This window comes from Salvelinus alpinus, chromosome 31 (assembly GCF_045679555.1).
Source record: "Salvelinus alpinus chromosome 31, SLU_Salpinus.1, whole genome shotgun sequence".
Lineage (NCBI taxonomy): Eukaryota > Metazoa > Chordata > Actinopteri > Salmoniformes > Salmonidae > Salvelinus > Salvelinus alpinus.
This window is the reverse complement of record NC_092116.1, coordinates 24870380-24942107: the sequence shown is the minus strand read 5'-3', so window position 1 is coordinate 24942107 and position 71728 is coordinate 24870380. Positions and strand designations below refer to the sequence as shown.

The 71728-nt window shown below is 44.3% G+C and overlaps 3 protein-coding genes across 7 annotated transcripts in view; all 3 read left to right on the top strand.

Annotated features, from left to right (window-relative positions):
- Positions 1–687, top strand: part of LOC139561920 (mastermind-like domain-containing protein 1) — a 184439-nt gene extending 183752 nt beyond the window's left edge. For both annotated transcript variants that reach the window (XM_071379353.1, XM_071379352.1), the window contains exon 6: positions 1–687. This exon is cut by the window's left edge and continues 2565 nt beyond it. The gene's annotated coding sequence lies outside the window, so the exon portion shown is untranslated.
- An 11028-nt stretch (positions 688–11715) lies between these two features.
- On the top strand, positions 11716–69657 carry LOC139561918 (myotubularin-like). Of its 3 annotated transcripts, XR_011672248.1 has the most exons (17): positions 11716–11872; positions 23041–23113; positions 34150–34222; positions 35048–35142; positions 43108–43218; positions 43546–43647; positions 44551–44634; positions 45015–45164; positions 45330–45515; positions 46492–46677; positions 46799–46954; positions 47025–47072; positions 49157–49249; positions 49473–49586; positions 53510–53686; positions 65590–68425; positions 68464–69657. XR_011672248.1 is itself a non-coding variant. In XM_071379343.1 (16 exons), the coding sequence occupies exons 1-16, from the start codon at positions 11775–11777 to the stop codon at positions 65770–65772; spliced, it is 1929 nt and encodes a 642-aa protein (XP_071235444.1). In that variant the 5' UTR covers positions 11716–11774; the 3' UTR covers positions 65773–69657. The 3 variants fall into 3 exon arrangements, 2 of the variants coding, with proteins under 2 accessions (XP_071235444.1, XP_071235445.1); XM_071379343.1 differs by having other exon boundaries at positions 65590–69657; XM_071379344.1 differs by lacking the exon at positions 23041–23113 and having other exon boundaries at positions 11784–11872; positions 65590–69657.
- Positions 69658–71075: 1418 nt separating this feature from the next.
- Positions 71076–71728, top strand: part of LOC139561916 (phosphatidylinositol-3-phosphate phosphatase MTMR1-like) — a 21572-nt gene continuing 20919 nt past the window's right edge. The window contains exon 1 of one of the 2 annotated variants that reach the window (XM_071379340.1): positions 71076–71665. In XM_071379340.1, the coding sequence (XP_071235441.1) occupies positions 71535–71665 (131 nt within the window). In that variant the 5' untranslated portion in view covers positions 71076–71534. The remainder of the gene's footprint in view (positions 71666–71728) is intronic. The other variant, XM_071379342.1, reaches the window with a different exon arrangement.

Here is a 71728-nt window from a genome sequence, read left to right as displayed (position 1 = left end):
ACAGACAATATATCTGTCGATTTAGACATTATCAACATTTCATGACAATCCAAGACTACAATATAATCTGTTAGAGCTGTATGACCTTTTCACAAGGTAAACAACACGTAAAGTGGAAGGCACTATCATAGAATTAGAATGAGTAGAACAGGCATACCCATTCAACTCAATTGTGCTATTGGGTTCCAATTCCTTTCGTTTCATTCTATTTCTAATGGCACTTTGCTATGTATGTCATTCCAATACCCACAACAATCTACTGTGCCGCACTCTATAAGGACACATGTCAATAGTCTAGAGTTGGCTCCTCTCCTTGTCTCCTTTCCTTCATTCACACTGATCTGAACAAAATTACTGGTCGGGTGAAAGCTGGTTTGCTAGTAGGATTCCGCCATATCGCTTTCACCTATCCTATTCCTATCCATTCCCATTGGTGCTGATGACAGAGAGGAGACTAGGAGAGTAAGCTTGTTATGACTATTAGGAGGCTCCCCCAGTAGGGTTTCCCCTACCTTAGGACCACACAGGCAGGTGGACGGCGATTTATAAGCCGTGACAAGGGGTTAATCGATTATCTGTGATTACATTTTTGTTCTTGTCTTGAGTTTTTTTTTTTATATATATATAATAAACTGTATAGATGGAAAAAAAGAATGAAAATAAATGCCGTCTGGCTTTTTTATTTCACACGGGTTCTGCCAAGTTCTGTTTTTCACTCTGTTTTTTAATAACTCCCTTCTTTTTCCCCTTATTTTGTTTAATTAGTTTAATTACCATGTCTAAACAATAGCCTTCCACACCTATTCTTCCCTTTGTCTAACATGCGTCACATTGACACGTTCCACCTTCCATGATGTAAGCTAGTGGCGGCCTCTAGTGGTCATTCTACGAACTACACATATAACCTCCTGGGCATTTTAATGTGTCAAGTAATGAGCACAGGACAAAGATTTCCCGTCAATTCTGCAGTTAACTTGATTCATGACAACGTCACACTATGGAACCATAGTGGGGAAACCCCTGTTCACTTCTCAAGCTTTCTCTCTGAACTTATTTTGAAACCAAAGGCTTTTACACGTATGCACACACACACACACACTTTCTCCCTGAGATTGTGGTTAACAGTCATCCCACACGTCTACAGAAAGCAGAAGCTCTGTGTGTGCGTGTGGAGGAGTATTTGTGTGAGTTTGCGTGCATGTGTGTGAAGCGTGTAGAGTGTGTGTGTGGCGGTCGTATGCATCATTGAACTAGCATGCATTTAGCTGCAGGAAACAAATGACCTCTCATGATGTTTCACTATGAAGTAGCCTGCATCTCTCCACCTGATGTCATTATAGAGTGTGTGTGTGTGTGTGTGTGTGTGTGTGTGTGTGTGTGTGTGTGTGTGTGTGTGTGTGTGTGTGTGTGTGTGTGTGTGTGTGTGTGTGTGTGTGTGTGCGCAGAGATGGGCGGTATTTATGTTACATGTATATGAAATACGTATTTCAATTACTTCTGAGTATTTTGCCATTTGTATTTCAACGGCCTGAACTATAATTCAATGTATTTTGTACTAACGTACTTTCCGGACCTTTAATTTGTATTTTACAATTACAAAATACTTTTCTATATAATTTTTTAGAGTGGTTCACAATTTTGTGGACCTTTTCAACCTGCATTGGTATAAGAAGTCTGATGGCACTATGGTGTGATAAGAGTGTCTGCTAAATGACCAAAATGTACATGTAAAAATGAACACTTGCAAAGCATGCTGGGTATTATTGTAATGAGCTCCGCCACAAAACAAGGCCAATAATTATACCCAGTGTGCTTTGCATTTTTCATTTTTACATTTACATTTACGTTTTGGTCATTTAGCAGACACTCTTATCCAGAGTGTCAGAGTCAGTGCATTCAACTAAGGCAGATAAAGAACTGCATATCACAGTCCTTTGTTACTGAGAATGTTGTGGTAGTGAAGGCATTTCGAAATTACAAAATACTTCAATATACCTGTATTTTATGTATATACAATACTTTCAAAAGTATTTAGTATTTTAGTTTGATACATTGGTCTATATAGTATCTGGTAAACTCAGCAAAAAAAGAAACGTCCCTTTTTCAGGACCCTGTCTTTCAAAAATAATTCGTAAAAATCCAAATAACTTCACAGATCTTCATTGTAAAGGGTTTAAACACTGTTTCCCATGCTTGTTCAATGAACCATAAACAATTAATGAACATGCACCTGTGGAACGGTCGTTAAGACCGCTGACAGACGGTAGGCAATTAAGGTCACAGTTATGAAAACTTAGGACACTAAAGAGGCCTTTCTACTGACTCTGAGAAACACCAAAAAAAGGTGCCCAGGGTCCCTGCTCATCTGCGTGAACGTGCCTTAGGCATGCTGCCAGGAGGCATGAGGACTGCAGATGTGGCCACGGCAATGAATTGCAATGTCCGTACTGTGAGACGCCTAAGACAGCGCTACAGGGAGACAGGACGGACAGCTGATCATCCTCGCAGTGGCAGACCACGTGTAACAACACCTGCACAGGATTGGTACATCCGAACATCACACCTGCGGGACAGGTACAGGATGGCAACAACAACTGCCCGAGTTACACCAGGAATGCACAATCCCTCCATCAGTGCTCAGTCTGTCCACAATAGGCTGAGAGAGGCTGGACTGAGGGCTTGTAGGCCTGTTGTAGCAGGTCCTCACCAGACATCACCGGCAACAACGTCGCCTATGGGCACAAACCCACCAGCGCTGGACCAGACAGGACTGGCAAAAAGTGCTCTTCACTGACGAGTCGCGGTTTTGTCTCACTAAGGGTGATGGTCGGATTCGCGTTTATCGTCAAAGGAATGAGCGTTACACCGAGGCCTGTACTCTGGTGCGGGATCGATTTGGAGGTGGAGGGTCCGTCATGGTCTGGGGCGGTGTGTCACAGCATCACCGGACTGAGCTTGTTGTCATTGCAGACAATCTCAATGCTGTGCGTTACAGGGAAGACATCCTCCTCCCTCATCTGGTACCCTTCCTGCAGGCTCATCCTGACATGACCTTCCAGCATGACAATGCCACCAGCCATATTGCTCTTTCTGTGCGTGATTTCCTGCAAGACAGGAATGTCAGTGTTCTGCCATGGCCAGCGAAGAGCCCGGATCTCAATCCCATTGAGCACATCTGGGACCTGTTGGATCGGAGGGTGAGGGCTGGGCCATTCCCCCTAGAAATGTCTGGGAACTTGCAGGTGCCTTGGTGGAAGAGTGGGGTAACATCTCATAGCAAGAACTGGCAAATCTGGTGCAGTCCATGAGGAGATGCACTGCAGATTTTGACCCCCCTTTTTTCAGGGACACATTATTCAATTTCTGTTAGTCACATGTCTGTGGAACCTGTTCAGTTTATGTCTCAGTTGTTGAATCTTATGTTCATACAAATATTTACACATGTTAAGTTTGCTGAAAATAAATGCAGTTGACAGTGAGAGGACGTTTCTTTTTTTGCTGAGTTTATTTGTAACAAAATGTTGAGGTATCTTTTGCCCGTGTGTGTGTGTGTGTGTGTGTGTGTGTGTGTGTGTGTGTGTGTGTGTGTGTGTGTGTGTGTGTGTGTGTGTGTGTGTGTGTGTGTGTGTGTGTGTGTGTGTGTGTGTGTGTGTGTGTGTGTGTGTGTGTGTGTGTGTGTGTGTGTGTGTGTGTGCGTGTTTCAGGACATAGAGAACAAGCTAACTAACCATCTGGCTGCTGCATGGTTGCCTTTCATGGTTTGCCTTTCATGGATTAAAACCTCACAGGCAACGTAAAACATGTATCTCTTCACATTTTAATATATTTTTTAAATAATTTATTGAATATTCGAAACATACAATATACTTGCAGTGAAGCCACTCAATAACTACATCATACCAGTCATCCAACAGATTCCCATTCAGAGCGACACACAGAAGCATCCAAGGTCAATGCCCTGCTCAAGGGCATGTTGACAGATCTACCATCAGGCCAAAAAACGTGAATCCGAACCCTTCAATATCCCCCCCCACAGTTCCCCAATAGCTGTCCCTCAACCATTCGAGACCCCTGCCACATTCCCCCCAGGAAGAAAAATAAAATAAAAAATACAATTAATTCCATTCCCCACCCCCAAGAACCCCCCAATGCACCAACACACAAGAGAATGAACTAAAGAGAAAAAGGAAAAGACAGAAGAAAACAGCAAACAACAATTAAAAAAATTAAAAATTATTTAAAATAATGGGCATCAAGGACAACTGTATATGTTTGTGTGCATGTCTGGCACTATTACATGTATGTGTGTGTTCTTGTATGTATTCATTTGAATGAGAGTGTGTGTATATGCTTGTGTACAAACACCTGCACGGCATCAGCCTCAGGCAAACCGGCATTAGTTGTAAAAACACTTCCACTTAGTGTCATTCAAATGTACTTTTTATTCAGATTTATTTTAATTTTTTTTTTTTTTTCAACTTTTATCTTTGACCATCATTCTATCTCTCACACAGCAACTCCACTCCCACTTGTCTCCAATTCCACATACCAACCCTCAGCTTCCCTCAGCCCATCCCATCTATCTCTGCTGGCCACCCACTTCGGGTTTCTACGCAACACATATCTTTCAACTATACTGTGATGTTTAATGTACAATTTCAATCTATTTAATCGAATAGAATCCATAGATTGCGAGTTGAAGATAAATACTTTTACTAAGAGTATTAATAATTGACTGACCCGGTCTCTCCAGATATCCTAACAGTACTATTTCTAGGGTCAATTTTAGATCAATGCTATGCATTTTCAGCCATTCCTGAACCTGAGACCAGAAACAGGCTACCTGAGGACAATACCAAAATAAATTGTCTATTGATTCTGTATCCTCACAACAAAATCTGCAGAGCTTCGATGATTTTATGCCCCAAATATTCAACATTTTGTTGGTGGCAAGAATTCTATATAATAATTTTAGCTGAAAAGTACGAAGTCTTGAATCTTGCATTGTTTTACATATCACCTCGTACCATGGAATCGGTACATCAAAAATCTCTTCCCAACCATTTTGCAATCTGTATGGCACAGTTGTCAACATCCTGGTCCTCAAATGAAAGTGGTATACTTTCCTATTTATGCTATTTTTATTCCTCCGCCAGTTTTGATCCTTTATATTGGGCAGACAGACCAGTTCCCTACCTCCTCCCGTTGCCACCCGCCTCCTCCATTTTTGGGGCAATGCTGTAATCAATTGGTTGTACTCTTGGATTGAGCAGACCTTTCCGTACAATTCTGATAACTCCATGAAGGACATAACTCTACCATTCCAATTTACAATATCATTTAAGAACAAAATACCCTTTTCAAACATCTTTCCCATAAATACAGGTATTTTATCAACCAGCACATTTGAATTCAGCCATAATATTTGTTGTAATATTTGTTCTATCTTTTCAGGGGGGGTGATATTGAAATTGTAGCCAGCTCTGCAATGCTTGTTTGAAAAAGAGAGATACTTTGAAAAAGGTATTATTTTCAATTAATCGAAAATGAGACATGACAATCTGCACAAAGGCAAAAAGGCCATTTTTAAACAATGGATGAGCGTTTCTTAGTAATCTACTTGAGAACCATTTAGGGTTCAAATAAAACTTTTGAATGAGTGAAGATTTTAGAGAGAGTGCAATTTATATTTAATAATCTCAACCCACCCAATTCATATTCATTATATAGATAGGCACGTTTTATTTTGTCTGGTTTAGCGTCCCAGATAAAGCAAAATATTTTTTGCTCATATGATTTGAAAAACGAATCATCAGGAGTAGGCAGCGCCATAAGTAAGTGAGTAAACTGAGATCTGACAAAGGAGTTAATCAGGGCAATTTTTCCATCAATAGACAGGTATTTACCTCTCCGTGGTTGCAGGATCTTGTCTATTTTTACAAGTTTTCTATTGAAATTCATTGTGGATAGCTTATTTATATATTTTGAGATATGAATACCGAGTATGTCTACTTCACCAACAGCCCATTTTATAGGTAAACTGCAGGGTAATGTAAAAGTTGTATTTATTAAGGATCCAATACGTAATATTGTACACTTATCATAATTAGGTTTTAGTCCAGAGAGTACAGAAAAGTTATCTAGATCTTCAATGAGACATTGCAGGGATCTAGCTTGCGGACTTAATATAAAACTTGAGTCATCAGCATACATGGACACCTTTGTTTTCTAGCCTTGGATTTCTAATCCTATAATATTGTTATTGGATCTGATTATAATAGCTAGCATTTCAATGGCCATAACAAATAGATATGGTGACAGCGGACACCCTTGTTTAACTCCTCTTGACAATTCAAAACTTTCTGAGAAGTAGCCGTTATTTACTATTTTACACCTGGGGTTGCTATACATTATTTTTAACCATTTTATAAGACAAATGCAAATTGAAAAAAATCCAGGCATTTATAAATAAAATCCAGTCTTACTTTATCAAATGCCTTTTCAAAATCCTCTATAAATACCAGTCCTGGCCTCTTATATGTTTCATGATGTTCTATTATTTCTAGTAGTTGTCGTATATTATCTCCAATGTATCGTCCATGTAAAAAACCTGTCTGATCAGGATGAACAATACCTGGTAAAACCTTTTTAATTCTGAGTGCTATGCATTTTGCTAGTATTTTTGCATCACAACATTGAAGTGTAGGGGGCCTCCAGTTTTTTAGATAGACTGGGTCTCTATATTTGCCATCTGGGTCTTGTTTTAATAATAGAGAAATCAGACCTTCCTGCTGAGTACCTGACAGACTACCATTTCTATAGGAGTAGTTAAAACAATCTAACAATGGAGCTTTTAGTATATAACAAAATACTTGATATACCTCTATGCCATCAAGCCCTGGGGTTTTTCCAGACTGAAAGGATTTAATAGCCTCAAAAAGTTCTTCCTCTGTAATTTGGCCTTCGCACTGATCTTTCTGTACATTTGTTAATTTTCCATTTTAAAAATATTATTTGGAAAGAATTCCTTACCATAATTTTCATTCAGTGGGAAAGGATGAGACGGAAAAGAAAACATCTGCCTAAAATAATTAGCTTCCTCTTTTAAAGTTCAGTGTAACGGGTTTCTGCAAATTCTTTTTGTTAGCGTTCCTGTATTGGATATTCAGGAAGAATTTTGTGCATTTTTCTCCATATTCCATCCAGTTTGGTTTATTTTTGTAATAGATCGTTCTTGAATAAGTTCCTCAAGTTCTTTTTGTTTTTCCTCTAACTTATTTTGTATCTCTGTAGTATCGTTTTTATTGCTATCTACCTGTACTATTAGTTCATGGATTTCCCTTGTTAGTCTTGTCTCTTTAGCCAGAAACTGCTTTTTTATTATTGATGAATATTGAATTGAATGACCCCTGAAGGTACATTTAAAGGTATCCCAAACAATACGGGGATTTGCTGAACCTATATGATACTGGAAAAATTCAGTTATACATTCTTTTGTCTTTGTTAAAAATAAGTTGTCCTCCAGTGAACTTTGATTAAATTTCCAATGTCCCCGTCCACGTGTAAAATCTATAAAAGTTATGTGAATGCCAATTAGATGATGATCCATTCGCATTCTGTCTCCTATTAAAACTTGTTTAATCTTTGATGCAAGAGAGAGACAAGAAAGTAGTCAAGACGAATAGCTTGATTAAGTCTCCTCCATGTATATCTCACGAGGTCGAGATTTTTAGTCTCCAAATATCCACTATTTCTAATGTGTCCATAATATTTGTGATTTCCTTAAGTGCACGGAAATTATAGTTTGTAGAGTGATTACCTTTACGGTCCATTGAGGTACTTAACACTGTGTTATAGTCTCCTACCATAATGATTAGATCATTTTTTGCCTGTAAATTCAATAAATTGGTATTAATGTTTTTTTCGAAGAGGTGTGGATCATCCTAATTTGGACCATATTAATTAATGAGCCAAATCTCTTTTTCGTCCACTTTCATATTCAAAAGGATCCACCTTTCAAATCATTCCTGACTGTTTGTACATTCAGATCGACATTTTTGTTCATTAATATCATCACACCCTTTGAGTTCCTTTGTCCATGACAGAAAATTATTTCACCACCCCATTCCTTTTTCCACGCAACTTCATCTAAGGATGTAGAGTGAGTTTCCTGTAAAGAGTTTATGTTATATTCCTTTTCTTTTAGCCATGTAAAGACTGATCTTCTTTTTTATAATCTGCTAAACCATTACAATTATAACTGGCTACACTTAGTTCACCCCTTACCATAACTAGATACTATTCTCAGTCTAAATTGACCATAATTAGTGCTTGTAAAGTTACTGCCATCAGAGGTATTATGAAGGTCAAAACTAGAGCTTTCAAATGTCTGATATTTAGAATTCAAGAAATAGGTTCTAGCAATATTTGTTTTATTCCCTTGCCTGTTTGCCTGTGAGCCAATGCCACAAAATTGAGACAAGATATTATGTGTGTAGCAAATTTTATTCTTAATAAAACCTCAAAGGAAATGCATAGCAACAGCCTGTCTATAGCAAGACCTGGGCGTTTATATATCTGACACGTATCAGTTCCGATTTCTATAGTTCTCACTGGTTCATTTGTGTGTGTGTGTGTGTGTGTGTGTGTGTGTGTGTGTGTGTGTGTGTGTGTGTGTGTGTGTGTGTGTGTGTGTGTGTGTGTGTGTGTGTGTGTGTGTGTGTGTGTGTGTGTGTGTGTGTGTGTGTGTGTGTGTGTGTGTACAGGCACCTGGTTTTCATTCCACCATGTTAGGACTGTTTGTCACATTCAATCTACAGATGTTCAGTATTTGTTCCACTGTGTCAGCAGCTATGAGAATAAAGGCTAACCCAACAGGGAAAACCTGCCAGCTCTCATCACACTCCACAATTAGACATTCATCCATGTTTCTCAAACATCACATTTCAAAGTTGTTCCAAATGTAAGGTTTAAGGTTTAAGGTTAGAATTATGTTCAGGGATTAACTCCAAATTCTTAAAGTTAGGCATTAACTCTGAATGGTAAAGGTTAAGGTTTGGGATAGGCTTAAATGTTTTTTAATCAAAAGGAACTTTCTATGCTTACTCCCATCCCCATCAACAACACCCGAGCAAAACTCAAACCTACTTGAAGGTAACACTGTTGCCCCTAGTGGCCGGATTCCAGGTCATCTCCTCAGATATGGATGGATGTTGAATACTGACTTATATAACAGGCGACCTGGCTGGGCAAAACATTGTTGAAATTACAGAACATCATAATGAATGTAATACTGGTTGTCATGATGTCATAATTAAGGTAAAACTGGTTCATATGGTGTCATAATTAATGTAAAACTGGTTGTAATGATGTCATAATTAAGGTAAAACTGGTTCATATGGTGTCATAATGAATGTAAAACTGGTTGATATGTCATAATGAATGCAAAACTGGTTAATATGATGTCATAATGAATGTAAAACTGGTTGATATGTCATAATGAATGTAAAACTGGTTGATATGATGTCATAATGAATCTTGCCCACTGTGGAAATCACTCTTTGAACCCCAGTAACATGGGCTGCCTATGACTAGGGCCTGGTGAAGTAATTGATCAGGAAATGCTTGTTTTAACTATAGTATATAATTAGGATTAGGAGTTTTTCCTGACATGCTTGGCCTGACCAGAAAGAACTCTTGCCCTTACTATGTAGGCTATGACACAAACCTATGGACATAAACTCTGTCTACTGACAGTGCTTGACTTGGACTGAAATAAATGCCTTGCCAGTACTATTTATACTTAGGTGCAGGAGCTCCACAATACTTTTGAGCTAATAGTTTAAAAGAGGTGCAGGATCTCAAGCTGTAACAAATGTGGGGTCCTGGTATTCAGCTTCGGTGAGCTCCTGCCCAAGTTAAGCACTGCCTACTGAACCCGAAGGACCTCCTTTGGGAAATTCTCCTTCCTGATTCTTTCACTAAGTAACTTTTAAATTTTTTATTTAACTAGGCAAGTCAGTTAAGAACAAATTCTTATTTACAACGACGGCCTACCCCAGCCAACCCCTAACCCGGATGACGCTGGGCCAATTGCGTGCCGCCCTACGGGACTCCCAATCACAGCCAGTTGTGATACAGCCTGGAATGGAACCAGGGTCTGTAGTGACGCCTCTAGCACTGAGATGCAGTGCCTTTGACCGCTGTGATACAGTCTGGAATCAAACCAGGGTCTGTAGTGATGCCTCTAGCACTGAGATGCAGTGCCTTAGACCACTGTGATACAGCCTGGAATCAAACCAGGGTCTGTAGTGACGCCTCTAGCACTGAGATGCAGTGCCTTTGACCGCTGTGATACAGTCTGGAATCAAACCAGGGTCTGTAGTGATGCCTCTAGCACTGAGATGCAGTGCCTTTGACCGCTGTGATACAGCCTGGAATCAAACCAGGGTCTGTAGTGACGCCTCTAGCACTGAGATGCAGTGCCTTTGACCGCTGTGATACAGCCTGGAATCAAACCAGGGTCTGTAGTGACGCCTCTAGCACTGTGATGCAGTGCCTTTGACCGCTGTGATACAGCCTGGAATCAAACCAGGGTCTGTAGTGACGCCTCTAGCACTGAGATGCAGTGCCTTTGACCGCTGTGATACAGTCTGGAATCAAACCAGGGTCTGTAGTGACGCCTCTAGCACTGAGATGCAGTGCCTTTGACCGCTGTGATACAGTCTGGAATCAAACCAGGGTCTGTAGTGACGCCTCTAGCACTGAGATGCAGTGCCTTTGACCGCTGTGATACAGTCTGGAATCAAACCAGGGTCTGTAGTGACGCCTCTAGCACTGAGATGCAGTGCCTTTGACCGCTGCGCCACTCGGGAACTTCACAAGTCTGGGAGTCAGCGAGGTACAAATATGTTCCCAGATAGGCTGCCAAAGGCTTTCTGCCCCGCCTGATTCCCCAGTTGCTTAAGAAATCCAGTGTATATCATGCAATTGGACACATTTTTGGGCAGGGGCATGGAATGGCCATTCTCTAAATCCCTGGCGTCGGCAGCTTTCAGATGTTTTATCAAAAGCACCACGGCTGTGTCTCAATGGCTCTCTTTCCTTGTATATTTCACTGCTTCCTTCCCTCATGTATTTTGTTCCATGATCACTGATTCGTCAAGACATGACAGGACGGGTGAAAGCATGGATGGATGAGTAAAATCCTGTCTTTGCAATGACAGTGGTCTAACTAAGTTGCTGTATAATGCCTGTATGGTATAGGATCAGGGAGTCTCCCTGTCTCTAATGTAAATCTGGCTGAGTAATAAGCCTAATGAGTTTAGGGGTTAATGTTAAGATCAGGGGAGGCTGGTGGGAGGAGCTATAGGAGGACGGGCTCCTTGATAATGGCTGGGATGATATGAATGGAACGGTATCAAACACATCAAACGTATGTTACATTTATTCCATTACAGCCATTGCAGTAAGCCCGTTCTCCTCTAGCTCATCTCACCAGCCTCCTGTGGTTAATATAGGATACGATAAGCTATAATAGCTGAGTTTACACTTTCCCTATCTACTGTCGGTCATATTTAAACAGAAAACAATGGCAATGTCCTTGTCTATATTTCATATCAATAAACACATGAATACAATATAGCCTATATACCGTGGAAAAACATCCATAAACCATTTTAGCTGGAAATATCAGGATTTATCACTAACCAATGAAAAATACAACTCCCTAAACTCTTTGCAGGGTCCGACTTGACAACCGTCCAATCCGCGTCATGACAGCTCCGCACGTGACTCTGGGTGAAGTTCTTCTTCCTGAGAGCGGTGCAAAACAGACCGACAAAATTCGGGAACGGAGAATAGCAGTTTGTGGGTAAGTAACATAAATCACGAGGAAAATACCACGGCGTTGACATTTTGTGGGCTTTTCGGCAGCGGTTGGTTGATGTTACATTGTGCTGAGACTAAATAAATGGTCTTATTTGAGTTCTAAAGTATCTATCGGTTTGTTATTCTGGCCTTCGCGATTTCCTGGTCGCGACTCGCTCCATGATGTCTATGCACTGACTCGAGCGTTGGCTTGGCGCTGGTGCTGGAATGGGGCAGGGGCGAAGTTGTAAAAGTTGGTTTGTCGTCTGTTTGAAGCCTTCATTTGGATGAATTCAGTTCAGTTGGTAGTTATTGCTTCTGGTTACAATGCTCTTTGTGCCGTAACGTCTTTAGGGTTGAAGCAGAATTTTTTTCCCCCACACAACATTGAAGCTAGTTTCACATTCCATTTATTCTACGCCTCACTAGCTTCGGGGCAACTAGGCGAGTTTGTTGGGACATTTAATGTTGCTAACCAGTGGTGGAAAAAATACCCAATTGTCATACTTGAATAAAAGGAAAGATACATTTTCCATAGAAAATGAAAGTCAAGTGAAAGTCACCCAGCAAAACAAATGCTACTTGAATAAAAGTCTAAACTTATTTGGTTTTACATATAAAAGTTATTGCTATAACATACTTAAGTATCAAAAGTAAAAGTATAAATAATTTCACACATTTACGGATAGCCAGGGACACACTACAACACTCGGGACATCATTTACAAACTAAGCATTTGTGTTTAGGTAGTCTGTCAGATCAGGGGCAGAAGGGATGAGCAGGGATGTTCCCTTGATAAGTGTTTGAATTTGACAATTTTCCTGTCCAGCTAAGCATTCGAAATGTAATGAGTACTTTTGGGTGGCAGGGAAAATGTATGGAGTAAAAAGTACATCATATTCTTTAGGAATGTAGTGGAGTAAAAGTTGTCAAAAAATATAAATAGTTAAGTACAGATACCCCCCAAAACGACCTTAAATAGTACTTTAAAGTATTTTCACTTAATTACTTTACACCACTGAAGCTAACATCACTTGATTTTGGGAATCTGGCTAGCCAGCAAGCAGGAATTACAAGTTGTCAGTTAGAATATAAATGATTTCATATAATTTGTGTTATGATTTAATTCAAAACATGACTGATTTAATTTCTCATGTTGTTGCATTGCAAGTTTCACTTCACTTGGGACATTCCCATGCTACTTTCTCGCTATTTACCCACTGACTGGATACACATTGAAAGTTGGGGAGTTTTCTAGCCCTTGATCACGACTCTCAGTTCCCTCCAGTTACACATAAGTAATTGGATGAAGGCGACTTCCGTACGGGGGAGTTTTGTGTTAACGTTAACACTGAACGTTAACACTGAACATTAACACTGAACATTAACACACATCTCTCGCGGTACGGTTTTGGAAGCACATCAGCAAGAAATCATTTTTGAAAAACAAAATGTTATATTGATACACACCTTTTTTCATTGAGTTAGTGTCCCCACACTGCCATATCTCCATGTTACAGCGCTTGTTTACAGAAAACAGACAGAAGACAGAAGCGACCACCTGTGCTAATTAGGGTAAGTGTATCTATTAAGCCCACCAAAATAAAAGTTTAGACATTTCTAACATATACTACCCTAATTTTTGTTTAAAAAAGTAGTTAAAATGAAAGATTAATCTCTCATATGAAGCTTTATGACTTTACTTTATTTTTTATTTTTATCATAAGCCATAAAAATATTGTAAATGGGTAAAGTCTGGACTGGGCTTAATGGGTACCGAATGTACCCTTCTTAAGCACATCAGTGATTCATATTAGCCAACCACTGAAATAATCCATTTCAATTCATTTAAATGTTCAAAACTGACTTATCTAAAGTATATGTGTAGGTTTATGAATGTCCCCTAAAGTTATTAAAATAAACTGATCATTGCTATTCATCATGAAAGTAGCACTTATAACAGGGGTGTGTCCAATCGTATCCACAGAGAGCAGTGTAGAGTTTAGGCTTTTGTTTTTGACAACCAGTACACACCTGATTCAACTAATCATAGACTTCAAAACATGATTAATTGAATCAGGCGTGTAACTACTTGGTTCGAACACCAACCTGGTCCCTCTATGGATAAGAAGCCATGCACAAAGACATAACAACTTTCAATGAATTATCTGAAAGCTGATTCACATTTCCTGTACTACTACTCTTGTTAATTAGTTCAACTTGTCTTCCTAAAGCCCGTCTGAAGACCGGTTTTAAAATCTCCCTCTCTACTGTGTCTTAAAGTACAAGTGGTGGACCAACAAAATGGAATCGCCTGGATGAATGGAAGACAAAAATATGATAATGCCCCGGCCCTAACTGCATGAGTAGTCGCCCAATAGTTATCTTCTTATCCCTCATTTGTTTGCATGTGTGTCCTCTACTTGTAGATCTTATATCCCTCAACCCTGAACTAATTCTTCTCTCTCAGCATCAACGACTACCTGTCCACTCCAAACGTCTTGGAGAGAGTACAGAGGTTTTTAATCTTGGTTAAGGTACCGTGGCTAGATGCATAATATGCTTAACTGTAGTTTTTGTGTGTTTTAATCAACTTAAATCTGAAAAAAACAAAACATTTATGTTCATTGAATATTAGAGATCAACACACTATCCCTGTGTTTCAATGCATACTGGGCTTAATGGGAGCGTACTGGGCTTAATGGGAGCATACTGGGCTTAATGGGAGCGTGCTGGGCTGAATGGGAGCGTGCTGGGCTGAATGGGAGCGTGCTGGGCTGATTGGGAGCGCGCTGGGCTGAATGGGAGCGCGCTGGGCTGAATGGGAGCGCGCTGGGCTGAATGGGAGCGCGCTGGGCTGAATGGGAGCGCGCTGGGCTGAATGGGAGCGCGCTGGGCTGAATGGGAGCGCGCTGGGCTGAATGGGAGCGCGCTGGGCTGAATGGGAGCGCGCTGGGCTGAATGGGAGCGCGCTGGGCTGAATGGGAGCGCGCTGGGCTGAATGGGAGCGCGCTGGGCTGAATGGGAGCGCGCTTGGCTGATTGGGAGCGCGCTGGGCTGAATGGGAGCGCGCTGGGCTGAATGGGAGCGCGCTGGGCTGAATGGGAGCGCGCTGGGCTGAATGGGAGCGCGCTGGGCTGAATGGGAGAGTGCTGGGCTGAATGGGAGCGCGCTTGGCTGAATGGGAGCGCGCTGGGCTGAATGGGAGCGCGCTGGGCTGAATGGGAGCGCGCTGGGCTGAATGGGAGCGCGCTGGGCTGAATGGGAGCGCGCTGGGCTGAATGGGAGCACGCTTGGCTAAATGGGAGCCTAAATGTACTGGGCTGAATGGGAGCGCGCTGGGCTGAATGGGAGCGCGCTGGGCTAAATGGGAGTGTGCTGGGCTGAATTGGAACAACACTGATTTATGTTGAGACAAAATAGCAAAGTCTACTCAAAATTAGTATTGAACAATATTGCTTTATTGTAATTGACATTCTTTATAGAGGGAATGCTTTCTGTGCTACTGTTCCCTTTAAGCTGAGATAAATATCACATTTACAAAAATGGCATCTATGCAAGGTTCATTTAACAGTAAAATAAGACTAAATGCATTTAAAAATGTAAGGTGTGAATGCCTGAATCTATAATCTTGTTGTAGTTCACAGTTATGTTGCTCCTGTGTGACTGTGGCACGACTGCTAGCATGAAAAACACATATTTTCAATTGGCAAGAAGTAGTCATGAATGCTCATGAAGTATGCTATCATGTGCATGTATCAGCACATTCATCTCTTGATTTTACCAAAAGTATGATCACTTATCTGAGAAGGTACACAAAATATGTTTATCTGAGGGTTGCCTCAACACAAGTAATTTTTTTCTGCTTTGAAATTGGCCACTACTGGAAACTTAAACAACTGTCAACTTAATAATAAAATATCTGATTGGCTTAGAACAGTGGTCACCAACCGGTTGTGCGTGATCGACTAGTCCATCTCCAAGACATTTCTAGTCGATCGCCAAACATTTCTGTAAAAAAACAACGGTAAAGCCTTGCTTTCCTATTTTATTTTTGTATTCGTCTCACGCTGTTGGCGGTAGGTGCAGCCGATTTCAGCTGCACTGCGTGCCGGGTAGTGGAAGTGTTCTGATTTTGAACCATTTCATGTGTCTGAAGGTACAAACTCTGCCTTCCCGGCGGGCCTGGAGAGAGAATTTTGTCCACTATAACCTACCGCTGGCTTATTGGGTGGCTGCGATGGCCGTGTCTGCAAAAAAAAGTTACGGATGTATCGACCAGGTGAAATAGTTGAAATGGCAGAAAATGTTTTATTTTAAAAAAAAAATTCTATCCAAAGGTGGTAGTGAGCTAGGGTAAACGGACCTATTCAGCCATCTAGCATGCTCAGAACACCTGTGTGGAAGTGTAACTCGGGAAGTGTAGCAGAAGAAGTGTGGTTTGGTCAGGTGGAGGCACCCATAGCTGCATGTATCTGTAACTGCTACAGTAAGTCAAAAAAATAATATTTTGAAGGTTCTTTCTCGCTGATGAAAGATGAGGGCCATATGTTTCAAAAGCCGTCTCGCAATCAATGATTATTGACGTTTCCAAACGTTAAAACAAAGCATCAGGATTTTGGTTCACATGAGCCAGTCGCTGGTAGGGCTGTTGCGGTGACCGACACTGGCGGTCACGAGCCATGAAGGCAGTCAAAGTACACGTGACATCACGGTAATTAGGTTTCTCCCAGCTGTGATGCTGCTGATGGTCATTAGTAGCCTACTAAACTTGCTAACTGCCTGGTACTCGGCACTCTATTGTCCGTCTAATCACTCTGAGAACAATGCAAATGTCATCGGAAATCAAACACTTCATGAGAGCTCATGTTGCGCAACATTTCTATAGGCTATGCAATGCTTTAGAACAGAGTGATGGTCTCTTAACTTCCTGCGGATCAGTGGGGCGCTAGCGACAACTTCTGGTGAAATTGCAAAGCGCCAAATTTCTAATTAAGTTACTATAAATATTAAACGTTCATGAAATCACAAGTGCAATACATCAAAATAAAGCTTAACTTGTTGTTAATCCAGCCGCCGTGTCAGATTTCAAAAAGGCTTTACGGCGAAAGCAAACCATGCGATTATCTGAGGACAGCGCCCAGCACACACATGCATAACAAATCATTTTCAACCAGGGAGTTGCGACACGAAAGTCAGAAATAGCGATATAATATATGACTTACCTTTGAAGATCTTCTTCTGTTGGCACTCCTAAAGGTCCCAGTTACTTTACAAATGGTCCTTTTGTTCGATCAAGTCCTTCTTTATATCCATAAAAACTCTGTTTAGCTGGCGCGCTTCAGTCAATGATCCAATCGGTTTCCCGCCTTCAAAATGCATACAAAATGAATCCCAAACGTTACCAATAAACTTATCCAAACAAGTCACTCAACGTTTATAATCAAACCTTAGGTACCCTAATACGCAAATAAATGCAAAAATTTGAGACGGAGAATCGTTATTGTCTTTACCTGAGAAAAATACCAAAGATCGCGCTCTCATTCACGCACTTGGAAACACTACAGCCCAAATGGGAGCAACCTAGAAAAACTACAATTTCTGGCTAATAATAAAAAAATAAAAACTCTTTCTAAAGACTGTTGACATCTAGTGGAAGTCCTAGGAACTGCAATCAAGCACAATTTCGCCTTATTATAAAAGTGCCAGCCATTGAAATCAGTGGTAGGATGAAAACATTTTTGGGGGGGATGGTTTGTCCTTGGGGTTTCGCCTCTCATTTCAGTTCTGTTATACTCACAGACATTATTTTAATAGTTTTATAAACTTTAGATCAACCAATTTCTAAAGACTGACATCTAGTGGAAGCCATAGGAACTGCAACCAGATGCCTCAGAAATCTAGATTCCCATAGAAAACCAATTGAAAACACACTGAACTCACATTTTTTTCCTGGATGGTTTGTCCTCGGGTTTTCACCTGCTAAATAAGTTCTGTTATACTCACAGACATTATTTTAACAGTTTTAGAAACTTTAGAGTCCTTTCTATCCAAATCTACCAATTGTATGCATATCCTAGCTTCAGGGCCTGAGTAGCAGGCAGTTTACTTTGGGCAGGCACGCTTTTCATCCGGATGTCAGAATACTGCCCCCTATCCCAAAGAAGTTAAGAGCAGGATCCAATCAGCTTTCTATAGGCTAGGTCTATACTATTTATTTCTCAACTTTCTGAATATTAAGCACATTACTCTTTACAACAGGAGTATAGTCTACCTGGCTGGCATGAAAATGAACCAGGGGAAAAGCGTCCTCCATTCGCTATTTAAGTGCACAGGTGACATGTCATTTTCACCGCTGCTCCTGTTTTGAGACAGGTGCATGATAATGGTCCATTCTAAGTCCAAACAAATTTCACACATCTTATTTAGTGAATGGAAAGACAAGATTAAATCAAGAATAGTGTGATTGGTGACAATATTACCCTTTCACTTGTGAATTGTATATCACTTATGATTGATGCCCAGCGTAAGGCAAACGATGCATTTTTTTTGTGACTTAAAAAAAATAAACATAGTTGCACACCTCGTGCCTTGCCCATAAGCCTATGTTTTGATAAGGTTTGTATCACAACTGAAGTGGCCAAATAACTTTAAAATTAAGCACATTAATCCGCTTTACAAGGTGTGTAGAGCCTAACTGGCATACATAAGCAGTGCTTGAGTTTCAAGTTTGGGGAAGATAATTTTAACCATAAAAATGCACCTTTTATAATAAAAGCATTACATGCATAATGTCATTTGCAGTCACTTTTGATAATGGTGTTTTCCCGCTAAAGGAACTTTTACGCTTATTGCCTACTGCCATGTGCACATTGCTGCTCTTATACTGTGAAGAAATAGCCTAATAGTTTATCAACATTTTCAGCTAAACCTTCTGATCTGTTGCGTCAGCCACATTGCGGGAAAACCACCAGCAGAAAAAACAAGTTATGTTAATTTGGGATCTATCGCATCCCACAACTGTCCCAGAATATGTTTGGAATATTTATTTCTTGCACAGAATATAATAAGTAAAGTTTTGTACTATGGAGGATAGTAGGTTGACATAGGCGGATGCTTTTGCGGTTCGTTAGGCCTACTCATCTACTTATCTTCAATATGCACCTCAGAATTGGATAAGGACGCGCTGTTGCATCCTCGATGTGTCTGTCGTCACTTGTAGCCTGTGAGAAAGACCAGATCACGTGATGGAGAGCCATGTGAGTGAGAGGGGCTTCGGAGCCCGCAGCACTCAGCACAGCACTCTGGGCCAAGGGCGCAATGCAGCACTCTGGGCCAAGGGCGCAATGCAGCACTCTGGGCCAAGGGCGCAATGCAGCACTCTGGGCCAAGGGCGCAACAGCCGCTGGCAGCAGGAGACATGGCTTTTTTTTTTTGTGTGCATTACGGCCACACAAAGGGGATGCCGCCGACATTGTCATTTGCTTGTCAAATTGTGAATGAGAGACTGATGAAGTGTGTACAGCCTGTGTAAAAATCTAAGCAGAGCTCGTGCCTTTTCAAGCCACTTTTTTCAAATCAGCATTAGCTGCATCATGCAGCCTTACAATGTATTAAAAATCGAAACATATAATCCAACATTTGTAGAACAACTAAAGTTACATTAATAACTCTAAATTAAGCATATAGGAATACCTGTTTCTTTGTTAAACGCTCAACACAGAATAGCCGCATGTGCACAATCCCTTAAATCGTTTTGGAGAAAATAGCCTTTCTATTTTATTCAGCTGTGTTCAATTGTATTCGTCATACTATAATATAATGCCACCGAATTCTAAGAAAATCTTGTTTGGAGTGATGAATCACGCTTCACCATATGTCAGTACGGCAGACAAATTTGGGTTTGGTGGATGCCAGGAAAACGCTATCTGCCCCAATGCATAGTGTCAACTGTAAAGTTTGGTGGAGGAGTAGTTGTCTAGGGCTGTTTTTCATGGTTCGGGCTAGGCCCCTTAGTTGCAGTGAAGGGAAATGCTTAACGCTATAGCATACATTGACATTCTAGACGATTCTGTGCTTCCAATTTTGTGGCAACCGTTTGGGGAAGGCCCTTTCCTGTTTCAGCATGACAATGCCCTCGTGCACAAAGCCAGATCAAATATTTTTATAACTTAACCAAGACAGACCACAGCCTGTTTCCAATGGGAACAAATGAGTCATAGTGGGCAGAACAAGCAAGGAGGTGGGCAGAGCCAAGCATGAGCTAGCGAGATCCTATTGGCCCGTTCTAGCATACATCTGCATATTTCCTTTAAGGAACGCCTACTCTGTGAAATGCGCGTGTGCAATAACTCACTTCGCCTTTGCACTCCTAAACAATGTGATTTAAAAAAAAAAAAAAAAGTTTAACTTTGGCAAAAGTTAGTCTACAATACGTAGTCTAATCTGTTCATAACAGATTCTAGTTATGAAACGTAACTGTATTGACATCTAACGTTTCATCGATGAGGACATTTGCAGAATGTCGGACAAAATCCATATTTTCCCACTGCCGGCCACTGGGCTTCCTCTCAATACCATATTTGGTTGTGAATGGAAACGCCAAGCGGGTGCTTCACATTTTATACATCTGGTGAAATATCTATCTCATTGTTTTGTTTGTGGCGAGGTCCGTACAGAAATGGTTTGTCGAGATCGGTGTTGAAGAACTTGACTGGCCTGCACAGAGCCCTGACCTCAACCCCAAAGGTGTTCAATGGGGTTAATTGGAAAGCTGACTACGAGCCAGGCCTAATCGCCCAACATCGGTGCCCGACCTCATTAATGCTCTTGTGGCTGAATGGAAGCAAGTCCCCGCAGAAATGTTCGATCATCTAGCCGTGGAAAGCCTTCCCAGAAGAGTGGAGGCTGTTATAGCAGCAAAGGGGGGACCAACTCCATATTAATGCCCATGATTTTGGAATGAGATGTTCAAGGAGCAGGCGTCCACATACACTGTGCACTACATGACCAAAAAGTATCACTGGTGTTTATATGTAGGGCCTATCATATTCACTGACAGTATTATCCATGAAAATATAGGCTAGCCTTTATCCATAAATTATCCTTATGATGGCTTTTAATATTCACACGAAGCTTGAAAATAAACATTTATAGAGTCATTACAGAATTTGTGTGGATATTTATTACCACATAAATGTATCAAAATAGTTTTTCATTTTGCATTAATTCGAGGTAGAGGTAATCAGAAAACTGAATATAGGACGTCCATTTAGGTAATCAGCATCAACCTACAGTATGATAACATTAAGAACAATGAACGGTTTTGATTTGGCCCTCTTCTCTCCCCGGGGAGGTGTGTGTGTGTCTATGTGATGGATTGAGTACATCAGAGTAGTCTGTCAGTGACGTATGATCAGGGCTTGCTAATCGTGACAGCCAGGGCAGCCCCCTCGTGCCCTTTCCCTCCACCTCCCACCCTCCACTTCACTTACCAAACCACAGTAACTGTCAAGTGTGTGTGTGTGTCAGACATTTATAAATAGCCATATGCCTAGCTCCTCGTCTCGACGTAGTGCTTCTTCTCTCTGAGCCGATGTTGCTGTAACAGATATAGAGGTCAACGCTTTCCAGTGAAATGATTAATGGCCTCACTTGTACCTTCAGCATTTAAAGGGGTAGTCCATGTTTGGAGTTTTTGAATCAATGATATGTAACCTAAGCCTAGCCAATGAAAAATCTAACCTATCAATGCCTCATGAGCTAACTGAGCTGACTTACCCCCAGCAGAACCCCAAATATAATCTTGTTTTACTCCATTGATCTAAACAATAGTATTGTAAACAAACACTCATTTCAAAACATGGTTAAAATTATCAATTTGTTCCCATGGGGCCAAGCTTCCTGCCATCTAGGACCTATATACAAGGTGGTGTCAGAGGAAGGCCCCAAAAATTGTCAGATTCCAGTCAGGGCCTCCTGAGTGGCGCAGTGGTCTAAGCTGTGCCGCTAGAGATCCTGGTTAGAGTCCAGGCTCTGTCGCAGCCGCCCGCGACCGGGAGACCCCTGGGGCGGCGCACAATTGGCCCAGCGTCGTCCGGGTTAGGGGAGGGTTTGGCCGGCAGGGATGTCCTTGTCTCATTGCGCACTAGCGACTCCTGTGGTGGACCGGGCGCAGTGCACGCTGACACGGTTGCCAGGTGTACGGTGTTTCCTCCGGCACATTGATGCTGCTGGCTTCCGGGTTGAGTGGGCTTTGTGTCAAGAAGCGGTGCGGCTTGGTTGGCTTGTGTTTCAGAGGACGCACGGCTCTCGACCTTCACTTCTCCTGAGTCCGTACATAAGTTGCAGCGATGAGACTACCAATTGGATATCACGAAATTAAGGAGAAAAAGGAGTACATTTAAAAAATAAATGTAAGACTCCAGCCACCCTAGTCATAGACTGTTCTCTCTGCTACCGCACGGCAAGCGGTACCGGAGCGCCAAGTCTAGGTCCAAAAGGCTCCTTAACAGTTCTACCCCCAAGCCATAACACTGCTGAACAGCTAATCAAATGGCTAGCTGTGTGTGTGTGTGTGTGTGTGTGTGTGTGTGTGTGTGTGTGTGTGTGTGTGTGTGTGTGTGTGTGTGTGTGTGTGTGTGTGTGTGTGTGTGTGTGTGTGTGTGTGTGTGTGTGTGTGTGTGTGTGTGTGTGTGTGTGATAGTAGTGATAGGCTAATTCATGAGACATTTGTAAAACATTAAAGCTTTCACTGCTGTTGGCACTCACACACACACACTTTCCATATCTCATTGTGATGGATCAGACACAGGTCCTTTTCATTGCATCATCATCGCTGCTGTTGGAGAGAAAGGAAGAGCATGCCACATTTTGTTGACTTCGCTATTCTTGAATAAGCTATAGCAGGTGGTAGTAACCACTGTCTCTTTGATGAGCCAAGTACTGTACTTTCACTGTAGGGAGTGGTGTGACACTGACAGGACAGATATTAGTCTGTTAAAGACCTTCGCAGTGACTGTCTTCAGAAGGGCAATGGGGTTCTTCTTTTTGGGTTAACTAACCAAGGGTGGCAACGGTCCCAATGACCTCATTCATCAATATTAATATCTTACTTTTGTTCTCACCTCTCCTCCCTCCTCTCTATCCTTTTCCTCTCCATCTCCTCTGTAGAGTCATGGCCTCTGCTTCAATACCAGTCTACAACTCCTCTAATAATCCCCTGGAAAACAGCTCCAGTCACAATGTAAGTGTGTTCAGTGTGTGTCTGTTTCTCTCTCGTTTTCACTCGCTCTCTTTCCCTTCTCTCTAAGTTTTTGTTCTCTATCTTTGTATAGTCCTCTAACTCTCTCTCTGGTCTGTCTGTGTGTGTTCAGTGTGTGTGTATATATATATATATATATATATATACAGTGGGGAGAACAAGTATTTGATACACTGCCGATTTTGCAGATTTTCCTACTTAAAAAGCATGTAGAGGTCTGTAATTTTTATCATAGGTACACTTCAACTGTGAGAGACGGAATCTAAAACAAAAATCCCGAAAATCACATTGTATGATTTTTAAGTAATTAATTAGCATTTTATTGCATGACATAAGTATTTGATACATCAGAAAAGCAGAACTGAATATTTGGTACAGAATCGTTTGTTTGCAATTACAGAGATCACACGTTTCCTGTAGTTCTTGACCAGGTTTGCACACACTGCAGCAGGGATTTTGGCCCACTCCTCCATACAGACCTTCTCCAGATCCTTCAGGTTTCGGGGCTGTCGCTGGGCAATACGGACTTTCAGCTCCCTCCAAAGATTTTCTATTGGGTTCAGGTCTGGAGACTGGCTAGGCCACTCCAGGACCTTGAGATACTTCTTACGGAGCCACTCCTTAGTTGCCCTGGCTGTGTGTTTCGGGTCGTTGTCATACTGGAAGACCCAGCCACGACCCATCATCAATGCTCTTACTGAGGGAAGGAGGTTGTTGGCTAAGATCTCGCAATACATGGCCCCATCCATCCTCCCCTCAATACGGTGCAGTCGTCCTGTCCCCTTTGCAGAAAAGCATCCCCAAAGAATGATGTTTCCACCTCCATGCTTCACGGTTGGGATGGTGTTCTTGGGGTTGTACTCATCCTTCTTCTTCCTCCAAACACGGCGAGTGGAGTTTAGACCAAAAAGCTCTATTTTTGAATCATCAGACCACATGACCTTCTCCCATTCCTCCTCTGGATCATCCAGATGGTCATTGGCAAACTTCAGACGGGCCTGGACATGCGCCTGCTTGAGCAGGGGGACCTTGTGTGCGCTGCAGGATTTTAATCCATGACGGCGTAGTGTGTTACTAATGCTTTTCTTTGAGACTGTGGTCCCAGCTCTCTTCAGGTCATTGACCAGGTCCTGCCGTGTAGTTCTGGGCTGATCCCTCACCTTCCTCATGATCATTGATGCCCCACGAGGTGAGATCTTGCATGGAGCCCCAGACCGAGGGTGATTGACCATCATCTTGAACTTCTTCTATTTTCTTCTATTTTCTAATAATTGCGCCAACAGTTGTTGCCTTCTCACCAAGCTGCTTGCCTATTGTCCTGTAGCCCATCCCAGCCTTGTGCAGGTCTACAATTTTATCCCTGATGTCCTTACACAGCTCTCTGGTCTTGGCCATTGTGGAGAGGTTGGAGTCTGTTTGATTGAGTGTGTGGACAGGTGTCTTTTATACAGGTAACGAGTTCAAACAGGTGCAGTTAATACAGGTAATGAGTGGAGAACAGGAGGGCTTCTTAAAGAAAAACTAACAGGTCTGTGAGAGCCGGAATTCTTACTGGTTGGTAGGTGATCAAATACTTATGTCATGCAATAAAATGCAAATGAATTACTTAAAAATCATACAATGTGATTTTCTGGATTTTTGTTTTAGATTCCGTCTCTCACAGTTGAAGTGTACCTATGATAAAAATTACAGACCTCTACATGCTTTGTAAGTAGGAAAACCTGCAAAATCGGCAGTGTATCAAATACTTGTTCTCCCCACTGTATATATATATATATATATATATATAAAAAGTTTTTTTTTTTTTTTGTGGTTTGCAGCATGTACAGTTGAAGTCGGAAGTTTACATACACCTTAGCCAAATACATTGAAACTCAGATTTTCACAATTCCTGACATTTAATCATAGTAAAAATTCCCTGTCTTAGGTCAGTTAGGATCACCAATTTATTTTAAGAAAGTGAAATGTCAGAATAATAGTAGAGAATGATTTATTTCAGCTTTTATTTCTTTCATCATTCCCAGTGGGTCAGAAGTTTATGGACACTCAATTAGCATTTGGTAGCATTGCCTTTAAATTGTTTAACTTGGGTCAAAAGTTTTGAGTAGCCTTCCACAAGCTTCCCACAATAAGGGTGAATTTTGGCCCATTCCTCCTGACAGAGCTGGTGTAACTGAGTCACGTTTGTAGGCCTCCTTGCTCGTTTAACAGTATAGCTTCCGTCCCTCTCCTCGCCCCAACCTGGGCTCGAACCAGGGACCCTCTGCACACATCAACCACAGTCACTCACGAAGCATCGTTACCCATCGCGCAACAAAAGCCGCGGCCCTTGCAGAGCAAGGGGAACAACTACTTCTAGGTCTCAGAGCGAGTGACGTCACTGATTGAAACACTATTAGCGTGCACCACCGCTAACTAGCTAGCCATTTCACATCAGCCACACTCGCACAGGCTTTTTCAGTTCTGCCCACAAATTCTCTATGGGATTGAGGTCAGGGCTTTGTGATGGCCACTCCAATACCTTGACTTTTGTTGTCAACAACTCTGGAACTATGTTTGGGGTCATTGTCCATTTCGAAGACCCATTTGCGACCAAGCTGTAACTTCCTGACTGATGTCTTGAGATGTTGCTTCAAATATATACACACAAATTTCCTCCCTCATGATGCCATCTATTTTGTGAAGTGCACCAGTCCCTCCTGCAGCAAAGCACCCCCACAACATGATGCTGCCACCCCCATGCTTCACGGTTAAATGTTCTGTTACCGTACTGTCTCAGCGGGTAGGCTCGGCAGTAAAGATGATACCGTACAACCTGTAATGAACTGTCTCAGCGGGTAGGCTCGACAGTAAAGATGATACCGTACAACCTGTAATAAACTGTCTCAGCGGGTAGGCTCGGCAGTAGAGATGATACCGTACAACCTGTAATAAACTGTCTCAGCGGGTAGGCTCGGCAGTAGAGATGATACCGTACAACCTGTAATAAACTGTCTCAGCATTAAAGATGATACCGTACAACCTGTAATAAACTACGCCGTACACATTAAAACCAGTAGATAGTAGTGCTGATGTCGTCCACGGGTTCCTTTAGAAAACTCCCGAAGGCGCATGAAGCCTCCTCGTAGCCTGCCGGCCCGTGATTGGTCCGTGTCTGCACGTGGTCCTGTGTGATGACAAATGTAGTAGGCAGAATGGATCACTATTTAATATCTTGATTTGTAGCAAACTTTAAAATCAGTTACTGCGGGGATCAAATTTGAGGCCAAAGTGTCCGTTTACATTTTTTGGTGTCAGTCGTTCTGGCGATGGTCATTTTACCTAGGCTTTCTAGGGCAGACCAGGGCTTTTGGCAGCGCTAGGTTGCTACACAGTAGCCAACCAGCAGAGCTTGTGACTTCATGCTCCAGACCTGACGCTGGGGGACTGATATAGTGTGTGTGTGTGTCAAGAGCCTGAATCACAAATCCATATTCAGAGTTGTGTTCAGTGTATGTCCCTTAACGCCTAATAACACACACACACACACTCTTCTTCCCCTAAATGGACGACACTCTGTACAAGCTGTGTTTAACCAGCCTAGGCCCACTATGGATAGGTGACTATGAAATGGCCAGTTAGGTTAGTTTCCTTATTCATTAATAAACTGTGCACCTTTTTAATAAACCATTTACCTGTTAATAAACGATGCGCCTGCGCCTGGTTAGCCTCTTCTGTCATGAATCTCTGATCATTTTTTCCTCTGACCTCCGTAGTCAGCAGCGCTGTCCTGCCCCCTGCAGCGCTGAAAGCTCCCATGTAGGAACTCCGTCTGTGTTGCCCTGACAACCAGCATCATCAAGGCAAAGGCCTGCTGCTGGAGCACCAGCATCATGTATGTCAGTTGGAAAATGTTAGGCCAGTGGTGTTCAAACCTCTCCTCGGAGACCTTGTAGCCCTGTCCTATCTCACCTGATTCACCTACTCAGGACAGGTTAGATTAGTTGTAGTCCTGAACTATCTCACCTGATTCACCTACTCAGGACAGGTTAGATTAGTTGTAGTCCTGAACTATCTCACCTGATTCACCTACTCAGGACAGGTTAGATTAGTTGTAGCCCTGAACTATCTCACCTGATTCACCTACTCAGGACAGGTTAGATTAGTTGTAGCCCTGAACTATCTCACCTGATTCACCTACTCAGGACAGGTTAGATTAGTTGTAGTCCTGAACTATCTCACCTGATTCACCTACTCAGGACAGGTTAGATTAGTTGTAGCCCTGAACTATCTCACCTGATTCACCTACTCAGGACAGGTTAGATTAGTTGTAGTCCTGAACTATCTCACCTGATTCACCTACTCAGGACAGGTTAGATTAGTTGTAGCCCTGAACTATCTCACCTGATTCACCTACTCAGGACAGGTTAGATTAGTTGTAGCCCTGAACTATCTCACCTGATTCACCTACTCAGGACAGGTTAGATTAGTTGTAGCCCTGAACTATCTCACCTGATTCACCTACTCAGGACAGGTTAGATTAGTTGTAGCCCTGAACTATCTCACCTGATTCACCTACTCAGGACAGGTTAGATTAGTTGTAGCCCTGAACTATCTCACCTGATTCACCTACTCAGGACAGGTTAGATTAGTTGTAGTCCTGAACTATCTCACCTGATTCACCTACTCAGGACAGGTTAGATTAGTTGTAGCCCTGAACTATCTCACCTGATTCACCTACTCAGGACAGGTTAGATTAGTTGTAGCCCTGAACTATCTCACCTGATTCACCTACTCAGGACAGGTTAGATTAGTTGTAGCCCTGAACTATCTCACCTGATTCACCTACTCAGGACAGGTTAGATTAGTTGTAGCCCTGAACTATCTCACCTGATTCACCTACTCAGGACAGGTTAGATTAGTTGTAGTCCTGAACTATCTCACCTGATTCACCTACTCAGGACAGGTTAGATTAGTTGTAGCCCTGAACTATCTCACCTGATTCACCTACTCAGGACAGGTTAGATTAGTTGTAGCCCTGAACTATCTCACCTGATTCACCTACTCAGGACAGGTTAGATTAGTTGTAGCCCTGAACTATCTCACCTGATTCACCTACTCAGGACAGGTTAGATTAGTTGTAGCCCTGAACTATCTCACCTGATTCACCTACTCAGGACAGGTTAGATTAGTTGTAGCCCTGAACTATCTCACCTGATTCACCTACTCAGGACAGGTTAGATTAGTTGTAGCCCTGAACTATCTCACCTGATTCACCTACTCAGGACAGGTTAGATTAGTTGTAGCCCTGAACTATCTCACCTGATTCACCTACTCAGGACAGGTTAGATTAGTTGTAGCCCTGAACTATCTCACCTGATTCACCTACTCAGGACAGGTTAGATTAGTTGTAGCCCTGAACTATCTCACCTGATTCACCTACTCAGGACAGGTTAGATTAGTTGTAGCCCTGAACTATCTCACCTGATTCACCTACTCAGGACAGGTTAGATTAGTTGTAGCCCTGAACTATCTCACCTGATTCACCTACTCAGGACAGGTTAGAACACCTGACCTAGGCCATCTAGGTGATTTATTCTCAGTACAGAGACCCTCTTTCATACTCAGATGAGTCATTCTTATTGGCTTTCCAATCAGGAAGTCCCAGAGTGGTAGCCAATAAAAACAGTGCTCTTGTAGCGTTGACTGTTGAGAGTTTTCCATGCAAAACAAATGACTGCTAGGTACAGTAATATGGACACAAGTGTGGCTTTGTCAAGCCCTGGGTAGGCCAGGTCTCTCTGCACTATTATATGTCTCTCGTACACAAACAGTGTGGCTGGATTGGCAGCCAGTTCTCTCAGTAGGGTAACAGAGAGGTGTTGTGTGGTCAGACTGACAGAAGGTTTGGAAGCAGGCTGGGAGTTCTGCACACACACATGGGCACAGTATTACCACTGGAACACTAAGGTCAGTTTGTAGTTACCCCTACTAATGGTTAGGGTTGTGGGAGTGTTATACGTTCTGTAGTTGGACCGTTCAAGTGTCGGAGGAGCAATGATTGAGGACGTTATGAACGAATTAAATAGGCCTGGTCGTGCTTCGGGCTGCCGCACACACACAAACGGAACCTGCACGTGACTTCAGCATGAAAAAATGTGCCCAGAAAAACAAAAAACACGCTATTTACTCAACCTGTGGTAGTCCAACACCAAGATCACACTGTCGCCAATAGCAACAACAACAGCATCACATCAAAGGTGATAGGCTGATGGTGCTGAAAGGACAGTGACCGTAATACCTGTGCACTCCATTGCGCTGAGGGGGAGAGAGTTTTGGTCAAACACACAGACAAGGCTTTGTACACTCTTGGCATTCTCTCAACCAGCTTCACCTGGAATGCTTTTACAACAGTCTTAAAGGAGTTCCCACATGCTGAACACTTGTTGGCTGCTTTTCCTTCACTCTGCGCTCCAACTCATCCCAAACCATCTTAATTGGTTTGAGGTTGGGTGATCTGTTGCAGCATTCCACCACTCTCCTTCTTGGTCAAATAGCCCTTACACAGCATGGGGGTGTGTTGGGTCGTTGTCCTGTTGAAAAACAAATGATAGTCCCACTAAGCGTAAACCAGATGGGATGGCGTATCACTGTGGTAGCCATGCTGGTTAAGTGCCTTGAATTCTAAATAAATCAGTGTCACCAGCAAAGCACCATCACACCACCTCCTCAATGCTTCACGGTGGAAACCACACATTCGGAGATCATCCGTTCACCTACTCGGCATCTCACAAAGACACGGCGGTTGGAACCAAAAAATCGCAAATTTGGACTCCTCAGACAAAAGAACCGATTTCCAATGGTTTATTGCTCATTTCTTGGCCCAAGCAAATCTCTTCTTCTTATTGGTGTCTGTTAGTAGTGGTTTCATGGAGCAATTTGACCACGAAGGCCTGATTTAACGCAGTCTCTGAACAGTTGGTGTCTGTTACTTGAACTCTGTGAAGCATTTATTTGGGCTGCAATCTGAAGTGCAGTTAATGCTACTGAACTTATCCTCTGCAGCAGAGGTACCTCTAGGTCTTCCTTTCCTGTGGCGGTCCTCATGAGAGCCAGTTTCATCATAGCGATTGATGGTATTTGCACCTGCACTTGAATAAATGTTCAAAGTTCTTGAAATTTTCAAGATTGACTGACCTTCATGTCTTAAAGTAATTATGGACTGTCATTTCTTTGCTTAGTTGAGGTGTTCTTGCCATAATATGGATTTAGCCCTATTTGGTAAAATACCGTCTTCTGTATACCACCCCTACCTTGTCACAACACAACTGATTGACTGAAATGCATTAAGAAGGGGAAAAAAGTCCACAAATTAACTTAACAAGACACACCTGTTAATTGAAATGCATTCCAGGTGACTACCTCATGAAGCTGGTTGAGAGAATGCCAGGAGTCTGCAAAGGATGTCTATTTTGAAGAATCTCAAATATAAAATACATTTTGATTTAACACAATTTTTTTGCTTACTACATGATTTCATATGTGTTATTTTATAGTTTTGATGTCTTCACTGTAATTCTACAATGTAGCAAATTGTATAAATAAATAAATAACCCTTGAATGAGTAGTAGTTCTAAACCTTTTGACTGGTGCTAAATATATAGGCTACATCTCTGTTGTAGTGAACAGACCAGTTCTACTAGTGTCTGACACCCCTCATTATCTCCAGAGAAATACACTGAGCGTACAAAACCACAAAGGACATGTTGCTATGACTCCAATGCTTCCCACAGTCGTGTCAAGTTGGCTGGATGTCCTTTGGGTGGTGGACTATTCTTGATACGCACGGGAAACTGTTGAGCGTTATAATCCCAGCAGCTTTGCAGTTCATGGCCCAAACCGGTGCGCCTGGCACCTACTACCATACCCCGTTCAAATGCACTTAACACATACACAATCCGTGTCTCCAATTGTCTCAAAGCTTAAAAGTCCTTTTTTAACCGGTCTCCTCCCCTTCATCTACACTGCTTTTGAAGAGGATTAACAGGTGATATCAATAAGTGATCATAGACTGACCAGGTGAATCCAGGTGAAAGCTATGTCATGGGAAGAGCAGGTGTCCTTAATGTTGTGTAATTACCAGCAATGTTCCCTCTAAGGCAGGACTGCCGCACAGAAGAAATGCCTCGCAGAGACTCAAGAACGTCACCGAGTTCACGCTAAATAGATAAACGTTTTTTTATGTGATCGAATCAACATTATCAGCCCCTTTTCAATGCAACAAACCAAAAGAAATGTAACTGTGCAAGATTGAGTCTGTGATTTTGTTGTAGGCAGAGCGCAACAGGGGTAGGTAGCCCATGAGTTGTCTTTCAGTCACCTGGGAGTGAATGCGCTTTTCAGATCAGTTCAGAGCGCAGGTGTACATTATTATTTGCTAGTTAGTGAGTTATTAGCCCAGTTATAGGTCTGCACTGGGAAGTTACTGCTTCCTACAAGAGCACAAAACATGTAGGCTACATTTCCAGCTGTCTTTTGAAAAGCCAGTCAGGTAAAAAGCTTATGCCTTAATTAACGGGGCAGTGTTGTATTTTTAGAGACAGGCTTGAATATGTAAATAAGCCAATAGACAGAGGGGTAGCCCACATTGTCTAATTCTCTGTATGGTAATAATAATACATTGTATTTTGTCAAGTGTTGTCTCGCATCATGTTTTATTTCACCTTCTGTTTAACCAGGTAGGCCAGTTGAGAACAGGTTCTCATTTACAACTGCGACCTGGCCAAGATAAAGCAAAGCAGTGGGACAAAAACAACAACACAGAGTTACACATAAACAAACGTACAGTCAATATCACAATAGAAAAATCTATATACAGTGTGTGCAAATACAATCATACAATGCAAATTACAGTCCTCTATTTGGTCCATGGTGTTACAGACCAAGTCAACAAAACTAGTAATGTCAAGCTCTTCATAATGTGAGGACTTTTTGAAATCTCATGCAATGTAGGCCTGCACTGAATACCACATACAGTGGGGAGAACAAGTATTTGATACACTGCCGATTTTGCAGGTTTTCCTACTTACAAAGCATGTAGAGGTCTGTCATTTTTATCATAGGTACACTTCAACTGTGAGAGACGGAATCTAAAACAAAAATCCAGAAAATCACATTGTATGATTTTTAAGTAATTAATTTGCATTTTATTGCATGACATAAGTATTTGATCACCTACCAACCAGTAAGAATTCCGGCTCTCACAGACCTGTTAGTTTTTCTTTAAGAAGCCCTCCTGTTCTCCACTCATTACCTGTATTAACTGCACCTGTTTGAACTCGTTACCTGTATAAAAGACACCTGTCCACACACTCAATCAAACAGACTCCAACCTCTCCACAATGGCCAAGACCAGAGAGCTGTGTAAGGACATCAGGGATAAAATTGTAGACCTGCACAAGGCTGGGATGGGCTACAGGACAATAGGCAAGCAGCTTGGTGAGAAGGCAACAACTGTTGGCACAATTATTAGAAAATGGAAGAAGTTCAAGATGACGGTCAATCACCCTCGGTCTGGGGCTCCATGCAAGATCTCACCTCGTGGGGCATCAATGATCATGAGGAATGTGAGGGATCAGCCCAGAACTACACGGCAGGACCTGGTCAATGACCTGAAGAGAGCTGGGACCACAGTCTCAAAGAAAACCATTAGTAACACACTACGCCGTCATGGATTAAAATCCTGCAGCGCACGCAAGGTCCCCCTGCTCAAGCCAGCGCATGTCCAGGCCCGTCTGAAGTTTGCCAATGACCATCTGGATGATCCAGAGGAGGAATGGGAGAAGGTCATGTGGTCTGATGAGACAAAAATAGAGCTTTTTGCTCTAAACTCCACTCGCCGTGTTTGGAGGAATAGAAGGATGAGTACAACCCCAAGAACACCATCCCAACCGTGAAGCATGGAGGTGGAAACATCATTCTTTGGGGATGCTTTTCTGCAAAGGGGACAGGACGACTGCACCGTATTGAAGGGAGGATGGATGGGGCCATGTATCGCGAGATCTTGACCAACAACCTCCTTCCCTCAGTAAGAGCATTGAAGATGGGTCGTGGCTGGGTCTTCCAGCATGACAACGACCCGAAACACACAGCCAGGGCAACTAAGGAGTGGCTCCGTAAGAAGCATCTCAAGGTCCTGGAGTGGCCTAGCAAGTCTCCAGACCTGAACCCAATAGAAAATCTTTGGAGGGAGCCGAAAGTCCGTATTGCCCAGCGACAGCCCCGAAACCTGAAGGATCTGGAGAAGGTCTGTATGGAGGAGTGGGCCAAAATCCCTGCTGCAGTGTGTGCAAACCTGGTCAAGAACTACAGGAAACGTATGATCTCTGTAATTGCAAACTAAGGTTTCTGTACCAAATATTCAGTTCTGCTTTTCTGATGTATCAAATACTTATGTCATGCAATAAAATGCAAATTAATTAATTAAAAATCATACAATGTGATTTTCTGGATTTTTGTTTTAGATTCCTTCTCTCACAGTTGAAGTGTACCTATGATAAAAATTACAGACCTCTACATGCTTTGTAAGTAGGAAAACCTGCAAAATTGTCAGTGTATCAAATACTTGTTCTCCCCACTGTATATGCTACTGTAGGCTATATCATAGACATCAAAAGCTATTTCCATGTGAAAATGTTCTGGGATTTCCTCCATTTTGTTTTGTTGGTAAACCTACATTATGCTCCAATAGCCACAATATCCTATTGGCTACTGTCTAAAACTAAGGTTTTCACTGTAAACGGGTGCTGGAAGTTGCACAAAATTCTCACAAGCTTCAAGTTTCTGCTCACGACCTAAACATTTGCTCAGTTCCCCCCCAAATGGTTTTTAGCCAACATTTGATTACAAGTGCTTGTAATATTTAGTGTTTTTTACAAAGAAAAGTGCTAAGGAATAGCAGTAATTATGTACAGTCGTGTCATACTTGCCTCTGTCTGTGTGTTTTTCTGTCATATTAATATCCCTCTGTTGCTCTGCAGGCGTCCAGAGAGAGTCTGAAAATGGAACTGCTGGCAGACTGCAGCTTACTGCCCGGAGAGGAGAGAATCATAGGTCTGTGTTCTTCTAAGCCAGTGATTTATGTTGTTGTGGATACTTATTCTAACACTGTTGGACATTGGGAGACTGTTCTCGGCTTTCTATTCTATAAGTAAGGTACAGAAATATTTGTATACGTTCGGTCTGATAGCCTTCCTCTGGACTCGAGGCCCTTTCTAATGGGAACTGTGTTTTAAAGCTGTTGGAGAGATCTTAGAATGACCTGGTTTCACTTCTGTTGTGATAGTTTTTTACATTTGAATCTGATCTGTGTTCTGGTGTGTCAGTATGTTGTCAGTAAATATAACGAGAGAAACCCTGTTGGTTTTGTAACAGGAGAGACTAAATATAGAACCTCTCCAACCAAGTCGGCTTGAATTGTTAGTAGTCTCTCTCTCTCTCTCGTTGTCTCTCTCTCTCTCTCGTTGTCTGTCTCTCTCTCTCGTTGTCTGTCTCTCTCTCTCTCTCTCTCGTTGTCTGTCTCTCTGGTGTTGTCTGTCTCTCTGTCTCTGTGTGGAGTCATTTCTGGTAGCTATATCTTGGAGAATTAAGAAGAAAAGAGGGGAGTAGGAGAATGATAGGAAGTTTTGTGGAAAGTACAGACAGGTTGAGTGCAGCTTTTGTCTTGCTGTTAGTGTTGTATTGTGGTTAATGTTTGGTTACAATATGGTTCATTGTCAACATGGCTTGTTCGGTGTGGGGGTGGATGGTGGAAATGGGTGTGTGTATCTAGTAAGTCATTTCCCGTCCTTCTCGCTCTCTTTCTCTCTCGTTCGCTCTCTCTCCCTCTCTCGTTCACCCTCTCTCTCGTTCACCCTCTCTCTCTCTCTCTCTCTCCAGACAAAGACATCATCTATATCTGTCCATTCAGTGGAGCTCTCAAAGGCAAAGTCTTCATCACTAACTACAGACTCTACTTCAAGAGTGCAGACGCAGTGAGTGACACACACACACACTCTAGAGGGGTGATCTACTCCTAGACATCTGTGGCGGTGGTTGTGGCAGACAGATTGAAGTCAGCAGAATTCCCAGTCAGTCTAAATGACATGTCTGCTGCAGAAGTGTAGACCCATGCTTGCTCCTTGGTGTCAAAGATCTGTTTGATCTATAGGCTAACCCTAGCTGGATGTGGCATTAAAACACTATATTACAGTGTATATGGTGGTCTCGTATTATTGAAGGAGTCCTAATGAAGTAGACCAAGATCTATGACAGATGGGCAACACCCACACATCACTGATCTGCATTGAGCTTGTTATAGCACCCTACTATATGTGTACTGAACAGGAGTTGGCAGTTGTTGGAATATGGGATGAAAAGAAAGGAAAAGGGGCATGGAGAAAAGGGATATGGAGGACAGGAAGAAAGGAAGAGGGGTATGGAGAAGAGGGAGGACAGGAAGAAAGGAAGAGGGGTATGGAGAAGAGGGAGGACAGGAAGAAAGGAAGAGGGGTATGGAGAAGAGGGAGGACAGGAAAAAAGGAAGAGGGGTATGGAGAAGAGGAGGACAGGAAGAAAGGAAGAGGGGTATGGAGAAGAGGGAGGACAGGAAGAAAGGAAGAGGGGTATGGAGAAGAGGGAGGACAGGAAGAAAGGAAGAGGGGTATGGAGAAGAGGGAGGACAGGAAGAAAGGAAGAGGGGTATGGAGAAGAGGGAGGACAGGAAGAAAGGAAGAGGGGCATGGAGAAGAGGGAGGACAGGAAGAAAGGAAGAGGGGCATGGAGAAGAGGGAGGACAGGAAGAGGGGTATGGGGAAGAGGGAGGACAGGAAGAAAGGAAGAGGGGTATGGAGAACAGGAAGAGGGGTATGGAGGACAGGAAGAAAGGAAGAGGGGCATGGCGGAGAGGGAGGACAGGAAGAAAGGAAGAGGTGCATGGAGAAGAGGGAGGACAGGAAGAAAGGAAGAGGTGCATGGCGGAGAGGGAGGACAGGAAGAAAGGAAGAGGGGCATGGAGAAGAGGGAGGACAGGAAGAAAGGAAGAGGGGTATGGAGAAGAGGGAGGACAGGAAGAAAGGAAGAGGGGCATGGAGAAGAGGGAGGACAGGAAGAAAGGAAGAGGGGCATGGAGAAGAGGGAGGACAGGAAGAAAGGAAGAGGGGTATGGAGAAGAGGGAGGACAGGAAGAAAGGAAGAGGGGCATGGAGAAGAGGGAGGACAGGAAGAAAGGAAGAGAGGTATGGAGAACAGGAAGAGGGGTATGGAGAAGAGGGATATGGAGGACAGGAAGAAAGGAAGAGGGGCATGGCGGAGAGGGAGGACAGGAAGAAAGGAAGAGGTGCATGGAGAAGAGGGAGGACAGGAAGAAAGGAAGAGGGGCATGGAGAAGAGGGAGGACAGGAAGAAAGGAAGAGGGGTATGGAGAAGAGGGAGGACAGGAAGAAAGGAAGAGGGGCATGGAGAAGAGGGAGGACAGGAAGAAAGGAAGAGGGGTATGGAGAAGAGGGAGGACAGGAAGAAAGGAAGAGGGGTATGGGGAAGAGGGAGGACAGGAAGAAAGGAAGAGGGGTATGGAGAAGAGGGAGGACAGGAAGAAAGGAAGAGGGGCATGGAGAAGAGGGAGGACAGGAAGAAAGGAAGAGGGGTATGGGGAAGAGGGAGGACAGGAAGAAAGGAAGAGGGGTATGGGGAAGAGGGAGGACAGGAAGAAAGGAAGAGGGGTATGGAGAAGAGGGAGGACAGGAAGAAAGGAAGAGGGGTATGGAGAAGAGGGAGGACAGGAAGAAAGGAAGAGGGGCATGGCGGAGAGGGAGGACAGGAAGAAAGGAAGAGGGGCATGGAGAAGAGGGAGGACAGGAAGATAGGAAGAGGTGCATGGAGAAGAGGGAGGACAGGAAGATAGGAAGAGGTGCATGGAGAAGAGGGAGGACAGGAAGAAAGGAAGAGGGGTATGGAGAAGAGGGAGGACAGGAAGAAAGGAAGAGGGGCATGGAGAAGAGGGAGGACAGGAAGAAAGGAAGAGGGGCATGGAGAAGAGGGAGGACAGGAAGAAAGGAAGAGGGGCATGGAGAAGAGGGAGGACAGGAAGAAAGGAAGAGGGGTATGGGGAAGAGGGAGGACAGGAAGAAAGGAAGAGGGGTATGGAGAAGAGGGAGGACAGGAAGAAAGGAAGAGGGGCATGGAGAAGAGGGAGGACAGGAAGAAAGGAAGAGGGGTATGGGGAAGAGGGAGGACAGGAAGAGGGGTATGGAGAAGAGGGAGGACAGGAAGAAAGGAAGAGGGGTATGGGGAAGAGGGAGGACAGGAAGAAAGGAAGAGGGGTATGGAGAAGAGGGAGGACAGGAAGAAAGGAAGAGGGGCATGGAGAAGAGGGAGGACAGGAAGAAAGGAAGAGGGGTATGGGGAAGAGGGAGGACAGGAAGAAAGGAAGAGGGGTATGGAGAAGAGGGAGGACAGGAAGAAAGGAAGAGGGGTATGGAGAAGAGGGAGGACAGGAAGAAAGGAAGAGGGGTATGGAGAAGAGGGAGGACAGGAAGAAAGGAAGAGGGGAATGGAGAAGAGGGAGGACAGGAAGAAAGGAAGAGGGGTATGGAGAAGAGGGAGGACAGGAAGAAAGGAAGCTGTGTTTGAGGACCACTTGCGAGGTGAGGGAGCGAGACGGTCCACCTCAACTTGCTTAATCAAATGTTACGTGTTGGTGGGTTTAATGGTTACAGTCTTAAATAAAGCAACGTGGCTGTCACCCCCACCACCCCCCCACCCCCCCGCATGTATTTTTCCAAATACTGTCACACCCTATGTGTTCTAATCAACTGTATGTGCTGAGCTTGTCTGATGCTTTAAGCCCAACTGTTTGTGCACATTTATACCTTTGCGTACAGGCCAGGTAGACTACTTCAGGCCTACTTCCCATGCGGAATCATGTGTGTGTCCTTACTCAACATTGTCAGGAGCGCTCCAAACAAAAGACAATGAATAAATTGACAACTGGTAAAATGGAATGAAATGAACAAAACCTTGTTTCTCACAAGTGTAGCATAGGTTGAACTCTGACAATGACTACAGTAATCTACTCTATTAATAATATATTGGATGCATTAACATAAATTACCATAACCAAACAAACATTGTAGATTAGAAATTATGTGAATTAAAGGTAGCTGTACTAGTGATGATATGGGGAATTGATTTACACTAACAATCAAAGGACAAACAATTCACACAAGTTATGAAACAATGAATGCGCACAAATTGGCGGGAGAGAGCGCATTCTGGAGAGAGACCTGCCTTGTGCATCTTACTTTTTCCCCTTTTTTCTCCATAATTTCATGGCATCCAATTGCTAGTTAGTCTTGTCGCATCGCTGCATCTCCCGTACGGGCTCGGGAGAGGCGAAGGTCGAGAGCCATGCGTCCTCCGTAACACGACCCTGCCAAGCCGCACTGCTTCTTGACACAATGCCCGCTTAACCCGGAAGCCAGCCGCACCAATGTGTCGGAGGAAACACCGTACACCTGGTGACCGTGTCAGCGTGCATGTGCCCGGCCCGCCACAGGAGTCGCGAGAGCACGATGGGACAAGGACATCCCTGCCTGCCAAACCCTCCCCTAACCCGGACGATGCTGGGACAATTGTGCGCTGCCCCATGGGTCACCCGTTCGGGGCCGGCTGCTACAGCCTGGACTCTAACCAGGATCTCTAGTGGCAACTGCGATGCAGAGCCTTAGACCACCGTGCCACTCGGGAGGCCCCCACACACCCCCCTTAACTCAACATTTAAAATGTATACCCAAGACGCATCATCTTCACACATACTGTAGGCCTAAGGAATACTCTCACAAATGGTGTCCGGTCCAATGCAGTAGCCATTTATGGGAAACTATGAAATAGTTTAGGAAAATGCAATTCTGAATTGCTTGGCATGCCAAGGTAAATACCCTCGCGTCATGCGTGATTTAAGATGCCTATGCCTGTCTTAGACTGATGGACTGTGCCATTCCTGCGGCTTCCACACTCGTACACTGAGACTGGCACGGATCAGACGGTTGTCTCGTGTGACATTTTTTACATATTTTAAATAAGATCAATTTGCGACTGCTTGACTAAAAAAAATCTGTCGACCAACAGCCTTTAGACCAAACAATCGACAAAATGGAGTCAGCCCCCCTAGACTCCAGGTCAGCATTTCCTAAACTCGGTGCACATTTAGTTTTTCCCCCAGCACTACACAGCTGGTTGAAATAATCCAAGCTTGATGATGAGTTGGATATTTGAATCAGCTGTGTAGTGCTGGGACAAACCCCAAATGTGCACGGGGGGGGCCCTGGACTGAGTTTGGGAAACCCTGTTGTAGGTGTAATTCACTTGGAGATTCACTTTCACTCTTCAGACAACAGAAGTTCATCTCCAACACAACAAAAAGAGGGGAACCCCATATCCCTTTCTCTCTTTTCTCTCTACCTCATCTCTTTAATCTGTCTCTTTCTCCTGGCACCACTAGTGTTTTGAATTGTCAATTCAATTGGAGAGGTGTGAGGGCGTTGGTGACGGTGAGATAGAAGAAGAGAGGGATGGTTATGGGAAGAAGAGAGGGATGGTTATGGGAAGAAGAGAGGGATGGTTATGGGAAGAAGAGAGGGATGGTTATGGGAAGAAGAGAGGGATGGTTATGGGAAGAAGAGAGGGATGGTTATGGGAAGAAGAGAGGGATGGTTATGGAAAGAAGAGAGGGATGGTTATGGGAAGAAGAGAGGGATGGTTATGGGAAGAAGAGAGGGATGGTTACGGGAAGAAGAGAGGGATGGTTACGGGAAGAAGAGAGGGATGGTTACGGGAAGAAGAGAGGGATGGTTACGGAGAGGAGAAGAGAGGGATGGTTACGGAGAGGAGAAGAGAGGGATGGTTACGGAGAGGAGAAGAGAGGGATGGTTACGGAGAGGAGAAGAGAGGGATGGTTACGGAGAGGAGAAGAGAGGGATGGTTACGGAGAGGAGAAGAGAGGGATGGTTACGGAGAGGAGAAGAGAGGGATGGTTACGGAGAGGAGAAGAGAGGGATGGTTACGGAGAGGAGAAGAGAGGGATGGTTACGGAGAGGAGAAGAGAGGGATGGTTACGGAGAGGAGAAGAGAGGGATGGTTACGGAGAGGAGAAGAGAGGGATGGTTACGGAGAGGAGAAGAGAGGGATGGTTACGGAGAGGAGAAGAGAGGGATGGTTACGGAGAGGAGAAGAGAGGGATGGTTACGGAGAGGAGAAGAGAGGGATGGTTACGGAGAGGAGAAGAGAGGGATGGTTACGGAGAGGAGAAGAGAGGGATGGTTACGGAGAGGAGAAGAGAGGGATGGTTACGGAGAGGAGAAGAGAGGGATGGTTACGGAGAGGAGAAGAGAGGGATGGTTACGGAGAGGAGAAGAGAGGGATGGTTACGGAGAGGAGAAGAGAGGGATGGTTACGGAGAGGAGAAGAGAGGGATGGTTACGGAGAGGAGAAGAGAGGGATGGTTACGGAGAGGAGAAGAGAGGGATGGTTACGGAGAGGAGAAGAGAGGGATGGTTACGGAGAGGAGAAGAGAGGGATGGTTACGGAGAGGAGAAGAGAGGGATGGTTACGGAGAGGAGAAGAGAGGGATGGTTACGGAGAGGAGAAGAGAGGGATGGTTACGGAGAGGAGAAGAGAGGGATGGTTACGGAGAGGAGAAGAGAGGGATGGTTACGGAGAGGAGAAGAGAGGGATGGTTACGGAGAGGAGAAGAGAGAGGGATGGTTACGGAGAGGAGAAGAGAGGGATGGTTACGGAGAGGAGAAGAGGGATGGTTACGGAGAGGAGAAGAGGGATGGTTACGGAGAGGAGAAGAGGGATGGTTACGGAGAGGAGAAGAGAGGGATGGTTACGGAGAGGAGAAGAGAGGGATGGTTACGGAGAGGAGAAGAGAGGGATGGTTACGGAGAGGAGAAGAGAGGGATGGTTACGGAGAGGAGAAGAGAGGGATGGTTACGGAGAGGAGAAGAGAGGGATGGTTACGGAGAGGAGAAGAGGGGGATGGTTACGGAGAGGAGAAGAGGGGGATGGTTACGGAGAGGAGAAGAGGGGGATGGTTACGGAGAGGAGAAGAGGGGGATGGTTACGGAGAGGAGAAGAGAGAGGGATGGTTACGGAGAGGGATGGTTACGGAGAGGAGAGAGAGAGAGGGATGGTTACGGAGAGGAGAAGAGAGAGGGATGGTTACGGAGAGGAGAAGAGAGAGGGATGGTTACGGAGAGGAGAGGGATGGTTACGGAGAGGAGAGGGATGGTTACGGAGAGGAGAGGGATGGTTACGGAGAGGAGAGGGATGGTTACGGAGAGGAGAGGAGAGGGATGGTTACGGAGAGGAGAGGAGAGGGATGGTTACGGAGAGGAGAGGGATGGTTACGGAGAGGAGAGGGATGGTTACGGAGAGGAGAGGGATGGTTACGGAGAGGGATGGTTACGGAGAGGGATGGTTACGGAGAGGAGAAGAGAGAGGGATGGTTACGGAGAGGAGAAGAGAGAGGGATGGTTACGGAGAGGAGAAGAGAGAGGGATGGTTACGGAGAGGAGAAGAGAGAGGGATGGTTACGGAGAGAAGATGAGAGAGGGATGGATAGTTAAATAATCTTAGATGTAGCAGAAATGCAGGACCCAAGGTTGGCTTTATCAGATCATCAGGTGTGTGTTATTGACTGTGTGTGTGTCAGTGATGGAGTAGGTTATTACAGGGATGCAGCAGCAAGGTTCTTTATTCCAGTCTCTGTCCAAAATGGCTCCCTATTCCCTACATAGTACTCTACTTTTGACCAGGGTCCATAGGGCTCTCAGGGCTCTGGTGAAAAGTAGTGAATAGGGAGCCATTTGGGATGTAGACTCCACTCTCTGTAATGCAACACATGACAACACGTTAACAATATGCTGACCTCACTCATTTTAACACACACACACACACACACACACACACACACACACACACACACACACACACACACACACACACACACACACACACACACACACACACACACACACACACACACACACACACCATCTACTCTGGTGGCTTAGCCAGCAGCATACCACCCTGCATCCCACTGCTGGCTTGCCACTGAAGCTAAGCAGGGTTGGTCCTGGTCGGTCCCTGGATGGGAGACCAGATGCTGCTGGAAGTGGTTTTGGAGGGCCAGTAGGAGGCACCCTTTTCTCTGGTCTAAAAAAAAATAACCCAATGCACCAGGGCAATGATTGGGGACATTGCCCTTGTGTAGGGGGTTGTCTTTCAGATGGGATGATACACTGGTGTCCTGACTCTCTGTGGTCACTAAAGATCCTATGGCACTTATCGTAGGGGTGTTAACCCTGGTGTTCTGTCTAAATTAACCAATCTGGCCCTCATACCATCATGGTCACCTAATCATCCCCTGTTTCCAATTGGCTCATCCATCCTCCTCTCCCCTGTAATTATCCCCCAGGTTGTTGCTGTAAATGAGAATGTGTTCTCAGTCAACTTACCTGGTAAGATCAGGGTCAAATAAAAACTGAACTGATGTAAGCACCTCCTACTCAGCCCATGTCTACCATTTAAGCCTATGCTTTACTAATTAAGCCGCTTAATCTTGCAGGTAAAATATTAGCTACCTAAAATGTATTCAAGAGTATACTTCACATTTTTATTTATTTAACCTTTATTTAACTAGGCTAGTCAGTTAAGAACAAATTGTTATTTACATTGACGGCCTACCCCGGCCATACCCGGACGAAACTGGGCCAATTGTGCGCCGCCTTATGGGACTCCCAATCACGGCCTGGTGTGATACAGCCTCACAATACCGATGTCTTTATTTCAATTCAACCACTGCAGGACCCATCTTCCACATATGTTGTATTCTGTTGTGATATCACTGGACTCCCAGCAGGACCAATCACATGTCTGTATTTTGTGTGATATCACAGGACCCGACGGTGACTCTGGATGTTCCGCTGGGCGCCATTGGCCGGGTGGAGAAGATGGGCGGAGCCTCCAGTCGGGGGGAGAACTCATACGGGCTGGACATCACCTGCAAGGTCAGATACTGCGTCATGGTCCTGACCACCCCTATGAATATACGTACATACTGGGTCAGGCCGACTAGATCTGACAACCAGACTAGGACTGAACCACTGTATAAAAACAGGAGTGTTTTTTTTTTTTTTTTTATAGGAAATTGAGACGTTGGAACATTGTGTTCAGAAAGGTTCATTCCAGTCTTGGATCAGGAAGTTTCAACATCAAAAAAGATTACAGCTATTTATTTTGTACTGACAGCATTTTGTGTGTCTGTGTTAACGTGCGTGCGTGCGTCCGTCCATCCATCCGTCTTAACGGTTGTTAATGTACGTCTCTCCCAACAGGACATGAGGAACCTGAGGTTTGCGTTGAAACAGGAGGGCCACAGTAGAAGGGACATCTTTGATATCCTGTTTAAATATGCCTTCCCCCTATCCCACGGTCTGGTACGCCTTTTCATTTAGTCACCTGATATCATTACCGCCTTGTAAGAACTGTATCATAACTGTGATTGTACAAGAGCTTTATTAGAGTTGATCTGTTTGCGGTATCCTGTTATTTGTCTTTGCTAGGGCAATATTTATTTATATTGATTAACCACATGACATTGCTTTTCAGATATGAAGACTTATTATAAATGAAACTGTTCCACGAAAATGTGCATATGAAAGCCATAACTGGCACGCAGATCAGTAGAAATGGTAGGATAACTTGGCACTCCAGATGGAAAATGTTGCCGACCGCTTGTGTAGCCTATTACTGGCAACTTGAGGAGCTTAAAGGTAGAATCTGTGAAGACCGGCGGGAGGAGGGGGGTCGGGAACAGGTTTTCTGGTTTATATTGATCTCTGGCTCTCTCTTTAGTCATTTGTGTGTCTTCAATTTTTAATCGCAGTGCTTAAAGCATCAGACAAGCTCTGTAGCCTACATATAGTTTAATTTATTCAAACAGGGTGTGTATTTGGAAAAATACTTGTTTTAAGATTTATACCAATCGATTGGTGGAAAGAAGACGACTCTCGGTCGACCAAGATTTTTTTTTTTTGTCGAGACAGCCCTAGTCTTTGCACATCATTAGAGAAGAGTTTACACTTGTGTGTATAAGGTAGTAGTTGTGGAATTGTTAGGTTAGATTACTCGTTGGTTATTACTGCATTGTCGGAACTAGAAGCACAAGCATTTCGCTACACTCGCATTAACATCTGCTAACCATGTGTATGTGACAAATAAAATTTGATTTGAGTCAACAATCACTCACAAAAAGCAGTTGACTTAGCGAAGCTCTCCCATGTTTGCGTGACAAATAAAACCTTGGTAAAGTCAATCCCATTCTCTCTCGCTCTCTGTAGCTTCTGTTTGCGTACCTGAGTCAAGAGAAATTTGAAGAGAATGGCTGGAGTGTGTACAAGCCCATGGAAGAGTTCAGACGGCAGGTAGGACTTATCATTGTCTTACTAAATGTGTCATTACATTGTTATTGCCAGTCTTCTAGGTTGTTGTCTGTGTTGGGATAGATCCAATATCCCAGCTTCTAACTCGGCCACTTAGTCTGCTTAATTTCTGTCGCTTGAAGATACCCAGGTAAAGACAACCTAATCATTCCACCACGAAGCTTTTGAAAATAAACCGATTCATGGGACCAGCGCAGTTCAACTAGCATAGCTAGTCCCGTTGTTTAGGATTATTCCTCATTTATGCAAAGCATTGTGGTATATTAGAATCCTCTTGTTTTAACCATATAATATCACCAATAATGCTGAGTCACAGCCTGCAATCTCTTCTCTGATTGGCTGTTTGTCTCCCCCGTCACCAGGGCTTACCCAATGACAAGTGGCGTGTCACGTTCATCAATGCCAACTATGAGCTGTGCGACACCTACCCCACCATACTGGTGGTTCCATTCAAAGCTACAGAGGAAGACCTGAGGAAAGTGTGTACCTTCAGGTCCAGAGGACGCATACCCGTGAGTCCTTTTCCTCCTCACCCTCTTCCTGCTGTCCTTTCCCCCTTTCATATCTCCTTTCTCTCCTTCCATCTCTCTTTATCCCTCTGTTCTTTCTCTTTGACTTTCTTCCACCCCACTCCCACCTACCTAACCCTCTCTCTGCCCCCCCCCCCAATCCTCTAGGTGCTGTCGTGGATCCACCGTGACAACCAGGCTGTTATCTGCCGCTGCTCCCAGCCCCTGGTGGGGATGTCTGGGAAGAGGAACAAGGATGACGAGCGCTACCTGGACCTGATCCGGGAGGCTAACGGCACCGCCAAGCTCACCATCTACGACGCACGGCCCAGCGTCAACGCCGTCGCCAACAAGGTCAGGGGTCAAATGTTAAAAGTCGAAAGGTCATGTCTGTGTAAAAAGGAGTCATGAGTCTCATGAGGTGCGTTGGTTGGGTTCTGCTGGGAGGCGGTGTGCAGCTGTGGGCCTCATGGATCATCCAGACAGAGATGTCATGGATACGTGGGGCTTGTCTAGGTACGTGTCTGGCTTCCTTGTAAGAGTACTTCCCAGAGAATCTTTTAAGCGATTCATGACGTTCTTTCCCTTTTTCTCTGGGTTGATTTAGAAGTAGGTCTTTTGGTTTGGTCCGGTGTTGTCTTCCGTAGAGAGATGGACTGTGTGTTCTTTTGTTGTTCACTGTAGGCTCTTGCTAGTTGTCTCCTACATTGTATGCTGGTGTCAGAAGTAAGAACTGAGGAGGTAGAGTTTAGAAGCTAAGAGGACACAGCAACTACACTGTGTGTGTGTGTTGGGGTGTGACGCAACGCCCACCGCACCCCGCTCAGAGTGAAATGGAATGTTTGGACTCAAATTACTAATATGGAATGCAATCTATATAATAATCCCCATATTCCTACCAGTGAGAGGCTTTTAACAACTAGCTTCCCCTGACCTGCAGTGTGTTCCAACAGCTGACCACAACCCCGACGCATTTACAATGAACCCTGTTTGAATCGTTCCCTCCTTGAAGTAATCCCTGGTCTGACCATGTTGGATTGGTCGAAGCCGTATAGGGTGAAAACCATAGAATAAAACACTGCATTTCCATTGGTGAAACCTCACTTTCATTTATCCAACCACATTTATTTTAATGTTTTTTATTTAACCTTTATTTAACTAGGCAAGTCAGTTAAGAACATTCTTATAACATGCAGGCCAGTGATAGCGTCAAGAGAGGGAGGGAAGAATTATATATATTTTTTTGCGTTTTCAAACGGGGCCTGTGATTCTCCATTTTTGTCCATGAATGATGACTCTTCAACCTCTGACCTCTATCCCCTCTCTCTAGGCCACAGGTGGGGGTTACGAGGGTGACGATGCATATCAGAACGCTGAGCTGGTGTTTCTAGACATACACAACATCCACGTGATGAGAGAGTCCCTGAAGAAGCTGAAAGACATTGTCTATCCCAACGTAGAGGAGTCGCACTGGCTGTCCAGTCTGGAGTCTACACACTGGCTAGAACACATCAAGGTAGTGGGGTACACACACTTCCCACAGCCCTCTCCTCTCTGGAGCCTGCCAGCTAGCAGATCAGTGGAGGGGTAACAGTGTGCTGTCCCTCTGTAGTGAATCTCTCTCTGTCACTCTCTAGCTGGTCATATCTGGAGCCATCCAAGTAGCAGACAAGATATCGGGTGGTAACTCTGTGGTGGTCCACTGTAGTGATGGGTGGGACCGGACGGCCCAGCTCACCTCTCTGGCCATGCTGATGCTGGACAGCCACTACCGCACCCTGAGAGGATTCCAGGTAAACCACTTTGTGACAACGGCTAATGTAAAACGAGCTTTACATTTGATTTGTGATTGATTGATTCCAGGTGCTGCTGGAGAAGGAGTGGATCAGCTTCGGACACAAGTTTGCCAATGTAAGTCCACCCTGTTCCAAGGCATTCACTCAGTTTATGATGAAAAAAGGGTTTAGCTCAATCTGTTGTGTTGAGGAATTTGAACTCTGATAATGAAGACTTTTCAGTCATAGAGGTTCTTTATTTGTGCTGTCAACTGGGGACCAAATGATCTGTGGGAAGCAGTGGAGGCTGCTGAGGGGAGGACGGCTCATAATAATAGCTGGAACGGAGTAAAATGGAATGGCCTGCTACTTGGATAAACAATTCCGCTCCAGCCATTACCACGAGCCCATCCTCCCAAATTAAGGTGCCACCAACCTCCTGTGATGGGAAGCAACTAAACTGACCAATATTGTGTACAGATAAATGACCAGGAAGATAAACCAGAAAATGACCAGATAAATGACCAGGAAGATGAGAAAAAAGAAGAAACCTGCACGCTGCTCTTGCTTTCATCACTGCTCTTTAATAAGCTTTACGTATCGGCCTCAAGGCCCTCGTCAGAGCTTTACGTATCGGCCTCAAGGCCCTCGTCAGAGCTTTACGTATCGGCCTCAAGGCCTTCGTCAGAGCTTTACGTATCGGCCTCAAGGCCTTCGTCAGAGCTTTACGTATCGGCCTCAAGGCCCTCGTCAGAGCTTTACGTATCGGCCTCAAGGCCCTCGTCAGAGCTTTACGTATCGGCCTCAAGGCCCTCGTCAGAGCTTTACGTATCGGCCTCAAGGCCTTCGTCAGAGCTTTACGTATCGGCCTCAAGGCCTTCGTCAGAGCTTTACGTATCGGCCTCAAGGCCCTCGTCAGAGCTTTACGTATCGGCCTCAAGGCCCTCGTCAGAGCTTTACGTATCGGCCTCAAGGCCCTCGTCAGAGCTTTACGTATCGGCCTCAAGGCCCTCGTCAGAGCTTTACGTATCGGCCTCAAGGCCCTCGTCAGAGCTTTACGTATCGGCCTCAAGGCTTTCGTCAGAGCTTTACGTATCGGCCTCAAGGCCCTCGTCAGAGCTTTACGTATCGGCCTCAAGGCCCTCGTCAGAGCTTTACGTATCGGCCTCAAGGCCCTCGTCAGAGCTTTACGTATCGGCCTCAAGGCCCTCGTCAGAGCTTTACGTATCGGCCTCAAGGCCCTCGTCAGAGCTTTACGTATCGGCCTCAAGGCCCTCGTCAGAGCTTTACGTATCGGCCTCAAGGCCCTCGTCAGAGCTTTACGTATCGGCCTCAAGGCCCTCGTCAGAGCTTTACGTATCGGCCTCAAGGCCCTCGTCAGAGCTTTACGTATCGGCCTCAAGGCCCTCGTCAGAGCTTTACGTATCGGCCTCAAGGCTTTCGTCAGAGCTTTACGTATCGGCCTCAAGGCCTTCGTCAGAGCTTTACGTATCGGCCTCAAGGCCCTCGTCAGAGCTTTACGTATCGGCCTCAAGGCCCTCGTCAGAGCTTTACGTATCGGCCTCAAGGCCCTCGTCAGAGCTTTACGTATCGGCCTCAAGGCCCTCGTCAGAGCTTTACGTATCGGCCTCAAGGCCCTCGTCAGAGCTTTACGTATCGGCCTCAAGGCCCTCGTCAGAGCTTTACGTATCGGCCTCAAGGCCCTCGTCAGAGCTTTACGTATCGGCCTCAAGGCCCTCGTCAGAGCTTTACGTATCGGCCTCAAGGCCCTCGTCAGAGCTTTACGTATCGGCCTCAAGGCCCTCGTCAGAGCTTTACGTATCGGCCTCAAGGCCTTCGTCAGAGCGTTTGTGAGTTCACAACCTGCACCCCTGTGTAGATACTGCTCCACCCACCTCCGTTCAATACATCCAATGGGGTTGGAGTCGAGGGAAAATAAGCAAGCGTTACAATTGTGCATTTCCTAATTATTCTAACAAAGTGTGCACCTGCGACTATGATGGCTCAGATGTGCGAGTGCCTTTTTTGAATTTAGAATGACCAGGAAGACCTAACTAGAGGTAATACGAATCTGTTTGCACTGTTTGACTATTTTTCTCTTCTCTCTCTCTCTCTGTGTCTCGCTCTCGCTCTCTCGCGCGCCTCTCTCTCTCTCTCTCTCTCTCGCGCTCTCTCGCTCTCTCTGTGTGTGTCTCTCTCTCTGTGTCTCTGTCTCTATAGAGGATAGGACACGGTGATAAGAACCATGCTGATCAGGACAGGTCTCCTATCTTTGTACAGTTCATAGACTGTGTCTGGCAGATGACCAAACAGGTAGGAACAGGACACACCTGTGTAGAGCTTTATCTTCATTTGTCTTTTCACGATCTTCTGACTTCAACTGTATTGGAAGAGAAGGTCCAAGATCCCTCACTTCGAACCTTCTTCTCCAATGCATATTGAGAAGGAAGTGAGGAGAGCGGATGCAAGGAATGGAGGCAGAATTTACTGAAAAAAAACCTATGGGTTTAAACCTCTCTCTCCCCTTCTCTTCCAGTTCCCGACAGCGTTTGAGTTTAACGAGCGTCTCCTAGTGACCATCCTGGACCACCTGTTCAGCTGTCGCTTTGGAACCTTCCTCTTCAACTGTGAGAGTGCTAGGGACACTAACGTAAGTTGTCTGTCTTTGGAACCTTCCTCTACATCTGTGAGAGTGCTAGGGACACTAACGTAAGTTGTCTGTCTTTGGAACCTTCCTCTACAACTGTGAGAGTGCTAGGGACACTAACGTAAGTTGTCTGTCTTTGGAACCTTCCTCTTCAACTGTGAGAGTGCTAGGGACACTAACGTAAGTTGTCTGTCTTTGGAACCTTCCTCTACAACTGTGAGAGTGCTAGGGACACTAACGTAAGTTGTCTGTCTTTGGAACCTTCCTCTACAACTGTGAGAGTGCTAGGGACACTAACGTAAGTTGTCTGTCTTTGGAACCTTCCTCTTCAACTGTGAGAGTGCTAGGGACACTAACGTAAGTTGTCTGTCTTTGGAACCTTCCTCTTCAACTGTGAGAGTGCTAGGGACACTAACGTAAGTTGTCTGTCTTTGGAACCTTCCTCTTCAACTGTGAGAGTGCTAGGGACACTAACGTAAGTTGTCTGTCTTTGGAACCTTCCTCTTCAACTGTGAGAGTGCTAGGGACACTAACGTAAGTTGTCTGTCTTTGGAACCTTCCTCTTCAACTGTGAGAGTGCTAGGGACACTAACGTAAGTTGTCTGTCTTTGGAACCTTCCTCTTCAACTGTGAGAGTGCTAGCGACACTAACGTAAGTTGTCTGTCTTTGGAACCTTCCTGTACAACTGTGAGAGTGCTAGGGACACTAACGTAAGTTGTCTGTCTTTGGAACCTTCCTCTTCAACTGTGAGAGTGCTAGGGACACTAACGTAAGTTGTCTGTCTTTGGAACCTTCCTCTTCAACTGTGAGAGTGCTAGGGACACTAACGTAAGTTGTCTGTCTTTGGAACCTTCCTCTTCAACTGTGAGAGTGCTAGGGACACTAACGTAAGTTGTCTGTCTTTGGAACCTTCCTCTTCAACTGTGAGAGTGCTAGGGACACTAACGTAAGTTGTCTGTCTTTGGAACCTTCCTCTACAACTGTGAGAGTGCTAGGGACACTAACGTAAGTTGTCTGTCTTTGGAACCTTCCTCTACAACTGTGAGCGTACCAACGTAAATTACCTGTTAGAGCTGGGAATTGCCAGGAACCTCACGATACGATATTATCACGATACTTAGGTGCCAATACGTTATTTATTGCAATTCTCACAATTCTATATGTCTTGCGATTCGATAATGCAATATTTTATTTTATTTTTTATTGCGGTTCGATGTTCCAAGCATGTCGTTCACCATATGTCTGCTGCAGAGGGACAAGACATGAGAAAATGAGTTTTAATCAGTCATGGAAATAAAAGTTCTGAAAACAAATTGGCCCTCTATTTTAAAAGAATATGGAGTACAAGCTATGAAGGAAAAATATTGGCGTTTTGGTGCAGGTATAGCCAACTAGTGTAAAAATGTATATTGCGATATTGTTAAAACGATACGATATATCGTCAAAAATAATATCCCAATATTTTACTGTATCAACAAAAAATTATGTCTGTCTGGCTAGCTGTGTGTCTGTCTGTCTTCAGAACCTTCCTCTTCAACTGTAAGAGTGCCATGGACACAAACATCTGTCTCTCTCTGACTGTGTGTGACCTTCTCTCTGCCTGTCTTTTCTACATTTGTCTTACATTGCACTCTCCAATTCCCAGCTAGCACATAACATTCTGAGAACCGTATGTTTCTTAGAGCTTGGTGAGAGCCTTGGTTGTTTAGGTGGGAATTTCAGGACAGCATAATGTTTTCAGCAGGTTACCTCTGGATTCTATTTAAAGTAATGTTCCCAGAACATTAAGAGAACTTTCCATAAAAAATGCAAGAAAACACCAGTCCAATGGGGGAACCAAAAACGAACGTTCCCACAACTTCCAGTTAACTAAATGTGTTAGCTGGGTCTTTCCCATCCCTCTACAATATTTCACTCTGCCAACCCTCACTCTCACTATTTACCTTCTATTTTACATGTCATCCGGCCCGCGAGCCCATTCAATCAGGCTCGTGGGTGGTGCTCAATGGACATTTTAATGACTAAAGCCAAATCCAAACTGTGTAGAATGATAATGGACCTACATTTTTACAGTCTCTTCACTCTGCCCAGCTTGCTGACAGTCTCTTCACTCTGCCCAGCTTGCTGACAGTCTCTTCACTCTGCCCAGCTTGCTGACAGTCTCTTCACTCTGCCCAGCTTGCTGACAGTCCCTTCACTCTGCCCAGCTTGCTGACAGTCTCTTCACTCTGCCCTGCTTGCTGACAGTCTCTTCACTCTGCCCAGCTTGCTGACAGTCTCTTCACTCTGCCCGGCTTGCTGACAGTCTCTTCACTCTGCCCGGCTTGCTGACAGTCTCTTCACTCTGCCCGGCTTGCTGACAGTCTCTTCACTCTGCCCGGCTTGCTGACAGTCTCTTCACTCTGCCCGGCTTGCTGACAGTCTCTTCACTCTGCCCGGCTTGCTGACAGTCTCTTCACTCTGCCCGGCTTGCTGACAGTCTCTTCACTCTGCCCGGCTTGCTGACAGTCTCTTCACTCTGCCCGGCTTGCTGACAGTCTCTTCACTCTGCCCGGCTTGCTGACAGTCTCTTCACTCTGCCCGGCTTGCTGACAGTCTCTTCACTCTGCCCGGCTTGCTGACAGTCTCTTCACTCTGCCCGGCTTGCTGACAGTCTCTTCACTCTGCCCGGCTTGCTGACAGTCTCTTCACTCTGCCCGGCTTGCTGACAGTCTCTTCACTCTGCCCGGCTTGCTGACAGTCTCTTCACTCTGCCCGGCTTGCTGACAGTCTCTTCACTCTGCCCGGCTTGCTGACAGTCCAGTCTTCACTCTGCCCGGCTTGCTGACAGTCTCTTCACTCTGCCCGGCTTGCTGACAGTCTCTTCACTCTGCCCGGCTTGCTGACAGTCATTTACAGTCTCTTCACTCTGCCCGGCTTGCTGACAGTAAATTTACAGTCTCTTCACTCTGCCCGGATTGCTGACAGTCTCTTCACTCTGCCCAGATTGCTGACAGTCTCTTCACTCTGCCCAGATTGCTGACAGTCTCTTCACTCTGCCCAGCTTGCTGACAGTCATTTACAGTCTCTTCACTCTGCCCGGCTTGCTGACAGTCTCTTCACTCTGCCCGGCTTGCTGACAGTCTCTTCACTCTGCCCGGCTTGCTGACAGTCTCTTCACTCTGCCCGGCTTGCTGACAGTCTCTTCACTCTGCCCGGCTTGCTGACAGTCTCTTCACTCTGCCCGGCTTGCTGACAGTCTCTTCACTCTGCCCGGCTTGCTGACAGTCATTTACAGTCTCTTCACTCTGCCCGGCTTGCTGACAGTCTCTTCACTCTGCCCAGCTTGCTGACAGTCATCCAAATGAAAGCGAGACAGAAAACATAGTAAATATGTCTCTTCGGATCTATGTGAAGACCGCATGTGGCCCGATGGGGAAATTAGTTTGACACCCCTGCTCTACCTCAATCTCATACCCTTTCTTTGTCTTTCTATTCCCTCCCTCCACCTCCCCACCTCCCCTCCTCCCTCCACCTCCCCTCCTTCCTCCATCTTGATCATGTGAAGTAGAGCAGAAGAGCGATGGGACGCATCACTGGTTCTGAGTGGCCGTAATAATGCTCTCTATGACACAGACGAGAGTCTCCATAAGACTCTTTATTATTGTTCCAGAATCCTTCATATTCCCTCTGATTCCGATGGCGCAGATCATTTGTGGGTTTGACTCAAACGGGTCATACTGAATAGATTTATGTTTCCTGCTTACTGCTGCGCATAAAAGTGTCTGCTAAAAGACCATATTAATGATCTTCTCCATCTCTTTCTTCAGGAGTTGTGGTGGAAGACAGTGTATCTGTGGTCATTGGTTAACTTCTCTCTCTAACCCTCCTAAATTATTATTCCCCTTCTCTCTCCCCTCTCTCCTCCCCCTCTCGCTCTCTCCAGGAGTTGCGGTCTAAGACGGTGTCTCTGTGGTCGTTGGTAAACAGTGATCTGTCCTTCTACCAGAACCCCTTCTACACCCCAGAGTCCAATCGAGTCCTCTACCCTGTAGCCAGCATGAGACACCTAGAACTCTGGGTGACTTACTACATCCGCTGGAACCCTCGCATTCGACAACAGGTACATTTAATAGAATAAAATTAAGTTACAATAGAATGTCTGTGGTTACAGTATCCGTTCGAACCCTCGCATTCAACAACAGGTACTTTTGTTACAGTATGTCTGAATTATCACTTCTTCCTACCGAAGTGTACACTTGTTCACTTCCCTTCACTGATTTTAAAAAGGCTCCTGCCTCCACCAATACAATGCTTTTAGATTTGTGGAAAGTAGTGAATCAATGATGGATCAATAATATGGTAAAAAAAAAAATGCCATCTAACTTAACGCTGTTGGGATTTAGCTACAACACTGGATACACAGCACTGAACAAACTGTACAGCCAAACAGTCTGGCCAATCAGAGTTGGGGTTATCTTGTGACCAATGTTCCCTCTAATTTTTTTTCATCACTGAGCAAATTTCAGGTCTGCTGAGCGCCAACTTGAACGTTGTGAAAATTCTGTGCAACTTCTGGCGCACGTTTATTGTGAACGCAGGCTGTACCCACTTTTAAGTTAGTTATAACAGTGACCAAGTAGGCTACTGTGGCTATTTGATCATAATGTAGGCCATCCAGAGTAGCCTACCATTAAAAACAATGGAGAAAATGCATCCCATAACATTTTAACATGGAAATAGCTGTTCTATCATTCAGCTTACAGTAGCAGCCAATGTGTGGTGTTCAATGCAGACCTACATTCTGTGAGAGTTTTGGGCAAAAACATGTAGGGCTTCACATGAACCTGTTTATCCACTTGTCCTTCACATAAAGGTGGTGACTGGAAATGTTGTTTGACGCAAGAAACCACTTCACAAAATAAAATTCATTATTATTCCCATAACATTATTACAGAAAATCAGACCAATTTTGCTTATTGGCTGCTTAGCTTATTCAAGCCTGTCTTAGCTTATTCAAGCCTGTCTCAAAATACAACACAGTCTGTAGTGTACGGGCTGAGTCGTGCCTGGCAATGGAATAGAATCCTACTCCAGTGTGTTCTGCCTACAAGAAAACACTTTGCATAGTTTATTTTGTTTGAGTTTGTTGCATTGGAAGTGGCTGATATTAGCAATACCCGCAGTAGAGGGAAACGTTGATCGTGTTGGGATGGAAGAAGTGCAGGAGCTGTCTTTTCCAAGTCGGACTATGTTCACTGAAATTCACAAATGACATTATGCAATAGAGACCTCCTGATTATTCACTGTTAACGGTTTAAACACATTTTCCATGACTTCTAACCAAATTGTCATGACTATTATTATAGTCGACATGAAAAAGTATGAATTATTGACACTGGAAAGCTGCTGTCTGATTCCATGTAGACCTGCCGCCTCCTGCCGTTGAGCCCTTGATCAAGTCACTTAGCTCCCCACATAGAACTGCACTGTTGTGGTCAACCCTCCATCTGGAGAGCTCCTGGGTGTGCAGGCTGGGCTTTCTCAACATTACAACCAAATACTTTTGTCTTTTATAAAATGATTCCCCCGTTCAATAAATCAGGGATCTAATGGATATGGTAGGCTACCTCAAAGCAAGGTATTCATGTTTCAGGGGAGATCTATGCAAAGCAAGGTATTCATGTTTCAGGGGAGATCTATGCAAAGCAAGGTATTCATGTTTCAGGGGAGATCTATGCAAAGCAAGGTATTCATGTTTCAGGGGAGATCTATGCAAAGCAAGGTATTCATGTTTCAGGGGAGATCTATGCAAAGCAAGGTATTCATGTTTCAGGGGAGATCTATGCAAAGCAAGGTATTCATGTTTCAGGGGAGATCTATGCAAAGCAAGGTATTCATGTTTCAGGGGAGATCTATGCAAAGCAAGTTATTTGTCAAGTAGGCTATTCTTAGAATATTTTGAATGTTGTCGCAATTACATGGCTAATGTTTAATAGGGGGGAATCCCAGCTTTCCAACGGTGCAGATATATTTAGGCTCTACAGTGCCGGTGGTAAGGCCCTTATACCTAATGCTGAAATGTCGCGCTCTCTCTCCTCGGGCAAGGGCCCGCTCCCTGGCACACACCCAGCACCATAGACATGCACTGAAGGGTCATTCCGATAATGGCTGAGAGGTCGTTTTGTTTTTTTAAAGTATGCTTTTACATTAAGAACAATTATGAAACTAATTTCCTTGACTTTTCATGAATTACAAACCCTCATTTGACAACTTGGAACAGCGCATCATGCCATTCAGGCTGGCACGTTTTCAATCTGGTTCAATCTCCAACAGCCTACTGCCCCTCACAGCCTACTGCCCCTCACAGCCTACTGCCCCTCACAGCCTACTGCCCCTCACAGCCTACTGCCCCTCACAGCCTACTGCCCCTCACAGCCTACTGCCCCTCACAGCCTACTGCCCCTCACAGCCACCTGCCCCTCACAGCCTACTGCCCCTCACAGCCTACTGCCCCTCACAGCCTACTGCCCCTCACAGCCTACTGCCCCTCACAGCCTACTGCCCCTCACAGCCTACTGCCCCTCACAGCCTACTGCCCCTCACAGCCACCTGCCCCTCACAGCCTACTGCCCCTCACAGCCACCTGCCCCTCACAGCCTACTGCCCCTCACAGCCTACTGCCCCTCACAGCCTACTGCCCCTCACAGCCTAGCGGCAAATAAACTTGGACTAAATCAGGAAATGAATGTCCACTCTCCATTGCTATTCAATGAAGGTCCTGCCTTCATTCCACTTTGATCAACCTTTTTTGCCTCTGTGTGACTCTGGGACAGTGATAGCCTCTGTGTGACTCTGGGACAGTGATAGGTTACTTTAATTTTGTAGATGAGCCGATACGCAATTCCCCCAAAATTAGAAGTGTCGGTATGGCGTTACGGACAGCGCCGGCCCAAGTCAAGCACTGGTGTTAACTAAAGGGGAAAACTATAAAGTTGAGTGAAGTTCAATCCCGTCTCTGCACGGGCTGATATTTATTCTGTGGGGCAGTCCCGGTGGGTCAGTCCGTCCCGGTGGGTCAGTCCGTCCCGGTGGGTCAGTCCGTCCCGGTGGGTCAGTCCGTCCCGGTGGGGCAGTCCGTCCCGGTGGGGCTACGCGCCCGCATGCAGCTTAGTGGCTGCAGTATTGTCTCTGGGGTTTGGATGCAGTATTGTCTCTGGGGTTTGGCTGCAGTATTGTCTCTGGGGTTTGGCTGCAGTATTGTCTCTGGGGTTTGGCTGCAGTATTGTCTCTGGGGTTTGGTTGGTTTGGCTGCAGTATTGTCTCTGGGGTTTGGCTGCAGTATTGTCTCTGGGGTTTGGCTGCAGTATTGTCTCTGGGGTTTGGTTGCAGTATTGTCTCTGGGGTTTGGCTGCAGTATTGTCTCTGGGGTTTGGTTGCAGTATTGTCTCTGGGGTTTGGTTGCAGTATTGTCTCTGGGGTTTGGTTGGTTTGGTTGCAGTATTGCCTCTGGGGTTTGGTTGCAGTATTGCCTCTGGGGTTTGGTTGCAGTATTGTCTCTGGGGTTTGGTTGCAGTATTGCCTCTGGGGTTTGGTTGCAGTATTGTCTCTGGGGTTTGGTTGCAGTATTGTCTCTGGGGTTTGGTTGGTTTGGCTGCAGTATTGCCTCTGGGGTTTGGTTGCAGTATTGTCTCTGGGGTTTGGTTGCAGTATTGTCTCTGGGGTTTGGTTGCAGTATTGCCTCTGGGGTTTGGTTGCAGTATTGCCTCTGGGGTTTGGTTGCAGTATTGCCTCTGGGGTTTGGTTGCAGTATTGCCTCTGGGGTTTGGTTGCAGTATTGCCTCTGGGGTTTGGTTGCAGTATTGTCTCTGGGGTTTGGTTGCAGTATTGTCTCTGGGGTTTGGTTGGTTTGGCTGCAGTATTGCCTCTGGGGTTTGGTTGCAGTATTGCCTCTGGGGTTTGGTTGCAGTATTGCCTCTGGGGTTTGGTTGCAGTATTGTCTCTGGGGTTTGGTTGCAGTATTGTCTCTGGGGTTTGGTTGGTTTGGCTGCAGTATTGCCTCTGGGGTTTGGCTGCAGTATTGCCTCTGGGGTTTGGCTGCAGTATTGCCTCTGGGGTTTGGTTGCAGTATTGCCTCTGGGGTTTGGTTGGTTTGGCTGCAGTATTGCCTCTGGGGTTTGGTTGCAGTATTGTCTCTGGGGTTTGGTTGGTTTGGTTGCAGTATTGCCTCTGGGGTTTGGTTGCAGTATTGTCTCTGGGGTTTGGCTGCAGTATTGCCTCTGGGGTTTGGTTGGTTTGGCTGCAGTATTGCCTCTGGGGTTTGGTTGCAGTATTGTCTCTGGGGTTTGGTTGGTTTGGTTGCAGTATTGTCTCTGGGGTTTGGCTGCAGTATTGTCTCTGGGGTTTGGTTGGTTTGGTTGCAGTATTGCCTCTGGGGTTTGGTTGGTTTGGCTGCAGTATGGTCTCTGGGGTTTGTTTGGTTTGGCTGCAGTATTGCCTCTGGGGTTTGGTTGCAGTATTGCCTCTGGGGTTTGGCTGCAGTATTGTCTCTGGGGTTTGGCTGCAGTATTGTCTCTGGGGTTTGGCTGCAGTATTGTCTCTGGGGTTTGGCTGCAGTATTGTCTCTGGGGTTTGGATGCAGTATTGTCTCTGGGGTTTGGCTGCAGTATTGTCTCTGGGGTTTGGCTGCAGTATTGTCTCTGGGGTTTGGTTGCAGTATTGTCTCTGGGGTTTGGTTGCAGTATTGTCTCTGGGGTTTGGTTGGTTTGGTTGCAGTATTGCCTCTGGGGTTTGGTTGCAGTATTGCCTCTGGGGTTTGGTTGGTTTGGCTGCAGTATTGCCTCTGGGGTTTGGTTGCAGTATTGTCTCTGGGGTTTGGTTGCAGTATTGTCTCTGGGGTTTGGTTGCAGTATTGCCTCTGGGGTTTGGTTGCAGTATTGCCTCTGGGGTTTGGTTGCAGTATTGCCTCTGGGGTTTGGTTGCAGTATTGCCTCTGGGGTTTGGTTGCAGTATTGTCTCTGGGGTTTGGTTGCAGTATTGCCTCTGGGGTTTGGTTGGTTTGGCTGCAGTATTGCCTCTGGGGTTTGGTTGCAGTATTGCATCTGGGGTTTGGTTGCAGTATTGCCTCTGGGGTTTGGTTGCAGTATTGCCTCTGGGGTTTGGTTGCAGTATTGTCTCTGGGGTTTGGTTGCAGTATTGTCTCTGGGGTTTGGTTGGTTTGGCTGCAGTATTGCCTCTGGGGTTTGGCTGCAGTATTGCCTCTGGGGTTTGGCTGCAGTATTGCCTCTGGGGTTTGGTTGCAGTATTGCCTCTGGGGTTTGGTTGGTTTGGCTGCAGTATTGCCTCTGGGGTTTGGTTGCAGTATTGTCTCTGGGGTTTGGTTGGTTTGGTTGCAGTATTGCCTCTGGGGTTTGGTTGCAGTATTGTCTCTGGGGTTTGGCTGCAGTATTGCCTCTGGGGTTTGGTTGGTTTGGCTGCAGTATTGCCTCTGGGGTTTGGTTGCAGTATTGTCTCTGGGGTTTGGTTGGTTTGGTTGCAGTATTGTCTCTGGGGTTTGGCTGCAGTATTGTCTCTGGGGTTTGGTTGGTTTGGTTGCAGTATTGCCTCTGGGGTTTGGTTGGTTTGGCTGCAGTATGGTCTCTGGGGTTTGTTTGGTTTGGCTGCAGTATTGCCTCTGGGGTTTGGCTGCAGTATTGCCTCTGGGGTTTGGTTGCAGTATTGCCTCTGGTGTTTGGTTGGTTTGGTTGCAGTATTGTCTCTGGGGTTTGGTTGCAGTATTGTCTCTGGGGTTTGGCTGCAGTATTGTCTCTGGGGTTTGGTTGCAGTATTGCCTCTGGAGTTTGGTTGGTTTGGCTGCAGTATTGCCTCTGGGGTTTGGTTGCAGTATTGTCTCTGGGGTTTGGTTGCAGTATTGCCTCTGGGGTTTGGTTGGTTTGGCTGCAGTATTGCCTCTGGTGTTTGGTTGCAGTATTGTCTCTGGGGTTTGGTTGCAGTATTGCCTCTGGGGTTTGGTTGCAGTATTGTCTCTGGGGTTTGGCTGCAGTATTGTCTCTGGGGTTTGGTTGCAGTATTGCCTCTGGGGTTTGGTTGGTTTGGCTGCAGTATTGCCTCTGGCGTTTGGTTGCAGTATTGTCTCTGGGGTTTGGTTGGTTTGGTTGCAGTATTGTCTCTGGGGTTTGGTTGGTTTGGTTGCAGTATTGTCTCTGGGGTTTGGCTGCAGTATTGTCTCTGGGGTTTGGTTGGTTTGGTTGCAGTATTGCCTCTGGGGTTTGGTTGGTTTGGCTGCAGTATTGCCTCTGGGGTTTGGTTGGTTTGGCTGCAGTATTGCCTCTGGGGTTTGGTTGGTTTGGCTGCAGTATTGCCTCTGGGGTTTGGTTGGTTTGGTTGCAGTATTGTCTCTGGGGTTTGGTTGGTTTGGCTGCAGTATTGTCTCTGGGGTTTGGTTGGTTTGGCTGCAGTATTGTCTCTGGGGTTTAGTTGGTTTGGCTGCAGTATTGTCTCTGGGGTTTGGTTGCAGTATTGTCTGGGGTTTGGCTGCAGTATTGTCTGGGGTTTGGCTGCAGTATTGTCTGGGGTTTGGTTGCAGTATTGTCTCTGGGGTTTGGCTGCAGTATTGCCGTGGCATCCTGTATGACTTGCGGTGTTGGTGTGTGTTTGCTGCCTGTTCTTACACACACACACACACACACACACACACACACACACACACACACACACATACACACCCCTCTTTCCCCCTAACTCTAAAACACCCCCCCCCCCCCCCCCCCCCCCCCGCCACACACACGCAGCCCAAACATCCCTCTCCCTGTCAACAGGGTCTGAGTCACTGGAGCAGATAATCCCCTGTCATAATCACACAGAGACATTTCTATGTCTTTAACCAAAGCCTACAGCAGTGTGTGTGTGTCCGCAGGCATGGGATGAAGCTAAAGTAATTCCTCTACCTCAACATAGTAAAGCACCCTTTGCTCTAACAGCCACCCAATCAGTTTACTGCCTGTTCTTAGTAAACTGATGGAGAGGATTTGTGTTTGACCAAATACAATGCTATTTTTCTGAGAACAAGTTAACTACTGTTATTCAGCATGCATATGGAGTATAGCACACAACCTGTACTGCACTGACTCAGATGACTGATGATTGGCTAAAAGAAATGGCTAATAAGATGATAGATGGCGCTGTATTGTTAGATTTCAGTGCAGCCTTTTGATGTTATAGATCATACATCGCTATTGTTGAAACTCACCTGCTATGGCTTTAAATCACCTGCCGTCACATGGTTGGAGAGTTATTTAACCAACTGAACTCTATAGCTAATAGTGTTTTTCAATGGAAGCTTCTCTAGCATCAGATATGTGAAATTATGTCTTGATGCTTTTTGTAGTGGAGATCAAGTTTATAACGTGCCTGGCTGGGCTGATGAGACAGTGGATTGCCCAGTCATATGGAAGAGAGTAAATAGGCATTTTAATGTCATAGATTTAGCCGGTGGTAACTTGTGGAATAGACACCGGTTGGAATGCGGTTTTAACCAATCAGCATTCAGTATTAGACCCACCAGTTGTATAACATCAGATATGTGCAGTGTCCTTCGGGGTAGTTGCCTTGGTCTGTTACTCTTCTCTATTTTAGAAATGATTTGCCACTGGTCTTACTGAAGGCTAGCATGAACATGTATGCGGATGATTGAACACTAGGTGTCAGCACCAGGATTTCCGTTCCAACGTAACCGGGAAGATTTTAATTTACCGGCCATTTGAGAAATGTACCGGACCCATATGCATTGGGTGCATATCCCATTAGGGTGTCGACCCACTGTGCTCAGAATGACCGAGATCACATTTAGACTATGGTGTCAGGAAAACAACCTCACTCAACGTCAACAAAACAAAGGAGATGATTGTGGTAATGCATCTTAACAGAACATGCAACTCGTGAATTTAAGCAGCCAATAAAACAGCATTTTCAAACATTCCCAAAATGCAATTCGAGAACATCATTCAGTTCCATATGTGACAGATGAACCTAGATACTTTTGGATCAATTCCCCATTACATGCAGTGCATTCGGAAAGTGTTCAGACAACTTGACTTTTTCCACATTTCATTACGGCTTTATTCTGAAATTATATATTTTTTTTTAAATAAGACTTTCTCATCAATATATACACACGATACCCCATAAGGACAAAGCAAACATGTTTTTAGACATTTTTGCAAATGTAGTAAAAATAATAAACTGAAATCACATTTATATAAGTATTTAGACCCTTTACTCAGTACTTTTGTTGAAGCACCTTTGGCAGCGATTACAGCCTTGAGTATTCTTGGATATGCCGCTACAAGCTTGGCACACCTGTATTTGGGGAGTTTCTCCCGTTCTCTGCAGAACCTCTCAAACTCTGTTAGGTTGGATGGGGAGCGTCACTGCACAGCTATTTTCAGGTCTCCCCAGAGATGTTCGATCGGGTTCAAGTCACCTCCATGACTAAGGCCCTTCTCCCCTGATTGCTCAGTTTGGCCGGGCGGCCAACTCTAGGAAGAGTCTCGGTGGTTCCAAACTTATTCCATTTAAGAATGATGGAGGCCACTGTGTTCTTGGGGACCTTCAATGCTGCAGGGTTGTTACGCTCTGGATAACATAAAAACAGCCTAACCAGCTCTGCTATGGAGAGTAAAATGGTTAGTGAGCTGTTCTCTCATTTGTGTCCGGAAATAGTTAGCTTGGGTGCTTGACTGCTGTTAATAGGTCAGAACGCTGGGATCAACCCTACTCCTCGGCCAGAGCGTCCAGTGTGCACTTTGAAAGCTCCGAATTTACGACCAGACAATCTGACAACTGAGTTTACGAGCACGCTCTGGCACGCCAGATTAAATTTACGGACACAACCGTAGTATAAACCAGCCTTTAGTCTTGACATCTTTGGATGTTTAGTACATAGCCCCACCCATCTCTTTAAGGATTCAAATGTGAGGCTAAGGCTTAAGAGTGTGTGAACGATGCTGAATGGGTGTAGACGAAGAGCTTTCCAGTAGGTGTACCAAATATTCGAGGGCCATTTTCTCAGATGTGAGGTATGGCATTCCGGAAGTTTATTAATTTTCAAAGCAGAATATACCATTTTCTAGCTCCGAGTCTCTACTTTTATCCAATGTAAAAAAATAAATCAAATTTAGTTATGTAATATCAAGACGGTCGGTCACATTTGGTTATATTAATTTCTGTTAATGCATATATTAATTAGTCATCTACTGTTCTCAGTCTCGGAGTGGAAAACGTTGTTTGCGGAGTTCAAAACCTGATACACTTGTGAGAAACAAGTTTTGGTTTATTTCATAATCATGTAGGAGATTTGTAAATGTTTTCATGGTCTTTTGTTTGGAGGGCTCCATGTGAGTAATGAGCATGTGTCTGGTTTCTCTGTCCTGATAATGTTGAGGGAGCGCGCACCTCAGCATGTCTGGTTTCTCTGTCCTGATAATGTTGAGGGAGCGCGCACCTGAGCATGTCTGGTTTCTCTGTCCTGATAATGTTGAGGGAGCGCGCACCTGAGCATGTGTCTGGTTTCTCTGTCCTGATAATGTTGAGGGAGCGCGCACCTGAGCATGTCTGGTTTCTCTGTCCTGATAATGTTGAGGGAGCGCGTACCTGAGCATGTGTCTGGTTTCTCTGTCGTGATAATGTTGAGGGAGCGCGCACCTGAGCATAGAAGTTACTTTTTTTTTTTTACATCTGAGAATGATATATTCAAACTATAGTTCCACACAGTAAACCATTGAGAAAAATCTTTCCAACAATCTCCCCCTCTTGATAATCACCAATCATCGTTGTGAAAGAGCAATGGAAGTTATAGGCCTACTGCTGCATTGGCCTACAGGCTCTGCGTTCCATGCGCTCATTTCTTCAGCCAATGCATCACACTGTATCAATGTGTCCATATGGCAGAGGCTGGTGATCTCGCATTAATTGACTTTTAATTGTATTGATTTTATCATTTTATTTCTTATGATTAACAACATGAAAATTATTTTGAGAAATTAAAACGTTATTATTGAAGTTGTAGAATAAATTGTAAGCTTTCCCAAACAAGAAACTCATGCAAAATAATTGCCTCCACATTTCCATGGTCAGATTTGGCCTATAGGCTACTTTGAAGCAAGGTAAGAAATGCCTCATGATATTAAATGGCATTTTCCGGTTTCAAAGTATGTTTTGCATGCTAAATGCATACTACCGCCTGTGCACATTAAGTGGTGGGTGATACACTGATCGCTGGTTGCCTGCACTTGAGAGGTGAATGGGAGGCTCGCTTCAATTCCCAATTGAGAAATAAAAATAGTAGCTCTTTTTTTAATCGTGCACCAAAACAGTTAAGACGTGATAGCATTTACAATTGTTGCGCAAATAATGAGCTGATAAAAGCACATGTTTTACTCCAGCAGCAACCAGCTCAGGAACTGCAGGAGAAATGACTCTCAAAATGGGCTCTGTATGTTGTGTGATAGTTGTGTTGGATAAAAAAGATACATGATGACTAATGAAAATACACACGGGCCAATTTAATTCCTCAAAATTATACAAATCAACCTATAGACCGATAAGCATGACGGTCAAATGTATTTCCATCGACTGGTATTTCCATCAATGAATAAAACATTTTTAAAATAATCTCCCGGTCATTTTGGCCGGCAAATTTTTTTTATTTATCGGCTTTACATTTTTTTTCACGTCCACAAGTCGGCAATTTCCTGCTAACAGAAATCCTGGTCAGCACCCAAAGCCAGTGAGCCTACACAAATTCTAAATTAGGAGTTAGTCAGTATCAGAATGGGTGATTTTTATAATAAACTGGTCTTAAATACATCTACAACTAAAAGCATTGTATTTGGTTCAAAACATTCTCTGGCGTTGTGTATAAAAGGTGTGACCATTGAGAGTTAAGGAAGCTGAACTCCTAGGAGTAACATTGGATGGTCAGTTATCATGGTCAAGTCATATTGACAAAGATGTTGTGAAGATGGGGAGAGGTGTATGTTTGTTATAAAAAAATATGTTCTGTGTTTTTGACACGTCAGCTGTACTAGTTTTCAGGCTTTGATCTTGTCCCATCTTCATTACTGTCCAGTAATATGGTCAGGTGCAGCAAAGAAAGACCTGGCAAAGCTGCAGCTGGCTCATAACAAAGCAGCACGCCTTGCCCTTAATTACACACACAGAACTAACATCAACAACATGATAATCTCTCCTCAACCAGGAAAGACTAACTGCCTCTCCTAGTTTTTAGGACAAGCATTACTATAATGAAAATTCCAGATTGTCTGTATAATCAAATCAAATTCAGCTCAGACACCCATACATACTCCACCATGGGTCTCTTCACAGTCCACCATGGGTCTCTTCACAGTACCCATGTCCAATGCACAGTATTATACAGAGCCATGATCGCATGGAACTCCCTTCCATCTCCTATTACTGAGCAAACAGTAACATTACCTTTTAAAAAAAGATTTAACATCTCATGGCACTGTGAGGGGACACTAACACACCCAATTGTTTTAGTTGTATTATATTTTGTGTTTGTATATCGTTGTATTTTTTATTTGTTTGACTGTCCTTGTGTATCCGTGTTTTGTTACTTGTCCTGTGTTTTTTGTGAATAACTGCTGCTTCGGCAAATGCTACTGGGGATCCAAATAAACAAATAAACAGTATTGTGTGTTGGCACCAGACCAGCTTGCTGCTCCCATTTTTAAACACTCTAGGCATCAATAATGAATATTCATGTTTTCACCGTGTGTCTCTTGAGCCTCTATACCTCTTTGTGATTGTTTATATGCTTATCTGTTTGCGTTGTTTGCATATAATTAACTTTTTTCTTTTTCCCTCTCCCTCCTTCTCCTATCTCCTCCCGCTCTCTGCCTCCCCCTGGTGGTGGTAATTACTATTTATATTCTACTCTATTCTGTTATTTTCTATGTTTATTCTACTCTGCTCTATCCTACTCTGCTCTGCTCTACTCTACAGCAGCAGAGTCCAGTGGAACAGCGTTACATAGAGCTGTTAGCCCTGAGAGATGAATACCTGAAGAAACTAGAGGAACTGCAGCTCTCTGACTCCTCCCCTAACTCCTCCCACCTATCAAATAGCTCCACCCCCAACGCGGCCTCTCCCACACAGCACATCACACACCTGCACACCCCCTTCTGAGTGGGGTCGTCACACACACACTCCGACGTATACAACACGCGTGTATGCGCATTCTCCGGGGTCGCTGTTGATTACATGTCAGTTCAGTTAATGAATCATAGGAGATTAATTGAAGTTCTAAATTTGAGAGTTGAAAAGTGACATTTTTTCCCAATTAAGATTTTTCAGTTCTGTAGGATTTCAGAATGTTCAGTTCTTCGGAATTTCAGAATTTCAATTCACTTCCTGAAATTGAAATGGGTTTGACCCTGACACAAGAAGTCGTTTTTGTACATAACGTTTAAAGTAATAATGAAGTCAATAAATAACATGGAATAGACGTAACCATGGTGATTATGCAACATGTCACAGTACAGCCTTTTCACAACTTTAATAGAACGTTTGTTTTCTTCCACAAAAACAAATAAGCCTTAATATAAAATAAAACAATGTTTGTAGATAAACAATACTAAAGGTCAAGTGTAAAGGATTAAAACCCACTGGCTGCATTCCAATTCACCCAGAAGTGTGCATTCAGTCACTCCCCTTCATGCTTATGCATTGTATTGGTGCAAGCATGGCTGGATGGAGTTTCCACCCTATTCCTCACACCAGTCCCTAAATCTATGAGGGGGAGTGTATGAGTGCACACTTCAGGAGAAGGGTAGAGAATGGGATCGTAGCCCCTGCTCCTCTAGGACTTAATACTCTGCTGCACTCTCCATGACCAGGGAGGGAATGGGAGACGGGAATGAACATTTGACTAGAAGTGTATATGACTAGTTTCCCTTCAATCATTGTGTAGCTGTACCTATGTCCCAACATAAGCAATACCAGCCCAATCATTCAGTTAAGTTTGGATAGGAAGCTTGAGTAACTACAGTCAACTCTTGATAAGTGCAAACCAAGTCCACTGCAGTTCCCCCGTCCCGACTCACATAAATTATAAAGAATGGAATTAAGAAATATATAAATATTAGGATGAGCAATGTCAGAATGGCATTGACTAAAGTACAGTATATACATATGAGATGATGTAAACATGAGTGACTCATATGGTCTTAGTCATGCATTACAATTACCGTATGTGTTGGTAAAACGGCACAAACAGATCTGGCACCAGGTTAGGTCCACTAGGTCCAATAATAGTCACCAGTGGTTCTGCCTCAACCCAACTCTCATTTTGCAAACTTCAGAACCTTTACAACCTGTTACCTTAAACGGTCAAACCCCATCGACCCTCTTGATCCCAATCCACATAGCAAAATGGTTTAGCTCAATTTTGCTGAAGGTTTTTGGACTCCCACAGAGTAGGTTCAGAAATAATCCACAAAGTTAAGCTGTGGACAGGAGAAGTTCTTTTGACAAGAGCAATGTCCAGAGGTGGGATCAGATCGGTGGATGTCCAGAATCATTTAGAACGTTTCAAGGAATCTCGATGTAGGCAATGTATTCTCAGACAGAGTTCTTTGGACAAGAATCACCATAGATTTTGAGAATAGATTGGTGGGAAAAGTCCAGAATTGTTTAGTTACTCTTTACAGGGCATATCCAGTGTTCTGGAGAACGCTGGTCAGGTCCAGTTCTGTGCCTTTGACCGTCTGAAGTTCAACCTCAGGTGGATGTTTTGTATGTACCCAAACTATAACTTTGTCTTTGTAATTGTTCCTCTGTCTGTGGCGAGGCGTAAAGGGAAAGAAAGCACCTGATTGGTTGTGGCAGGAGAAAGGACGCACCCGATTGGTAGTGGTGCGGGGAAAGAAAGCATCCGATTTGCTGGGGCAGGGGGAATGATGGATTCCGATTTGGTTGTGTCGGGGAAAGAAAAGATCCTGATTGGTTGATACAGTATGTATGCTCCTTCTGGTCAAGACCCTTTGGGTAGGATAACCAGTCACCACTGGATATGGGAAGACCATACAAGAGAGAGAACTTAGAGGGCTTGTTGCTGAACATCTATTGAAAGATAGTGGTGGTGGTGGGCTAAACATGAGGTCTCTTGATATTTAAACCTTTCAGGCACTACCTTTTCGCTCCCTAATGCTACCCCAGAATGCAACACTTCGGAAGACTTTGGCCTCAATGAGGTGAAAAAGTTTAAAAACAAAGCCAAGAGCGAAATGGACAACAAGGCAAAACACTTTTTGGTTTGTTGGTTGGTTGTGTTTTTAGGCAAAATGAAAAATCTATTGTTTATTTTTTACTTTATACAAGTACAGTAACTATGATGTAATTACCTCAAACAAAACTGATTTTACTGTTAAAAGTTGTTGTAAAATATTATTTTATTTAGTGTACCATTTGACACGTTTTATAAAAAGGAAAGTAGTAGGACAAACATTTTTTGTTTTGTTTCTTTGAATGGTTGGTTAATAATTTGTGGATTTCTTGTTACATTAGTTAATTTTTTTATTTGCATTTTGGGATTTTGATTTCTAACAGAAGAGGACAGTGAATCATGAATTGTGGGAGATTTGAGTCAGTCGGGAATTGATTCAGTTCCTTTTGAGTCTTCACCTGTGATTGTGTAAATAGGGGCGTGATTAGATCAATGGAGTGGGTGAGGATCTGACTTTTCTGGACCCCTTTTCTGGACAGCTGAATGTCCCGAAGCTTCTGCTATTGTGCGATTCTCTGCTTTACACACAGTCTCTGCTCTACTCGTAGGGAACCGGCTATTCTAGCGAATGGTGCTCTTTTTAATAAGGTTAGGTCAAAGCTGAATCAATGTCTGCAAAAACACAATGATAGCATTCTACATTTTATTTTTATTTAACCTATATTTAACTAGGCAACTGAATATAAATAGCATAACAATCTAATTGCATATCCCCATGAAACTGAGATCAAATAGTTGCTATGCAGATGCTGCATGGAAGTTTCATCTGTAAAAATTGGGAGAATTATAATTCACCGTTGACACTAGAAGTGTGAAGGGTGGTTCTATATGTGTAGAGCTGAGCCCGCTTAAAGTAGAGAATTCCGTACGTGCGCAGACGCTTCGGGACCTTTAGCTGTTGGGATGTGGGGTCCAGAAAAGTCTGATCCACAGCCTCGGCCTTCAATCAAACTCATTGTGGTATTTATGCAGGAGCTCTTTTACCCCCAAATATAATCCCTGAACAGTGGTAATAATTTACTACCACAAGGAAGTATCCCCATCACAAATAGATGCTTCCATGTTTTTCCACAATGAGAAGGCTATGCATGGACATTTAGTTTGTAAAGAAAGACACTGCCATAAACATTGGCATAATGAGTTAGACTGAATTCCAGCCCTAGAAGAATTGAGCACTGATAAAGGCTGTGCAAATGGCACAGTATTAGTCCCAAATGGCACCCTATTACTGCCAATATAGTGCACTTATTTTGACCAGAGAATAGGGTGCCAGCTGTCGCTAGTGATTTTGTTAATTTTCTTCATGTATTCTACCTTTAACATAGGGATATCTAGTCTAAAGGGATTTCTGTCATATTATAGCCTACTTACTCCCTAGCCTGGTGTCCCAGATCAGTTTGTGCCGTTTTGCCAAATCCTTGTGTGTCATGACCATAGGAGTTAGCCTGGGTGCCAGTCTGTTTCAGGGGGCTTACTGTCAAGGGGGGTGTACTTGTACAACAAGCTGCCTCATGCTACAGAAACAGGAGATGGACTCCTGCCCTATGGGCCTGTCTGGCTTGGACAAGGCTTACATACCAGTCTTTGTCTGCTCTGTTCATGCCAGGGCGAGCAGAAACCAACTGGCACCTAGCCTACATGGGAGTTTTGGCAAGACAACACAAACAGATGTGGGATTCAGGCTGTACTACTCTTTTTCATGTATGAGTAGTCCATGTTGGTTGTTGTGTAAATAATGCTGAATAAATTAATTTAAAGATTTCTCACTTTAAAAAAAACATGTTGAATTGGGTTGTTTCTGTCATTCATATTTTTGGAGTCGTAATGTGATATTGTTTATTCAGGTCATATTGAAATGAGGAAAATCTCTATGTAATGTCTGCTCATGTGAGTATTGTGGATATTCAGACCTTGTCCCTTCATAGGATGTCTCAGACCTAAACTGACCTTGTTCCTTCATAGGATGTCTCAGACCTAAACTGACCTTGTACCTTCATAGGATGTCTCAGCCCTAAACTGACCTTGTCCCTTCATAGGATGTCTCAGCCCTAAACTGACCTTGTCCCTTCATAGGATGTCTCAGCCCTAAACTGACCTTGTCCCTTCATAGGATGTCTCAGCCCTAAACTGACCTTGTCCCTTCATAGGATGTCTCAGACCTAAACTGACCTTGTTCCTTCATAGGATGTCTCAGCCCTAAACTGACCTTGTCCCTTCATAGGATGATGATAATGCACGGCCTCATGTCGCAAGGATATGTACACAATTCCTGACAGATAAAAATGTCCCAGTTCTTCCATGGCCTGCATACGCACCAGACATGTCACCCATTTCGCATGTTTGGGATGTTCTGGATCGACGTGTATGACTGCGTGTTCCAGTTCCCATCAATATCCAGCAACTTCACACAGCTATTGAAGAGGAGTGGGACAACATTCCACAGATCACAATCAACAACCTGATCAACTCTATGGGAAGGACATGTGACTCGCTGCATGAGGCAAGTAGTGGTGACACCAGATACTGACTGGTTTTCTGATCCACACCCCTACTTTTTTAAAAGGTATCTGTGACCATCAGATGCTTATCTGTATTCACAGTCATGTGAAATCCATAGATTAGGGCCTAATGAATTTATTTCATTTGACTGATTTCCCTATATGAACTAACTCAGTAAAACCTTTTGAAATGGTTGCAGGTTGTTTATTTTTGTTCAGTATACTTTCTAGCTACATTTAAATGGGGTCTACCCTAGCTTCCTGGAATAAGTTACAGGTAACTGACAAAAAATAAAGAAATCATCCGGTGTTTTACTATGGCATTGGGCCACCACAGCTTCAATGCACCTTGGCATAGATCCTACAAGTGTCTGGAACTCTTGGAGGGAGGGATGCAGACACCATTCTTCTCCAAAAAATTCAATAATTTTGTGTTTTGTTGATGGTGGTGGGAAATGCGATCTCATGCACCCTCCAGAATCTCCCATAAGTGTTCAACTGGGTTGAGTTCTGGAGACTGAGACACACCCTTTAAACCCCTTGTGCTCCTTTGAGACCCCTCTTTCAACGTGGGCAACTGGGCATTTTTAAACATGACCCTAAGCATGATGGGATGTTAGGTGTGGTTCCTGAGTTAATTAAGGAACTATGTGGAGCCACCTGCTTTCAATATACGTTGTAGCCCTCATATACTCAAATGTTTCCTGTATTTGGGCAGTTACATGTACCTCTTGTGACCTACATTTGCAGGCGCACTAACAATGTAATAACAAGACCTATTTTATGGGAAGTAGGCCTAAAACAGTTCATACATCCTCAAATCTAATGGTTTTTGATGCTGAAACTGGTTGATGAGGATGTGAGCTTCTAGCTCCAGAAATGCATTTTGGGTAATCTTAGTGGTTCGCGTGGGGGGGTGTTCAAGCGCTCGGCTTCTGCTTCTGCTAGTAAATAATCACACACGCCTAATTTATCAGTTAATAACACAATCAGACTTGGCAGTTAGCGAACAACCGTATTCTGTCTCGTGCTGTGAGCTAATAGCTAACGGAAGCTAACACATTCTTAAACACGTCGCCAGCAACCCAGATCTGTTGACAATCGGAAAGGATTAGATTTGATCCATCATCTAACGAGAAGGAAACCGGGTTGAGTGGAGAGGGAAAATGGAAAAGCAGTTGTTTGGAGGAGTTGCCAGTGGAGATAGCACTGCGCAGCCGGGAGTACCGAATCGAAACAAGCCTCGGACGTTGGTCACCTCTGGGTCGAAACAGGATAGCGTGGAGACATTGGACAGGTAGGTTATTTTGATATTGGTACACAACTGTTACAATGTTAGAATAATTTACACTGGGCAGTG

What these genes read in the sequence shown, in the direction of transcription:
- LOC139561918 (XM_071379343.1), top strand. Translation starts at nt 11,775, where the DNA reads ATGACAGCTCCGCACGTGACTCTGGGTGAAGTTCTTCTTCCTGAGAGC. An exon ending in GCACCCTGAGAGGATTCCAG is followed by an intron (nt 46,955 to 47,024) that starts GTAAACCACTTT and finishes GATTGATTCCAG; the next exon opens with GTGCTGCTGGAGAAGGAGTG. An exon ending in AGAGTGCTAGGGACACTAAC is followed by an intron (nt 49,587 to 53,509) that starts GTAAGTTGTCTG and finishes CGCTCTCTCCAG; the next exon opens with GAGTTGCGGTCTAAGACGGT.